At 44.9% G+C, this 72089-nt stretch overlaps 1 pseudogene; it reads left to right on the top strand.

Moving 5' to 3' along the window:
- The first annotated feature begins 564 nt into the window (after window positions 1-564).
- LOC134891923 (5S ribosomal RNA) lies at window positions 565-683 on the top strand (annotated as a pseudogene).
- Window positions 684-72089: the final 71406 nt, after the last annotated feature.

Genomic DNA, 72089 nt, shown 5'->3' with positions numbered 1-72089 from the left:
GATACTAATATATAATCAATATTGTTTTTTTCCATGTTTGCTATTTTTGATCCTTAATTATTGTTCTAAACCATTTTCTGGTATTTCCTTTTAAATGTAATACTTTTTGCAGAATACTTTCTGCATAAACAGGGTCTTATACCCATTTTGGTAAGCCTTTACCATGCAGCCTGTGTTTACTTTCCTTTTTCCAATTAATCGTTGATTTCATGATTGTTTTATTTCATAATTTACTTAATTTTTTGTTAATTTGTGATCTCACCACATTACCATTTCTTCTCCTTCTTCTAATTTTCCCACCACCCTTTTTTTCAATAGGTAAGCCTAACCCACCTCTCTCATCCACTGTCTGCTATATATCTATATAAGACAGTGGACAGCAGAAGGCAGGGTTTCCTCCCTATTCTGAGCATATCTCACTTCTATTTTTAGTACCCTCTCATCCAGATGCGAGACCACTCTCTGCAATGCTCACAGCAACAGAGAATCTGCGCTAGAAACTGGACAGCAGAAGTACCTTGTTGCTCACTACTCATTACACTCTCTCATTTGTGTCCTAGTGTTTATTACTGCCATATTTCAGCAGCAACGCCCAATCTCATCCGACCTTGGAAGCTAAGCGCTGATAAGCTTGATCAGTACCTAGTAGGGTGACCTCTTGGGAATATCAAGTGCAGTAAGATTGTGACCTCTGATCACAAACAGCAGAAGTGTTAGAGCAACTTCTGAAACTTACCTATTCCTTATCCAACTTTCCCGCAAACCTTCTATTTATCTACAATTGGCTTTGCCTTTAGGCTTATTTATCAATGCTCTTTTGTATCTTTAATAATCATACTTTTATCTTAAATGCTTTGTTATCTATAAGGATCTAGCCTTTTAGCAAACAGAATCTCTACCAGGTGATTACCCTCAGTCATTTGACATTTCAATTATGAACCTTTGTGCCTCTCATCTATTCTCATGAGGTTTTAGACTAGGTGCTTACCTACAATTATCACTGCGGTGATTGATTATATGTACATATCATTTACCTCTACTCCAATTTTGAATTTTGATTAACTCAGGCACCTTAATAATATTAATTTTTTGTAATTTTTTATGTTTTTCAGTATATTTTTCACCACAGGTGCCCATAATTTTGTATCAGGCTTATCCTGATTTCTGTCAATATATATGTTTACTTTGTGTTCTTGAACAATTTTTTTGTATCAAACTCCTCATTACTTTTATTCGTTATTAATTAAATGTTAAGTTTTAATAAACTTATTTCAAATTTCTAAGCGTGCCCCAACACAGAGTCTTTCTTTTTTCTTCTCTTTGAACAACCCTGATCACTCAGTCCCGTGCAACTCTGCCCCCTCAGTCTCATGTATCTCCACCCGCTTTCCAGGCCCTGATCACTGATGCTTTCACAGGCGGTGGGAGAGTGCTTTAAGCTGCCGGCTCCACTGCCTGTCTTACAACTTGACAGGTGCAGCGGCAGCAACAATGGACAGTAGCAGAATGGGGAGAGTGCCACTCCAGCCTGGCGCCTCCCTGCTTTGCATGGTCTGTTGAGCGTATTGCGCCGGCCCTGAAGATGTGTACGCAATTTTTCTGGAGACCTGTGCACAAAGCCAGAGTCTACTGTTCTCGGGGTCATTCCGAGTTGATCGCTCGCTAGCAACTTTTTCAGCGCTGCGATCAGGTTAAAACTTGGCAAAACTGAGCATGCGTATGCGCCGCAATGCGCAGGCATGTCGTACGGGTACAAAGAGGATCGGTGTTGGGTGATGGATTTAACGAAGAATCCATACGCACAGCTGATCGCAAGGTGATTGACAGAAAGAGGGCGTCTATGGGTGTCAACTGACCGTTTTCTGGGAGTGTTTGGAAAAACGCAGGCGTTTCCAAGCGTTTGCAGGGTGGGTGTCGGACGTCAAACCTGGGACCAAAAAGTCTGAAGTGATCGCAGTGGCTGAGTAAGTCCAGAGCTGCTCAGAAACTGCAACAAACTTTTTTGTGTCGTCGGCTGAAAAAGCTTTGGAACACTTGCAAAGCTAAAATACACTCCCCCATAGGCGGCGACTATCTGATCACAGCGCTGCAAAAAGTTGCTAGCGACCGATCAACTCGGAACGACCTCCTGAGTGCGCTGCCAGAGAGGAGACAGCATGCACAGAGCCAGAAAACAAGCCATCTACTCTCTTAAACCGGCCCTGCCACTTCCTCAGTAATTCAATATATTTGCTACAATCCAATTTCCCCATAAGCAGAAGACAGTTAATTAATACTGCAAACAGGAGACCATTCTACTTTTACAAGCCATGATCACAGGTAAACCCACGGCTAGCTGGAAATCAAATTAATCTTTTTTGGTTTCAATCACTTTTAGTTTTCTGCCCTGCGATGACCTTTAAGCAATCACCAGCAATAAGATTCTAAAACCTGATAAACAAGCAGAAGATCCGCACTACGCTTTCATACTTGTTTTTCTCTGTCGATACTTTGTTTATTCAGTCTTACTTACCAAGGTTGTTTACTGACCTGGGTCATGAATTCATTATATCTAATACTTTACTCTTCACATTTCGCTACACTGAGTTAACAAACGCTGCAGAATAACATAGGTCATTGATGAATCATAGACAATAATAATACTCGCCCAAAGCACTTATTAAAATAATCCATATTCCAGGGAATGCGTTTTATAATCAATAGCTATCAGCTAGAAAAATACTCCTATACGAGTAAGATATAATTATTGTTTGTTTTATGTAGTATCTGCCATGTACAATATCCCAGAGAGAACATTGCAGTGACTTGGTCTATTTCCATTGCCCTGTTCTATCAGCACCAGAACATATTGTAACTACAGCTACTGTATCTTGTCTAAATGGAAATGGAATTCATGATTTTATAATTAAGTCTCCTAAGCTTTTAAAACTATATTTTCCATTAATACCACACATCATTTGATTAAAAGAATTGATACATTGCGCTTTTTGTTTAGCAGTGTTAAAATTATGTGACTCTTTCGTGAGGTATGTGCAGAACATAGGCCCTCATTCCGAGTTGTTCGCTCGGTATTTTTCATCGCATCGCAGTGAAAATCCGCTTAGTACGCATGCGCAATGTTCGCACTGCGACTGCGCCAAGTAACTTTACTATGAAGAAAGTATTTTTACTCACGGCTTTTTCTTCGCTCCGGCGATCGTAATGTGATTGACAGGAAATGGGTGTTACTGGGCGGAAACACGGCGTTTCAGGGGCGTGTGGCTGAAAACGCTACCGTTTCCGGAAAAAACGCAGGAGTGGCCGGAGAAACGGTGGGAGTGCCTGGGCGTACGCTGGGTGTGTTTGTGACGTCAACCAGGAACGACAAGCACTGAAATGATCGCACAGGCAGAGTAAGTCTGGAGCTACTCTGAAACTGCTAAGTAGTTAGTAATCGCATTATTACGAATACATCGGTCGCAATTTTAAGAAGCTAAGATTCACTCCCAGTAGGCGGCGGCTTAGCGTGTGTAACTCTGCTAAATTCGCCTTGCGACCGATCAACTCGGAATGAGGGCCATATTGCATAATTATTGCATCGTGCAGAGCATATTGCATAATATCTGCATCGTGCAAAGGATATTGAATAATAACTGCATCGTGCAGAGCATATTGCATAATATCTGCATTGTGCAGAGCTGATTGCATAATAACTGCATCGTGCAGAGCATATTGCATAATATTCGCATTGTGCAGAGCATATTGCATAATAACTGCATTGTGCATCGCTTATTGCATAATAACTGCATATGGTTAAAAAAAGAAAAGAAAAGGGCAGACTGGATGGGCCAAGTGGTTCTTATCTGCCATCAAATTCTGTTTCTTTTGAGGACCAGGGCCGGATTAAGGCTAGTGGGGGCCCCAGGGCAATGAAGGTGTGGGGGCCCCCACCAATAAAATTGACTCTGCTACTTGTCGCTGTCACTACTGTGCCCCTTAGGGGAGCAGGAGAGAGAGTGAGGGGAGTGAGAGAGACACAAAGAGAGTGTCAGGGAGATGGGGGGGTGAGGTAAAAAGAGGGGCAAGGGGGAGAATGAGTGGGTGTGTCAGAGAGAGATAGAGGGGAGGGAGGGTGAGCGAGCGGGAGAAAGAGAAGGTTTCAGGGAGACAGAAAAGTGTGTCAGGGAGAGAAAGAAGGAGACAAAAATAGAGGGAGAGACTGATAGAGGGTGTGGGGGGGGGGTGAACAGGAGAGAGAGGGTGTCAGGAAGGGAGGGAGAGAGACAGAGATGTGGGAACAAGAGAGAGGGAGAGAGAGTGTTAGGGAGAGAAAGAGGGCATATTGCATAATATCTGTCTCATGCAAAGGCTATTGCATAATAACTGCATCATGCAGAGCATATTGCATATCTGCATTGTGCAGAGCACATTGCATAATAACTGCATTGTGCAGAGCATATTGCATAATATTTGCATTGTGCAGAGCGTATTGCATAATAACTGCTTTGTGCAGAGCATATTGCATAATAACTGCACCATGCAGAGCATATTGCATATTAATTGCATCGTGCAGAGCATGTTGCATAATAACTGCATTTTTGAGGACCAGGGCCAGATTAAAGATACTGGGGGCCCCAGGGCAATGAAGATGTGGGGGCCCCCACCAATAAAATTAACTCTGCTCCTTCTCGCTGTCACTACTGTGCCCCTTAGGGGAGCAGGAGAGAGAGTGAGGGGACTGAGAGACACAAAGAGAGTGTCAGGGAGAGAGGGGGGGGTGAGGTAGAAAGAGGGACAAGGGGGAGAATGAGCGGGTGTCAGAGAGAGAAATAGTGGAGGGATGGTGGGGCGAGCGGGAGATAGAGAAGGTTTCAGGGAGAGAGAAGTGTGTCAAGGATAGAAAGAGAGAGCCAAAAATAGAGGGAGAGACGGATAGAGGGTGGGGGAGTGAGCAGGAGAGAGAGGGTGTCAGGGAGGAAGGGAGGGAGAGAGACAGAGAGGTGGGAACAAGAGAGAGGAAGAGATAGTGTTAGAGAAATAGGGAGAGACAAGGGGGCGGGGTCATTCAGACCTGATCGCACGCTGTCATTTTTCGCAGCACAGCGATCAGGTCACTACTGCGCATGTGTAGGCACCGCAATGCGCAGGCGCGTCGTTCGGGTACAAAGTGGATCGTTGCTGTGCGATGGATTTAACAAAGAATCCATTCGCACAGCCGATCTCAAGGAGATTGACAGGAAGAGGGCGTTTATGGGTGTCAACTGACCGTTTTCTGTGAGTGTTTGGAAAAATGCAGGCATGTCCAAGTGTTTGCAGGGCGGGTGTCTGACGTCAATTCCGGGACTGGACAGGCTGAAGTGATCACAAGGGCTGAGTAAGTTCTGAGCTACTCAGAAACTGCACAAACTATTTGTGTACCGCTCAGCTGCAAAAGCGATCGCACCCTTGCACAGCAAATATACACTTCCCGGTGGGCGGCGACTATGCGTTCGCACGGCTGCAAAAAGTAGCTAGCGAGCGATCAACTCGGAATGACCCCCAAAGAGAGGGAGAGAGGGTCAGAGAGGAAAGCAAGAGAGAGGAGAGAGAGTGAGATGGAGAGACTCTACCTGTTACAGGCTACAGCAGAGGTCTCTGATGCAGGCACTTCACGGAATTAGGTCCAGTCCCCATACAGCCGCGAATCATGGAACTACACTGCACTGCTCCTGGGAGCTGGCCATGAAGGGCGCAGAGTGGGTCGGGGCAATATTTGCCACAGTGTAGGGGCTCCCAATGTGTGAAGAGAGATAAAGTACCAGCCAATCCGTTCCTAACTGTCATTTTTCAAGCACAGCCTGTAATATGCAAGCGGAAACCCGCGACGCTCATTGATTGTACGCTGGACACCACAACAGTCACCATTAGTATCTGAACTTGTGCCAGCACCATGATAGATGCTGACACAAGTTCAGATACGTCAGAAACAGGCTTCCCTTCCTAAACGCACAGCTCATAAAAGCACAGAGCTTTTGACACACTCCCACAAGTCAGCTTGGTAACGTGAGATTGCGTTATCACTGCCCTGTTCCTGCCACAGAATGCGCTATTTTATTGAATCACAGATTCCGCAAAGTTGAATCTGACTCAGAATAGAATGGACATGCACAAAGATGCGCAAATTTGCATTTGCACATGCGCTGTTTGCACAAAATCGCCATTTGCATCCACCAATAAAGGCCCTCGTGCACCTCCAAATCAACCCCTAGGTTTCTGTAATTTTTCCCCATTGCCCAGTGTGTATTCAGGGTGTAACATATGTGTCTACTATTAACGATGGTATGGCAGAGTAGCAGTACACACACCAGCGGATACCTCAAGGTCACGAAACAGCCCAACACGTAACAACTGGAGCAGTATATTTATCAGTAATGTGTATATACAGCCGTACTCACAGTTATCACATAACAGTCTCTCAGCTCGGAGCATACAGACCAGCAGCCGGTGACTGTATGTATTTACTAGCGCAGGAAACAAGTGGGCATCTGAGGTATGGAATGCAGTGTATCACAGGGTCTAACTGAGCAAAGTGTCCCACATCCGTGTCTCACTGTGGCGCTCTAATGCAGTGACAAAATGGTACCGCAGAGGCACGTAGGACAAAATGGTGGCCATCTTGGTAAATGATATGATCCCTCCCCAAAGGAGCATCATGGATACTGATCAATAGTGCTAATCAGGTTTCAACACAGCAGAGGTAGGAGCTGCTGATAGAGGCCTGGGTGTGCATAAGTCCTGGTCACTGGTTTTGGGACGGCAGAAGCCTATCAGGAACCATGTGTACAATGAAGAGTAGAATCCACGGATTATAGCTTAATGTTAAGTAATTCTGTCCAAAACATTGACAGATGTCTCCTCTTTCATGGCATATTTAATAGTGTACTATATTTTTACAACAAACCTGCCAACATCACTTATGTCACAAGGATAACATTTGCCTGATTGGGGATTTCCCATTTATTTATGTTTTGAACTGAATGTCATGAGCCCAGTTAATTAGTCGATCTCAAGCATGCCATTTACATCTATTAATTAACTGAGCCCAGGTACAGTAATTCAGTCTGAATGCAAGTGGGAAATCCGGAACTAGACAAATGTCTCCCTCTTGGCATGTTTATAGATGTACCTCACTGAGTATACAACTGTACTGTACATAGAGTAAGGGCTAACGAGTACAAAGGTGCTGCTTGTTATCCCTGCGTTTATCCATCAGGCAGCAGAGAAAACAGGTCTTCATAAAGGTAACGTATCCTCCAGGTGAGTTTTGCTCTTAGCTGTGTAATACACAATACAGACATACAGTACAGTATATTTGACCAAACATTGGCACTGATGCAATCAATTACCTACAATCAAAATCCCAATGGTCAAAATACCGACAACCATTGACCGATGGTCAAAATCCCAACAAGGTCAAAATCCCGACATTTAAAATACAGACAATGTCAAAGTACCGAAATTTAAAATACAGACAAGTTCAAAATACCGACATTTAAAATGTCGATAGGTCAAAAAGTCAACATGAGTTTTTCATGATTTTTTAATTGAAACCGACTTGTTCATACTTTACCATCCCAGTGGACCTGGAGGGGGAATATAATAGTCTGCCAAGCGCAGCGAGGCACGGTGCCCGAAGGGACGCAGTACACTTATACGGTTTCCATGTCGACATACACTTTGTAAAACTTGTGTCGACGTTTTGACCTGTCGACATTTGAAATGTCGGTATTTAGACCTTGTCTGTATGTTTAATGTCTTTTTTTGACCTTGCCAGTATTTTGACCGTCGGTCAATTGTTGTCGGTATTTTGAATGTCGGGATTTTGATTGTAGGTATTTCATACTAAACCCAACGGTTTGACATGCCGGCATTTAAAATGTTAGTATTCTGACCATGTCGGCATTTTGAACATATCGGTATAATGAATGTTGGTATTTTGACCGTGTCGGTATTTTGACTGTCGGTCAATGGCTGTTGGGATTATGAACGTCGGTATTGTGTCCGTCGTTAAATCAACTGCTACCTATTTAATATACAGTACAGTATATTTGACCAAACATTGGCACTCTAATTGATGGGTGTAAGTCTTATGAAACTCCTTAAAAGTATTGGATAGTGGTCAGGCTAATATTTGTTTTGCTAAATTCAGAATCTGAATTTATTCTTTTTGTCTGTCTGGGCGCAAGGATAACCTGTCTATGTACACTTGGGGCATGCAGTCAGGGGAGGCAGAGCTTACTTGCTGGAGGATGAGGAGTCAATGTCTTCTGGATCTGTGTTGATGCTGAAAATGTGTACACAGCAGTGACGTGCAGTCAGGGGAGGCAGCGCCGGTATATGCCACAGTTATGACTATAAAAATGATTAGAATAATACAAAGAAGATATTTATAACTTAAAGGGCCAAATGTAATAGAGTGAGAGTTTCAGAAAGTGAGAGAGTTGGTAAGGTTTTACAGTTTTTTTTAAAGTGGCAATCATTTACACAGCAAGATTATCCTGGTTTTGCAGTGTAAATGATTGCCACTTTAAAAACAAACTGAAAAACCTTACAAAAAACCTTACCTTACTCTCGCTGTCTGCCAGCTCAGACGCGCAAAGCCAATCAGGAGAGTGCCACGACATGGGGGGGGACAGCCTCGGGCTTCACCCCTGGCCCTTGGGTGGCTGGAGGGGGGGGACCCCTTAATTGAAGGGGTCCCCACTCTTCCAGGGTACCCCGGCCAGGGGTGACTAGTTGGGGATTTAATGCCACGGCCGCAGGGACTGGTATAAAAGTGTCCCCCGGCTGTGGCATTATCTCCCTAGCTAGTGGAGCCCGGTGCTGGTTCAAAAAATACGGGGTACCCCTACACTTTTTGACCCCGTATTTTTTGCACCAGGACCGGACGCAGAGCCCGGTGCTGGTTCTAAAAATACGGGGGATCCCCTGTCATTTTTTGCCCCGTATTTTTACAACCAGGACCGGCTCATTGAGCCCGAGGCTGGTTATGCTTAGGAGGGGGGACCCCACGCAATTTTTTGGGGTTTTTTTTACCATTTTTTGTACCGTCTGAAAAGTCGAATCCAGGACGCACTAATCCATCAATTGGTCCGTTTTTCGACAGCGGGACTGTCGAATCCGTTTATTATTGAATATGTCGAATTCCGGCACCCGCCGGCCGGAATTCGACGGTCGAATTGTATCGAATTTAAAAACGGGCAAAAAAGTGCCGCAATTCGCCCGCAATTGCATATACCCCATATGTATGTATGAGAGGAGCAGTGTACAGTATGTATGTATGTATGTATGTATGTATGAGAGAGACAGTGTATGTATGTATGTATGAGAGGGTCAGTGTATGTATGTATTTATGTATGTATGTATGTATGTATGTATGTATGAGAGAGGCAGTGGATGTATGTATGTATGAGAGGGGCAGTGTATGGATGTATATATGTATGTATGTATGTATGAGAGGAGCAGTGTACAGTATGTATGTATGTATGTATGTATGAGAGAGACAGTGTATGTATGTATGTATGTATGTATGTATGAGAGGGTCAGTATATGTATGAATGTATGTATGTATGTATGTATGTATGTATGAGGGAGGCAGTGTATGGATGTATATATGTATGAGAGGGTCAGTGTATGTATGTATGTATGTATGTATGTATGAGAGAGGCAGTGGATGTATGTATGTATGAGAGGGGCAGTGTATGGATGTATATATGTATGTATGAGAGGAGCAGTGTACAGTATGTATGTATGTATGTATGAGAGCGACAGTGTATGTATGTATGTATGTATGTATGTATGTATGAGAGGGTCAGTATATGTATGTATGTATGTATGTATGTATGTATGAGAGAGGCAGTGTATGGATGTATATATGTATGTATGAGAGGGGCAGTGTATTGATGTATGTGTGTATGAGAGAGGCAGTGTATGGATGTATATATGTATGAGAGAGGCAGTGTGTGTATGTATGTATGTATGTATGTATGTATGTATGTATGTGAGAGGCAGTGTATGGATGTATATATGTATGAGAGAGGCAGTGTATGGATGTATGTGTGTGTGTATGTATGTATGTATGTATGAGAGAGGCAGTGTATGGATGTATATATGTATGAGAGGGGCTGTGTATGGATGTATGTGTGTATGAGAGAGGCAGTGTATGGATGTATATATGTATGTATGTATGAGAGGGGCAGTGTATGGATGTATGTATGTATGTATGTATGTATGAGAGAGACAATGGATGTATGTATGATAGAGGCAGTGTATGGATGTATATATGTATGTATGGATGTATGTATGTATGTATGTATGTATGAGAGGGGCAGTGTATAGTGTGTATGTATGTATGTATGTATGTATGTATGTATGTATGTATGAGAGACAGTGGATGTATGTATGTATGTATGTATGAGAGAGGCAGTATATGTATGTATGAGAGAGGCAGTGTATGGATGTATATATGCATGAGAGGGGCAGTGTACAGTATGTATGAGAGACAGTGGATGGATGTATGTATGTATGTATGTATGACAGATGCAGTATATGTATGTATGAGAGAGGTAGTGTATGGATGTATATATGCATGAGAGGGGCAGTGTACAGTATGTATGAGAGAGACAGTGGATATATGTATATAAGAGAGGCAGTGTATGGATGTATATATTTATGAGAGAGACAGTGGATGTATGTATGAGAGAGGCAGTGTATGGATGTATATATGAATGAGAGGGGCAGTGTACAGTACGTATGTATGTATGTATGTATGTATGTATGTATGTCTGAGAGAGGCAGTTTGTGTATGTATGTATGTATGTATGTATGTATGTATGAGAGAAGCAGTGTATGGATGTATATATGTATGAAAGGGGCAGTGTACAGTATGTATGTATGTATGTATGTATGAGAGAGGCAGTTTGTGTATGTATGTATGTATGTATGTATGTATGTATGAGAGAGGCAGTGTATGGATGTATATATGTATGAAAGGGGCAGTGTACAGTATGTATGTATGTATGTATGTATGTATGAGAGAGACAGTCGATGTATGTATGTATGTATGTATGTATGTATGTATGTATGTATGAGAGAGGCAGTGTATACTAAGGATGTATATATGTATGTATGTATGTATGTATGTATGTATGAGAGAGGCAGTGTATGGATGTATATATGTATGTATGAAAGACAGAATGAAATCAAAAGATAGGTAGCTGGATAGAGTGCCAGGATCTGGGAAGGGGGTGCCACTGAGTGTACCCATCAAATAATTAAGGATGTCTTTGAGAGATACATCCTTGTTGTACTCAATGTAGTCAGACGGCTGGGAAACATATAAAACACTACCTTACAGTGTCTGAAAGCATCACTAGCCGGAGCCAGGAACCAGTACAGTGTTTGTAGTCACCAACTACCAAGGGCCACAGTGCCAGTAGCCTCCAAATATCCAGAGGCAGAAATTAGCACAGCACTGTACCCATAATCACCATCCATCCAGCGCCAAGAACAACCATAGGGGGTAATTCAGATCTGATCGCTGGACTGCGTCTTTTGCTGTCCTGCGATCAGTCACCGCCTCCAGGGGAAGTGTATTTTCGCTGTGCAAGTGTGCGATCCTATGTGTATACCGAGCTGCTAAAATTCTGTGTGTGCAGTGTGTGCGCAGCCCAGGACTTACTCCTCCAGTGCGATCACATCAGTCTGATCGTGGCCGGAGCTGCCGTCAGACACCCTCCCTGAAACTGCTTGGGCACACCTGCGTTTTTCCAGACACTCCCAATAAACAGTCAGTTACCACCCACAAATGGCCTCCTGTCAATCACCTTGCAAACTCCCGTGTGAACAGATTTTTTCGCACCATCCTGTCACTGTCCAGCGATGCCCTTTGTTGTTGTCCGACGTGCGTGCACATTGCGGTGCATACACATGCACAGTTAGGATCTGATCGCCCGCTGTGCGAAAACACACAGCAGCGAGCAGGTCTGAATGACCCCCATTGTGCCTGTAATCATCAACTACCCAGATTTAGGAATGAACTCAGTACCAGAGCCAGGAGGAGCTACACATCCACTGACCTGTAGCCATGACGCAGCACAGTCACTAGCTATCCAGCATCAGGCACTAGCACATAGAGCCTGACTCACAGGAGCACGCAATACACCGCCTCTGCACTTTCACCTTACTGACTGGGGAAGTGGATAATTGATGGTGTTGGGGGGCAGTAGGCAGAAGTTTTGCCTAGGGTGCCAAGAAACCTTGCACCCAGAACTGGCGCTACCCGCTCAGCAAAGGGATGCAAAGCAGGTAGGCGCCCGGCTGAGGCGCTCTCCCTGCTGTGCATCCCTTTGCTGAGATCCCCTGCTCTGCTACTGGCTGCTGCGCCTATCACACTGCAGTGGCGCCGGCAGCATGAACAAGCCTCCCCCTCTCCCACGCCTTCAACACAGCGTCAGGCATTTGGAAAGGGGCCTGAGCTACACGGACTCAGGGGGCAGGGCTAGACAGACTTGGGGGCGGGGCTAAACAGACTCAGGGAGTGGAGCTACATGGTACCCCAAGACTGCTGTAGAGGAGGACATGCCAGCCACACTGTGATAGGTAAGTGCGGGAAAAGTGAGTGAGAAAGTGTGTGTGTGTGTGTGTGTGTGTGTGTGTGTGTGTGTGTGTGTGTGTGTGTGTGTGTACAGATGAGTCCACGGTTATCTTGACTAGTTTGCTGCACCTAGGCACAACATGGTTTATTGACATAAACCCTTCATCTATTGTTCTCGGCTGCAATACAATACAGAGAACAATACAGCAGGGGATTAAGTCATTACAGCAGGGGATTAAGTCCGATTGGCCATGTTTTGTTCATATGTTTGTAAATCCAGTCATCAGGACACAGAGACATGTGAGTTCACTGCTGTGCTGTTTATTCCATCACCAACTCCAGACACACTGCACACTGGACCACCCACTTCCCAGCATCCCCCTGGTACTAGGGACCATCACTGAAGATTCAGGCTTACACAGATTAGTAAGGGAGTGTCTACAAATATTAAGCATTCTAATACACTAACATCACATCCTCTTTTCTTTAAAGATAAGCCCTATACGCTTCAATGCAACAATTAATAACGTCATATTAAGAACATCATCTAACACGTTTCAATGAGTCTCTCAGGTCTGCGTATTTCCCTTTCGGGTCTTTCACGCACAGTCTGTGTTTTATCGACCATGTTGGACCTTTCTAGAATCGTGGTTGGTTCACCATTATCAGGATCATCATACATGTCAGATGAAGGGTATTCTTCAGTCATGTTGTCTTCATTATGGTTAGGTTGAGATCTTAAATCCACCCGATTTCTTCTTACTTCCGTTCCATGCTCTGTACGTATAGTATAAGATCTTGGTGCTACTTGTGCTTGCACAATACCTTTCTGCACCCAAATACCTTTCTCATGATCTCTGAGACGGACTTGGTCACCCGATTTTAGATCAGATAAGCGTCTTGTTTGCCTGTCATGGAACAGTTTCTGTTTCGCCTGTTGACGTTCCTTACTCAGTCTGACCAATGCTGAGTTATGTGTATTAAGCAGTTCATCATGTATCGGGAGATTTTCTCTAATCCTCCTTCCCATCAGCATTTGTGCAGGAGAAAGTCCATTCTGTAAAGTTGTACTGTGGTAGATTAAAAGACTTTTGTAGAAATCTTCTTTACCTTCTTGAGCTTTTTTCATGAGACTCTTTACAGTTTTTACTGAACTTTCCACCAACCCATTTGAGCGTGGATAGTGGGGACTTGACGTAGTATGGACAAATTCCCACTCATCAGCAAATTGTCTAAATTCAGCACTGGAAAACTGAGGACCATTGTCAGTGAACACTTCCATAGGAACACCATGCCTTGCAAAGATTGACTTCATGCAATTGATTACGGCTTTACTAGTAGTTGTATGCAGTGTCTTCACCTCAGGGTAGTTAGAGTAATAATCAGTCACGACGATGTACGTTTTCCCATTACAATCAAACAAATCTGTGCCAACTTTCTGGTACGGTCTCTCTGGCACTGCGTGAGGACTCAGTGGCTCGACTGGTTGTTTCGGTCTATATGTAAGACATAATTCACATGTAGCTGTAGTCTGTGCTATGTCTTGGTTCATTCTTGGCCAATACATAACTTCACGTGCTCTCCGCTTACATTTTTCTTCTCCTAAGTGGCCTTCATGTATCTTGCACAGCATAGTTTTTCTTAGTCGTGCAGGTATGACAAACCTATTGCCTTTGTAAATAATACCATCGACAACTGTAAGGTCACTGCGGTACATCCAATAATCATGGATAGACAGCGGGCACGCATGTTTTTCTGCTGGCCAACCTTTCAGAATGATATCTTTCAACACTTTCATTGTGTCATCTGTCTGTTTCTTTCCTAATCTGTTCTTGTCTTGCAAGAGACACTGGTAGAGAAGCTACGATCAAATGAATGTAGGCTTCTGTCTCTTCATCCATCAGACTTTTGGAACCTTCACTTTTGTCCACAGCATGAGAAAGTGTATCAGCAATGTACATGTATTTGCCGGGACAGTACAGCAAGTGTAAATCATATTTCTATAGTCTGATAAGCATTCGTTGAATTATCATGGGACAGTCATGTAATGATTTAGTCATGATAGCTACCAATGGCTTGTGGTCAGTCTCCACTGTAAATGTTTGACCAGACACAAACTGATGAAATCGCTCACATGCATATGTGATCGCTAGAAGTTCTTTTTCTATCTGAGCATACCTTGTTTCAGCACTTGTCAGTTCTCTTGATGCATAGATTACTGGTTGCCATGTATCCTCATGTTCTTGTAACAGCACTGAGCCTAGGCCAAATTGCGAAGCATCTGCTGAAATTCTTATTCTTTTCTAAGGATCAAATAATTTTAACACTGGTTGCTCTGTAATGATCTCTTTCAAGTTTTGCCAACTTTCTTCTTGTTCATGTGACCACATCCACTCGTTATCTTTGCCCAACAACCATCTAAGAGAGGCTGTTCGTTCAGAGAGTTGAGAAATAAACTTTCCTAAGTAAGTAATCATTCCTAGGAATCTTCTGACGTCGTCTTTGTTGTTAGGATGTTCCATGTTCACTATGGCTGATATTTTCCTTGGGTCTGGTTTTCCACCTTGATCCGAGACCACGTTGCCCATAAAGGTAAGTGTATTCACGCCAAATTCACATTTGTCCTTGTTTAGCTTTAGATTCACTTTCTTGACAAGTTCCATTACTTGTCTCAATCTAGAATCATGTTCTTCCTTTGTAGATCCCCATACAATAATGTCATCCATCATTGTTTCAACACATGGAATATGTTCAAAAATCATGTGTATCTTTTTGTGATATACTTCTGGAGCAGACAATATTCCATATGGTAGTCAAAGAAATCTGTATCGACCTTCTGGTGTATTAAATGTACAAAGCTTTGAGCTGGCCTCATCTAGCTTCATTTGCCAGAATCCTGAAGATGCATCCAATTTACTGAACCATTTTGCTCCTGCAAATTGCGACATGATTTCATCTCTGGTTGGTAGTTTGAAATGTTCTCCTTTAATAGCTTTGTTTAAATCTCTGGGGTCTAGACATATTCTGAGTTGTCCATTTTTCTTTTCAACAATTACTAAGGAGCTTACCCATTCAGTAGGCTCATCAACTTCCTGTATCACACCCAAGGCTTCCATGCGATTTAACTCTTGCTTCAGTTTTTCTCTCAGCGCAAACGGCACTTTTCTACAGGGGTGTATCACTGAAGAAACTTGCGTCTATATTTATTTTATGCTCTCCAGGCAAACAACCTAGACCTTCAAACAAGTCTTTGTATTCTGTAAACATCGATTTGCAGTCATCTTCTACTTGTGATGTCACCATAAAAACTTTCTTTAGCAAGCTTAGTTTCTCACAGGAACTTAATCCTAGAATCGGTTGCACATTTTTATCCACAATCAGTAGAGATGTTTTAAACTGTTGTCCCTTATATTTCAGTGTCACTAAGCATGTACCTTTAACAGGAATTTCCTCCCCAGTGTACCCTGTTACTTTCACTTTGGCTGGATGAATTTTAGGTTTTACTCTAAAAGTCTTATAGTCTTGAAACGATATTAAATTCACCTGCGTGACAGTATCAAGCTTAAAGGGAATGACAATCTCGTTCACAGTTAAAGGGACAATTCATTCTTTCTTATCTGCACTGCAAAGTTCAATGCTATCCACAAAGAATTCCTCTGTTTGTTTAACAGCATGCACTGTGGTTATTTCCCTTTTAATTTTACAGCATTTGGCAAAGTGATTAAGTCTACAACATTTCATGCAGGTTTTACCATAAGCAGGGCACATTTTAAGATTGTGAGCATTTCCACATCTACTACACATTTCCTTATTAGACTGTGGCTTAGACTGCTTCATTCTTGAGAATGTAGGTTTGCTTGGCTCTGTGTTCTGCACTACATGGACAGCACCATCAACTTCCTTGTGTAATGTTTTGGCTTGAAATCTAGTTATTTCTGCAGATCTGCACATAGTCACTGCCTTGTCTAGTGTTAGGTCTTGCTCTCTCAGCAATCTCTCTCTGAGTCAATTATCAGGTATTCCACAGACAATACGATCTCTAATCAGTGAATCCTTTAAATCACCAAACTCACAGGTTTTACTGAGTGATTGCAGCTCTGTAACATACTGATCAAATCCATCTGCAGACTTCTGATCACATGTGAAAAACTTATATCTTTCATATGTCACATTTTTCCTTGGCACAAAGTAATCTTCAAACTTTTGCATTATAGAATATAGCACCATATTCTGCCCCTCATGAAACTGAAAACTATTATAAATGTCCAGCACATCCTCTCCTATCACATGGAGGAAAATGGATGCCTTTGTTTTGTCAGCCTCTGTATCAGCTCCACATGCAGCAAGATATATATTAAACCTTTGCTTAAATCTTTTCCAGTTTTCAGACAAGTTACCAGACATCAGCATGCCGGTTGGAGGAGCCAGTTTATCCATGGTTACTCACTGTTTGAAGAGAGGAGCACACGGCAGGCTTTGCAGACACTATCACAGACTTACAGACTGCTGCAGGATTCTTTTACACTCTGAGAGCACTAGCAGTCAAAGTTAAACTTCTTCTGACACCATGTTTTGTTCATATGTTTGTAAATCCAGTCATCAGGACACAGAGACATGTGAGTTCACTGCTGTGCTGTTTATTCCATCACCAACTCCAGACACACTGCACACTGGACGACCCACTACCCAGCATCCCCCTGGTCCTAGGGACCATCACTGAAGATTCAGGCTTACACAGATTAGTAAGGGAGTGTCTACAAATATTAAGCATTCTAATACACTAACATCACAGGCCAGTCTCAGTTAATCCTATTAAAGGTCAAGATAAACGTGGATCCATCTGTATATGTGTGTGTTTTTTTGAGTGAGTATGCATGTGTGTGTGTGTGTGTGTGTGTGTGGGCTCGTTGGGCATAATAAAATATTGCTGGGTGCGTTCTGTATCAGCGCCGCTACTACTGGGGCATTCTGTATCAGTGGCGCTACTACTGGGGGCATCATGTATCAGCAGCGGTACTGCTGGGGATGTTATGTATCAGCAGTGCTACTACTTGGGGTGTTCTGTATCTGCGGCGCTACTGCTGGGGGCGTCATGTATCAGCGATGCTACTGCTGGGGGCGTCATGTATCAGCGGCAGTACTGCTGGGGGCATCATGTATCAGCGGCAGTACTGCTGGGGGCATCATGTATCAGTGGTGGTACTGCTGGGGACATTCTGTATCAGCGGCAGTACTGCTGGGGACGTTCTGTATCAGCGGCGCTACTGCTGTGGGCGTTCTGTATCAGCGGCGGTACTACTGGGGGCGTTCTGTATCAGTGGCGGTACTGCTGTGGACTTTCTGTATCAGCGGCGCTACTGCTGGGGGCGTTCTGTATCAGCGGTGGTACTGCTGGGGGCGTTCTTTATCAACGGCGCTACTACTGGGGACATCATGTATCAGCGGTGCTACTACTGGAGGCGTTCTGTATCAGCTGCGCTACTGCTGGGGGCGGTCTGTATCAGCGGCGCTACTGCTGGGGGCGTTCTGTATCAGCGGCGCTACTGCTGGGGGCGTTCTGTATCAGCGGCGGTACTACTGGGGGCGTTCTGTATCAGCGGCAGTACTACTGGGGGCGGTCTGTATCAGCGGCGGTACTGCTGTGGACTTTCTGTATCAGCAGCGGTACTGCTGGGGGCGTTCTTTATCAGCGGCGCTACTACTGGGGACATCATGTATCAGCGGTGCTACTACTGGGGACGTTATGTATCAGCGGTGCTACTACTGGAGGCGTTCTGTATCAGCTGCGCTACTGCTGGAGGCGTTCTGTATCAGCGGCGCTACTGCTGGGGACATTCTGTATCAGCGGTGCTACTACTGGGGATGTTCGGTATCAGCTGCGCTACTGCTGGGGGCGTTCTGTATCAGCTGCGCTACTGCTGGGGACATCTGTATCAGCGGTGCTACTACTGGGGACGTTATGTATCAGCGGTACTACTACTGGGGATGTTCGGTATCAGCTGCGCTACTGCTGGGGGCGTTCTGTATCAGCTGCGCTACTGCTGGGGACATCTGTATCAGCGGTACTACTACTGGGGACGTTATGTATCAGCGGTGCTACTACTGGGGACGTTATGTATCAGCGGCACTACAACTGGGGGCACTCTGTATCAGTTGCGCTACTGATGGGGGTGTTCTGTATCAGCGGCGCTACTGATGGGGGTGTTCTGTATCAGCGGCACTATTGCTGGGGACGTCATGTATTAGCAGAGCTACTGCTGGGGACGTTCTGTATCAGCGATGCTACTGATGGGGGCGTCACGTATAAGCGGCGCTACTGCTGGGGACGTTCTGTATCAGCGGAGCTACTGCTGGGGGCGTTCTATATCTGTTCTGTTCTGTGACTTCCTCCTGTCAATCACCTTGCGTACGCCCGTGCGAACAGATTTTTGGCACCATCCCGTTGCTGACTGGTGATGCCCTTTGTTGTTGTCCGATGCTCATGCGCTTTGCGGTGCATACACATTCGCATTTATTACCTGATCGCCCGCTTTGCGAAAACACAGCCTAGCGATCAGATCTGAATGACCACAGTCACCAGCTACCCAGCATCAGGCACTAGCACATACAGCCTGACTCCGAGGCGCTACACCGTCTTCTACACTTTCACCTTACTGATCGGGGAAGTGGGTAATTGATGGTGTTGGGGGTAGTAGGCAGAAGTTTGCCTAGGGTGCCAAGAAACCTTGCACCGGCCCTGGTTTTATCCTTTTTTTATCTCTGCATTCTGCTCACCTCACTAAGAGGTGGGCAGAATGCGGGAGGGGTACCCACTCTTCCGGGGGTGCAGGTGACTATCCAAGAAATCGGTTGTCTTCAGTAGGATCTGAGAGAGTAGGCAAGTATAGGTGTGCACACACAGTGAGATCCTTGCTTTGGCCGATTTGACTATGCGATTTCCCTTGAACTACCCCAGAGCCCAGATAGCGCAGATTTTGACAATCTGTACTTTCGATTTTGTCCATGTACGATTTTGACTATACTTTGTACTATATAGTACACTAGATAATCAAGATTGGCTTGTCTGCACAGTCTATCTAGCCTTGCGATACCGACTCCGCGGGAGTGCGCATCGGGATCAAATCGGTATCACAAGCTGTTTAACACCTTGATATGTGCACTAACTTTCCTTCAGATTTTGACTATATAGTCAAATTTAAGCGTTACTGGTACAGGGGGCGTGACGTGTGTAAGCATCACTGGTACAGGGGGCATTACGTGTGCAAGTGTTACTGGTACAGGGGGGGTTGTGCAAGTGTCACTGATACAGGGTGCATTACTTGTGCAAGTGTCACTACTACAGGGGTGTTACATGTACAAGTGCCACTGCTACAGTGTACGTTACTCGTGCAAGCGTCACTGGTACAGGGGCCGTTACATGTGCAAGCGTCACTGGTACAAGGTGCGTAACGTGTACAAGTGTCACTGCTACAGGGTGCGTTACGTGTGCAAGTGTCACTGCTACACGGTGCATTACTCGTGCAAGCGTCACCGGTACAAGGTGCGTAACGTGTGCAAGTGTCACTGCTACAGGGTGCATTACGTGTGCAAGTGTTACTGCTACAGGGGGCGTTACTCACTGGTACAGGGGGCGTTACGTGTGCAAGCGTCACAACTACAGGGTTATATTGTGTGTATAAGCGGCACTGCGACAGGGAGCATTATGTGTATAAGCGTCACTGGTACAGGGGGCGTTATGAGTGTAAGCATCACTGGAACAGGGGGCATTACGTGTGTAAGCATCACTGCTACAAGGGGTGTCTTGTATAAGCATCACTGCTACAAGGGGCGTTACGTGTGTAAGCGTCACTGCTACAGGGTGCGTTATTTGTGTAAGCATCACTGCGTCTTGTATAAGCATCACTGGTACAGGGGGTGTTACGTGTGTAAGTACCACTACTACAGGGGGCATTGTGTATAAGTGGCACTACCACAGTGAGCATTGGGGGTAATTACGAGTTGATCCCTCGCTAGCAGTTTTTAGCAGTCATGCAAACGCTATGCCGCCACCCTCTGGGAGTGTATTTTAGCTTAGCAGAAGAGCGAACGAAATGTGCATTTTCAGAGTAGCTCCAGACCTACTCCTAGCTTGCGATCTCTTCAGACTCTTCAGTTCCGGATTTGACGTCACAAACACGCACGTTCGGCCAGCCACGCCTGCGTTTTTCCTGGCACGCCTGTGTTTTTTCAAACACTCCCTGAAAACGGTCAGTTGCCACCCAGAAACGCCCCTTTCCTGTCAATCACTCTGCGGCTGGCATTGTGACTGAAAAGCGTTGCTAGACCTTGTGTAAAAATACATTGGCCGTTGTGAAAGTACGTCGCGCATGCGCATTGCACTGCATACGCATGCGCAGAAGTGCTGTTTTTTTGCATCATCGCTGCACAGCAAACATTTTTAGCTAGCGATCAACTCGGAATGACCCTCCTTGTGTGTAAGTGGCACAACTACAGGGAGCATTATGTGTATAAGCGTCACTGTTACAGGGGGCATTATGTGCGCTGTCCCTTTGTAAAGTATGGGAGGGCACAAATTTATAGTTTGCAGGGGGGTGCCGAACACCCTAGCACCAGCCCTGGGCATGAGCATATATGTATTAGAGGTAGGTGGCTACAGGTATAGCTGTGTTAGAGGGAGGTGGCTGAGGAATGTGTGTGTGAGAGCAAAGTGGATGGGGCAGGACTGGGTATATATGTGTGAGGGGTAGGTCGCTGGGGTATAGGTGTGTGATAGAAGGGTAAATGGGGTAGGAATGGGTATATAGGACTGGGTATATATGTGTGAGGGATAGGCGGCTGGGGTATAAGTGTGTGATAGAAGGGTAGATGGGGCAGGGCTGGGGTATAGGTGTGTGAGAGGGAGGTGGCAGGGGCTGGGATATAGGTGTGTGAGAGGGTATTGGCTAGGGCAGGGATGGGGTATAGGTATGTGAAAGTGAGGTAGTTGGTGCAGTGCTGGGGTATAGGTGTCTGAGAGGGAGGTGGCTGGGACAGGGCTGGGGTATAGGTGTGTGAGAGGGATTTGGCTGTGGCAGGGCTAGGGTATACAGTAGGTGTGTGAGAGGGAGGTGGCTGGGGCAAGGCTGGGCAGAGCCGTCCCTAACCAGTATAATTCCCTAGGCAAGATTTTGGCTTGTGTCCTCTAGCATTGCTGCTAGTTCCGCCCCTGACCCTGCACCCCTTTCCCAGTACCCTCACCTATAGCAGTCCTCATTGTTGGTGCTCCTACCCCCTATTTTTTAAATAGGAATAGTGCACACATTTGGCGTGTTCTTGCTGGAAAATAGTACCCCCAATTCAAATTACGCCATACAGTGGCAACGTTATTCACATTGTATCACGCGATAGTGTCCCTTATTCAGGTTACATCACACAGTAGTACCACTTTAATTTATATACGTTACTCCTCACAGTAGTGCCCCTTATTCACATTACATCACAATGAATTGCTCCTTATTCACATTACACAACACCATATTACTCTTATTCACATTAGACCACACAGTAGTGCCCTTTCTATATGTTATGACACATAGCAGAGCACCTTATACACATAATGCCACACATTAGTAATGCCTTTATACACATAATACCATACAGTAATGTCCCTACACATATGACACACATTATTAATGTCCTTATAAACATAACGCACCTTACATATTATGACAACCTTTATTAATGCCCTTATACACCTAATGTCCCATACACATATGCCGCACATAATTAATGTCTTTATACACATAATGACACACATAATGGGCCTAATTCAGATCTGATCGCAGCAGCAAATTTGTTAGATAATGGGCAAAACCATGTGCAGTGCAGGGAGGGCAGATATAACATGTGCAGAGAGAGTTAGATTTGGGTGTGTTATATTGTTTCTGTGCGGGGTAAATACTGGCTGCTTTATTTTTACACTGCAATTTAGATTTCAGTTTGAACACATCCCACCCAAATCTAACTCTCCCTGCACATGTTATATCTGCTCCACCTGCAGTGCACATGGTTTTGCCCAGTAGCTAACAAATTTGCTGCTGCAAACAGATCTGAATTACCCCCAATGTCCCTTACACATATGCCGTACACTATTGCACAACCAACCAACCCACACGCAGCACTCACATGGCCGCTAAAAACTGTGACCTCTGCCTCTGCTTAGATACTGATGTGTCCTCATACAGCTTGCCTCAATATACGCCATGCAGCAGGAGATGCCTGGCGTGAGTCAGCTGGCAGCTCTGCTAACGTCAGGCGCCTTTTTTGCATTGCTATGTGGCTAGGATTCACAAGCAGCTTCTGCTGATTAAAATGATATGCGACATTGCCTATATTCTGTGTCTAACTGTGACTGTATCTGCATACAAAATGGTATGTTACAGTGATTTCCAGGAATACACTGTAACGTAGCATTTCATGTGCAGATACAGCCACAGTCACACACAGAATATAGGCATGGTGCATATCATTTTATAGGTGTATGAGAGGGACGTAGCTAGGGCAGTGCTGGGGTATAGGTGTGTGAGAGGGAATTGGCTGGGGCAGGGCTGGGGTATAGGTGTATGAGAGGGAGGTAGCAGGGGCAGTGCTCGGGTAAATGTGTGTGAGTAAGGTGAAGGTGCCATGAGAGTATTTATGTACAGATGTAGCAGCTGTCATCTAAGCTGCAACTAGTCGCACCCGCAATGTGTTTGCTGCGGGGTGTATATGTGAACGTGCTTACATTCGCACGCACAGCATATAGACTCTCTATGGTCACAGCCATGCGCACTTAGTCATTGCCGTGATTAGTATGCATGTGCTGCTACATCTGTATACAGCATCGAACTGGGCCACCGGGGAGCCAGTGAAATCACCGGTAGGCCCTACCGATTATTAGCCACTCCCTCTTTTGTGTGGGGGCGGGGCCTACAAGAGTCGGACTGAGGGGAGGAGAGGCACGTGCTGTGCTCTCTTCTCCGGCCCTCAGCCACAGGAGCAGCAACTGATCCCGGGCGGCAGCGGTGACACAGAGTCGGACTGAGGGGAGGGGTGGTGCATGCTGCGCTCTCCTCCCCGGCCCTCAGACACAGGAGCAGCAGGTAATCACGGGCGGTGGCGGTGACGCATAGTAGGACAGAGGGAAGGAGAGGCGCACACTCCTCTCTCCTCCTCGGCCCTCAGACACAGGAGCAGCAGTGCCCAGGCGGCGGTGGTGAGCAGCACTGTGTATTTGGCACTGTGGGGACAGAATCTTTGTATCTGGCACATGGGGGCAGTATCTGTGTATGTGGCACTGTGGGGGCAGTATCTGTGTATGTGGCACTGTGGGGGCAGTATCTGTGTATTTGGCACTGTGGGGACAGAATCTTTGTATCTGGCACTGTGGGGACAGTATCTGTGTATGTGGTACTGTGGGGGCAGTATCTATGTATGTGGCACTGTGGGGGCAGTATCTGTGTATTTGGCACTATGGGGGCAGTATCTGTGTATGTGGTACTGTGGGGGCAGTATCTATGTATGTGGCACTGTGGGGGCAGTATCTATGTATGTGGCACTGTGGGGGCAGTATCTGTGTATGTGGCACTGTGGGGACAGTATCTGTGTATGTGGCACTGTGGGGGCAGTATCTGTGTACGTGGCACTGTGGGGGTAGTATCTGTGTATGTGGCACTGTGGGGGCAGTATCTGTGTATTTGGCACTGTGGGGGCAGTATCTGTGTACCTGGCACTGTGGGGGCAGTATATGTGTATCTGGCACTGTGGGGGCATATGTGTTTCTGGCACTGCATTACTGGGGGTGTATGTGTATCTGGCACTGCTGGGTGTGTACGTGTATCTGGCACTGCAGTACTGTGGGCATACGTTTATCTGGCACTGCATTACTGGGGGCATATGTGTATCTGTCACTGCACTACTGGGGGCATATGTGTATCTGTCACTGCACTACTGGGGGTATATGTGTATCTGGCACTATACTGGGGCAATATGTGTATCTGTCACTGCACTACTGGGGCATATGTGTATCTGGCACTATACTGGGTCAATATGTGTATCTGGCACTACTATGGTCATTATGTGTATCTAGTGTTCTCTCCCAGTGTAAACGAGGCACATATACTATTGCTCCTGTCTCACATGAAGAGCCATGCTTTACAATATAATCTCATTAACCTGTCGGTTTCTCTAATGGTCAGTTGGAAATCAATTCCCATGAATTTCAGATGTTATCGGGTTGATGAATGGCACTTCAATAAATATCCATCTAATGGCATATTAAAAATAATTTGTTCTGAGCGGTGCATAGAGCAGGGGGCACATTTGTCTAATTTTTATTTCTGGTTCCACTAAATTAATTTGAATGATATTTTCTGTCAATTTTTTCTCCATTTGTACTTCTTGATTGAAATAATAGTAAATTTTTTCAGCTTTAAATCCTGTTGTGGCACTGGTAAATTGTGATCAGTCATGACACGATTGATTATTGTCCATAAGTTCTGAAAGATCTATTAGGAAAAGATCTATGTGCATATTTGAAATCCATTTGTTTTCTAAGAAGTAGTCAAACATACTGTAGATCAGACCATTCTGACTGGGAGCTACCTGTGATTGATCACTGATCAATGGAAAGCTGGAAATTGCCTTCAGACTCTCTTCGGAATTTTGAAATGAACTGCGCCTCTCTGCGGCCAAATATTTAAGCCATTGTTTATTTTTTGTCTATTTATTCACTTATTCATAAACAAACAGTGGCCAGGAGCGCACAGGTAACATTACTGCAAGCAATTTCACAACAGAAGTGCAAGAATAAAAACAAAACGTGAACCTACAGTATCTAGTGAGGATGAACGGTCTGTGTCTGCACTGTGGAAGGGTGCGATACAGGAGACAGACATTAAAAAGATAGACAGTCATTAGGTCGAAAATAAAAGATCGACAGTCAAAAGGTCAACAGTCAAAAGGGTCAAAAGGTCAACAGGGTCAAAAGGTCATCACACAAAAAATTTGTAGGTGTTGTTTTGTGTTTCTAAACATGTTTTACCCCAATTTGTTGAAATGCGTCCCCTCACAGGCTCGATTCACTGGCCATGCTTCAGGCGCGGTGGCTCGCTTCCCTCGCCACAAGGTTACTAATGGTGATAGTTTGTGACATGGATAGTCAATTTGATGAAATGCGTTCGCTCGGCACGCCTCGGGCTCAGTGGTTACTAGGTTACTAAAGGTGATAGTTTGTGACATGGATAGTAAATGCAGCAAAAGTTGTAGAAATGTAAAACAAAACCTAAAAAACATGTGTCAACCATACATTGACCTTTGACCCCATCGACCTTTTGACCATGTCGACCTTTTGACTGTCTATCAACCAATTCCCATTGTGGAAGTCATGCTACAAGGAGGAGACCAGGTAATCTGCTCATCTAAAAGTAGCAACAATTAATTGCAATGTTACGCCACACTGGATATAGTGTATGAATGGTAAATTTTACCACATTGTATTAGTGGGTGTTTAAAGTGCACACACAGGGCCTGATTTTGAGACAGACCTACCAACATCTGTGTCTGCATCTTTTCCCGGTCGCCCGACTGTGACTTTATGCAAATGCCACTATAAGCCATTCCCCACAAACACTATAGAAACACGTTCTTCCCATAATACAGACTATTTCCATGTGCCCGCTAAGCCATCTCCCTGTCAACGCCCAGGAACTCCCAAGACAATTCTGAGACCGCGCATCTCAATAGCAAATTTGATTTTTAGTGCACAGACTCTGAATGTATGCGCAGTGCAAATTAGACACACGTGCAGGAGAAATAAAACCCTCAAACGCATCTGCTTTATATTCTGAAGCACTGTACAGAGAATCTATCAGTCATTCTACCGCATGGACCCACATATACATTAGAGGTTATTTGTGTCAGAAGCCCATTAACCAACCTGTATGTTTTTGGAGTGTAGGAGGAAAACCAGACCGTATGGAATAAACCATCACAACCTCAGTGAGAACATACAAACTGTACACCAATTGTCCATGACTGGGAATTGAACTTATGACCGCAGTGCTGTGGGGCAATAATGTTAATACCGACGCCATCTGTGCTGCCCTAAAACATAAGTAAAAATACTCTCTACCATCTATTGACTATAGAAGCCATCTGCTACATAGTCCTCCTACAGGTATGTGGGGTCCTATGACTACAATTTAGGTATTTTTCAACCAATTATGGGGAAAAAACTCCAAACACCTTAAAAATCTAGGGGGTGGGGGAAGGGGGTTGTGGGTGTCAATGTATGTCAAACCATGGGTTGAGTCCCTGTTTAGTGTATGACACCTTCAGCATTTGTGTTATCCTGAATATTTATCTGATGGAGTTTCTTATAAAGAAACTTAGCTGTATGCCAACCAGAGAGGATATGTCCATACATTAGTACAGGCCTGGCCAACCTGTGGCTCTCCAGATGTTGTGAAACTACACATCCCTGCATGCCCTGCCACAGTTTTAGCATTCCCTAATAGCAAAACTGTGGCAAAGCATGATGGGACTTGTAGTTTTACAACAGCTGGAGAGCCACAGGTTGGCCAGGCCTGCATTAGTATGTCGGGGGATCTCCTCAGGACTCAGTCATGGATATTTTGCAACCAGTAGTTTTGCTCTGTTTCCCAACAACTGACCTCTTCTTGTTCATATCTAACCTGGCTCATATCTAACCTGGCTCTTCCTCATGTCATCATCCAATGAGCCATAATCTTCTATATTTACAGCATTGGCTGAACTTCATACCCAGCGCCCGGAGACAAGGTCTCCTCCATAACACCCTCATCCCTTTCTCTTATTGTCTCATAGTGTAGAAGCTTGTGGAGTCTGTTGGGGAAGTGCAGGAGAGGAAAGTGATGCGTAAATGATGCACCTTGCTTCTTTAATGCTGCAGGCAGGGCTCAACCCAGGCTACATAGCTCTGGTATTCTGAAATAGCCCTCCCCCCTTTCAACAACCCTCTTGGGATCCCTGATAGCTGATGCCCGGAGGCAAACACATCTGGGAGTAATGCCTCTGATTTACCGTTAACTGCAATTCAAGCAGTCAATCCTTCCTGCTGACTATGTCGACTGCCAACTGTCTGAGCAGCACTGCTTAATCACAGCATCCACACAGGTCAAACCCTCAGATGATGATGGACTGTTACAGGAAAAAATAAGAAAAACAAAGCTCTATATGCATAAATATAGAGTATTGGTTTCTTAACCCAAATACAGTAACAGAGGAATTAAGAACAGACTAGCTGATGTGCCTGGTTTCCACCCAGCAAAGGTTTGCTGGACGGAACATTTTATCTCTTTTCACCTCCTTAGGAATCGATACCCTGTAGTATCCCTGCTTAGTGGGTGACTCCACATAACTGACAGAGTTTCCAGACCACCCAGCAGGTCACATGTTCCAGGTCACCCAGTAGTAGTGATGAGCGGGTTCGGTTCCTCGGAATCCGAACCCCCCCGAACTTCACCCTTTTTTGCACGGGTCCGAGCAAACTCGGATCCTCCCGCCTTGCTCGGTTAACCCGAGCGCGCCCGAACGTCATCATCCTGCGGTCGGATTTTCGCGAGATTCGTATTCTGTATAAGGAGCCGCGCGTCACCGCCATTTTTCACTCGTGCATTGGAGATGATCGTGAGAGGACGTGGCTGGTGTCCTCTCAGTTTCTATGTTCAGTGTGCTGCAAATATCTGTGCTCAGTATGCTGCAAATATCTGTGCTCAGTGTGCTGCAAATATCAACGTTCTCTGCCTGAAAAACGCTCCATATCTGTGCTCAGTGTGCTGCAAATATCTGTGCTCAGTGTGCTAATTGCTTTATTGTGGGGACTGGGGACCAGCAGTATTATATAGTAGGAGGACAGTGCAGAGTTTTGCTGACCAGTGACCACCAGTATACGTTCTCTTCCTGAAAAATGCTCCATATCTGTGCTGCATTGTAGTATATAGTAGGAGGACAGTGCAGAATTTTGCTGACCACCAGTATATATATAGCAGTACGGTACAGTAGTCCACTGCTCTACCTCTGTGTCGTCAAGTATACTATCCCATCCATACCTGTGGTGCATTTAAGTTTTGCACAGTATATATATAGTAGGAGGACAGTGCATAATTTTGCTGACCACCAGTATATAATATATAGCAGTACGGTACAGTAGGCCACTGCTCTACCTACCTCTGTGTCGTCAAGTATACTATCCATCCATACCTGTGGTGCATTTCAGTTTTGCACAGTATATATATAGTAGGAGGACAGTGCATAATTTTGCTGACCACCAGTATATAGTATATAGCAGTACGGTACAGTAGGCCACTGCTCTACCTATCTCTGTGTCGTCAAGTATACTATCCCATCCATACCTGTGGCGCATTTAAGTTTTGCACAGTATATATATAGTAGGAGGACAGTGCATAATTTTGCTGACCACCACTATATAATATATAGCAGTACGGTACAGTAGGCCACTGCTCTACCTACCTATGTGTCGTCAAGTATACTATCCATCCATACCTGTGGTGCATTTCAGTTGTGCGCAGTATATATATACAGGTTGAGTATCCCATATCCAAATATCCGAAATACGGAATATTCCGAAATACGGACTTTTTTGAGCGAGAGTGAATTAGTGAAACTTTTGTTTTCTGATGGCTCAATGTACACAAACTTTGTTTAATACACACAGTTATTAAAAATATTGTATTAAATGACCTTCAGACTGTGTATATAAGGTGTATATGAAACATAAATGAATTGTGTGAATGTAGACACACTTTGTTTAATGCACAAAGTTATAAAAAATATTGGCTAAAATTACCTTCAGGCTGTGTGTATAAGGTGCATATAAAACATAAATGCATTCTGTGCTTAGATTTAGGTCCCATTGCCATGATATCTCATTATGGTATGCAATTATTCCAAAATACGGAAAAATACGATATCCAAAATACCTCTGGTCCCAAGCATTTTGGATAAGGGATACTCAACCTGTAGTAGGAGGACAGTGCATCATTTTGCTGACCACCAGTATATAATATATAGCAGTACGGTACAGTAGGCAACTGCTCTACCTACCTCTGTGTCGTCAAGTATACTATCCCATCCATACCTGTGGTGCATTTAAGTTTTGCACAGTATATATATATAGTAGGAGGACAGTGCATAATTTTGCTGACCACCAGTATATAATATATAGCAGTACGGTACAATAGGCCACTGCTCTACCTACCTCTGTGTCGTCAAGTATACTATCCATCCATACCTGTGGTGCATTTCAGTTGTACACAGTATATATAGTAGTAGGCCATTGCTATTGATATATTACTGGCATATAATTCCACACATGATAAAATAGAGAACAAAAATGTGGAGGGTAAAATAGGGAAAGATCCAGATCCACTTCCACCTCGTGCTGAAGCTGCTGCCACTAGTCATGGCCGAGACGATGAAATGCCATCAACGTCGTCTGCAAAGGCCGATGCCCAATGTCATAGTAGAGAGCATGTAAAATTAAAAAAAATAAAGCTCAGTAAAATGACCCAAAAATCTAAATCAAAATCGTCTGAGGAGAAGCGTAAACTTGCCAATGTGCCATTTACGACACGGAGTGGCAAGGAACGGCTGAGGGCCTATGTTCATGGCTAGTGGTTCAGCTTCACATGAGGATGAAAGCACTCATCCTCCTGCTAGAAAACTTAAAAGAGTTAAGATGGCAAAAGCACAGCAAAGAACTGTGCGTTCTTCTAAATCACAAATCCCCAAGGAGAGTCCAATTGTGTCGGTTGCGATGCCTGACCTTCCCAACACTGGACGGGAAGAGGTGGCACCTTCCACCATTTGCACGCCCCCTGCAAGTGCTGGAAGGAGCACCCGCAGTCCAGTTCCTGATAGTCAAATTGAAGATGTCACTGTTGAAGTACACCAGGATGAGGATATGGGTGTTGCTGGCGCTGGGGAGGAAATTGACCAGGAGGATTCTGATGGTGAGGTGGTTTGTTTAAGTCAGGCACTCGGGGAGACACCTGTTGTCCGTGGGATGAATATGGCCATTGACATGCCTGGTCAAAATACAAAAAAAATCAGCTCTTCGGTGTGGAATTATTTCAACAGAAATGCGGACAACAGGTGTCAAGCCGTGTGTTGCCTTTGTCAAGCTGTAATAAGTAGGGGTAAGGACGTTAACCACCTAAGTAGATAAAGACAACCTTTCTGTCAAACTTGACAGGTACCACACCCCCTTGCTCCTAGGCGCCACCCCCTTTAATATTAAATGATAGTGTTTTATATCGCGTTAATTTAAAATTTTATATAAAATTTTATATAAATTTATAGTGTTCGATATTAAACCGTATTAAAAATTTTCGCGTAACACCAGTCGCAGAGTGTCACGTAACACCAGTCGCAGAATGTCACGCAACGCAGCGCGTCAAATCAGGCGGATGAAAGATGCATATTACACAGTGTTAAAACCAGGTAGTTTTAGCGGCATTGATAAATATTATGGGTCGGTTAAAAATAAATTTAAAAGATCCGACGTAAGAAAGTGGTTACAAGAACAAGACGCATACACGCTGCACAAGCCAGCAAGAAAAAACTATAAAAGGAACATGATTTGTGTATCGGGTATAAACCAACAGTGGCAATGCGATTTGGTCTCGCTGATAGATTTGTCAAAATACAACGATGGCGTTAAATACATATTAACAATCATCGATATATTCAGTAAGAGGGTGTGGGGTGAAAGTCTGACCGCTAAGAATGCAGCAACGGTCGCTAATGCTTTTGAAAAAATATTCCAGCGCGGCGATGTGCCGATGAAGCTACAAACCGATAATGGTAAAGAGTTTCTAAACAGAAACCTAAAAAAGGTGTTAGAAAAATACGGTATAAATCTTTTCACGACCAATAACGATGTGAAAGCGGCTGTTATAGAGCGCTTCAATAGGACTTTAAAAACACGCATGTGGCGCTATTTCACGGCAAAGAATACCTACAGATATATAGACGTTTTACAAGACTTCATACGCAGCTATAATAACACATACCATAGAACGATTAAGTGCGCTCCAAACGATGTGAATGACTCTAACGCATTGAGTGTCTTCAAAACGACCTACGGTGATTACTTTAGAAGTAAGAAAGCCCCAGTTTGTTTAGGAATCGGTGACCACGTCCGTATTTCTAAATATAAGGACATATTTCAGAAAGGTTACGAACAGAGCTTTTCTGAGGAGATTTTTGTTGTACATAGTGTGAACACTAAAGGGATTAAACCGCTTTATAAGTTGGCAGATCTGTATGGTGAAGTTATAACAGGTAGTTTTTACCCCGAAGAGCTTCAAAGCATACCAAAAAACTATAACAGAGTTTACAAAGTGGAAAAGATTTTTAAAAATAAGACGGTCAGAGGCCGTAAATACGCGTTAGTCAAGTGGCGCGGGTACCCCGCAAAATTTAACAGTTGGGTCGCAGCATCGGTGATAAAAGACATATAAAGATCATCAGTATCTAACAAGACGAGCGATGGATGACAAGTCGTTCTACATAACCTTACCCAGCAGCCAATGCGGCTGTTACCTTCCCGCAAAATAAGATTTCTAACTATACGACAAAGTTGGCTAAACCGATAGACTTAAATGGTGAATGGGAAGTGGCACTTACTGAGATACAATACCCGCATACGTGGAATACATTGGATTTACAAGATTGTAGACTGCAATTATCATGGGATGGAACGGCGGAACAGCCGGTGGCGAGAGTCGCGAGTTTGTGCATTAAACCCGGTTTTTATGAAACAATCAAAGCGTTACTGAACGTAATCAACGCTGAAATTGTACAACTGAAACTGGACGTTGGATTAAGACTAACGTATGATCCATTTGCACGCGTTGTAACATGTGACAGTAAACTGTTGTATCAAATCCACGCCGGTTCTAAGCTGACATGGATACTGGGTTTACAACCTAAAACTAATATTTCTAAACCATGCGCCGACATCAAAGGCGGCCAATATACGATGTACGTGTACACAGACATTATCGAACACCAACGGGTCGGGGATAGTTATGTACCGCTACTTCGCACTGTTGAAATGAAGGGTTATAACAATGAGGTTGTCACAATACGATACGAGAAACCCGATTACGTACCATTGTGCAAAACACATTTTGACACGATAGCCATAGAGATAAAGAACGACCAAAACGAGAACATGGCATTTAAGTTTGGGAAAGCGATCGTGAAGCTACACTTCAGACGCCGCAAAACTGAATTTTATTAACTAAGCAGAATGGTCGCTGTTAAAAATTATGGCGATCCGGGACTCTATGCGCAATATTATAAATCTCAAGCCGGTAATGGATTACCAGGTTTTCACGGCAGCGCATACATGTATGGCTGCGGTTTAGGCGGTATTTTTCGAAGTCTTTTCAGAAAAGCTGTTCCTCTTTTCCGGAGAGGTTTAGAGTTGGCTAAACCGCATATGAAGACAGCGGTTCGTAATATAGCGAAAGATGTTATCGGGCAAGCCACAACGGCCGTTGTGAATAAGATACACGAGGCGAACCAAGCAAAGCAAGACGGTTCAGGACTAATATATACAAGAAAAGGCGTGTCTAAAAGAAAACGGAAGCGTATGATAACGCTTCCGCCTTGGGACATACCCTTTTTAAATAAAAAACAGAGACGACGCAACTCAAAGAAGAAGAGAAAGCCGAAGAGTGCCGTTGGTGATATTTTTTAAACATGTCTTTCATACACCACGAATCCGTTGAATGTGCAAAAACAGAGCTGGATCTTTTTGACGTGCCCCCGACACAAACTAGCATAGAGAAAAGTCTATACGTCGAAGTTCAACCTTTAGCGGCGTTATCCGACACAGCTCCGCTTGAATTTTATATAGCAGCCAGCGGTGAACACTACTACGATCTGAACAATACGCTGTTGTACGTGACATGTAAGATCGTACGAACCGATAACACGCCGATACCGCAAGGTGCGCGGGTCGCGCTTATTAATTACCCAATAGCGACTTTATTCAACCAAGTGGATGTAACTTTGGGCGACAGGCTCATATCACAATCCAACAATCTTTACGCATACCGCGCGTACATTGAGACTATATTAAATTACAGCTCGGACGCATTGTCAACAAAACACACAACAGGACTATTTTACAAAGATGTGGATGGTGAATTTAACAACACGGCGCTGGACGGCCCGAATACGGGATTCAAAAAACGAGCAGGCGCAACAGCGCAGAGTCGCACTGTTGAACTGCTAGGCCCGCTTCACTGCGACCTTTTCCATCAACATAAACTAATTTTAAACGCCGTTGATCTGAAGATTAAACTAACCAGAAACAAAGACGCATTCTGCTTAATGTCGTCTGAGGCGGATGCCTTTAAAATACAGATCACAGCTGCATCCCTGTTCGTGAAAAGAGTTCAGGTCTCACCGGCCGTGCGGATTGGGCACGCGCAGGCTCTGTTAAACGGTAACGCGAAATACGCGATTGACCGCGTTGGGATGAAAATCTACAGCGTACCAACAGGCAGTAGAGTATTTAATCTAGAAAATTTATTTTTAGGACAAGTGCCGAAAACAGTTATAGCCGGTTTCGTGGATAACGAATCATTTTCAGGAATCCATAACCGGAACCCCCTGTGCTTTGAACATAAAAATGTAAGTTTTGCGTCCCTTTATCTGGATGGAACGCCGCACCCCGCCAAGCCATTTCAACCCGACTTTGAAAGCGGTAATGCTGTAAGAGAGTATATGTCACTCATACAGATCACAAATAAGCAGAAATCTGACAATGGTATACTGATTGACCGCGAAGAGTACCTCAGGGGCTACACGCTATTTGCTTTTGACCTTTCACCAGAACAGGAGTGTGGAGAACACCTTTCCCTGATAAGAACAGGCAATCTACGTGCCGAATTCCGCTTTGCAGAAGCGTTGGACCGGACAGTCAATGTGATAATATACGCTCTATTTGATAACATCATCGAGATTAATCAAAGGCGCGATGTGCTGTACGATTATCTATAAATGAAATAAACTAACACTACGCTGCTGAAAAAATGAACACATTACAGATAAACTGTATTCTGTACGCCGTGCAAAGCACAAGGCATGTTTTTAAAGGAACGTATCCGTGCGATATGTTACCGGTCAGTAAACTGTCGCAATATCCCTGCGCGTTTGTAATCAATACGCATAGCAGCGGGCAGCCGGGTGAGCACTGGTTGGCCGCTTATTTTAACGAACAACGTGAATGTTACTTTTTTGATTCTTACGGGTTAGCCCCTGACAGCCCCCTATTCCCAAAGGCAATAATACATTTTTTAAACTTGAATTCAAAAAGTGTTTATCACCAAAATATGCAGTTGCAAAATTTTAACAGTACCGTTTGCGGTCAATATTGCATATACTTTATATTTTACATGTGTAAAAAATACAAATACGGCTTAGCAAGTTACCAAAGGCGATGGGGTTTGACGGTACCAAAGGTTATTTCCCACATTTTTTTAACACAGCTGATAACCAAAATTACATAGGCGCTATGCCATCAATAGAGTATTTTGGTCCACAATACATGATGCCTGATGAATTATCTGAGTTTACAGCCTGGTATAAACAGCATGTACACAAACCGTTTAGCTTTCAAAAAGAGCTCGTACGATATTGTAAAGAAGATGTGAAAATATTACAAAAAGCTTGTGATGCTTTCAGATCGGCTGTTATAGCCATGACAGAACAGGAATATCTAATAACAAAGAAAAAAAAAAAGGTTGTGGTTAAACGTCACATCGAAGCTTTTCAATTAGTCACGTTGGCTTCCGTGTGCATGGCCATGTACCGTTGTAAATTTTTACAGGAAAAGACACTGGCCCTTGTACCGGGTGATAACTATCACAAGACTCAGAAGCGTTACTCAACGCCAGCCATACAGTGGTTAATGTACATAGAACACAAAGAAGGTGTGAGTATAAGACACGCTTTACAAGGGGGCGAGAAGAAAGTTGGTAAATACAGCCTGGATGGTTACGCCGTGATTAACGGAACACCCACTGCATTTGAATTTCAAGGTTGTTTTTATCACGGCTGTGGTGCTTGTTACAACGCAGATGATAAAAACAAACTGACTAAAACGACCTACGGTCAATTACACCACAAGACGCAGGTAAAGTTGCACTATCTTAAACGTTGTGGATTTCAGATACGTGAAATCTGGGGTTGTGAATGGAAGTCTATGCTAGATTCTGATGCGGATCTACAGGCTTTTCTGAAGGGCAAAGAATTACCCGAACCCTTGGAGCCGCGTGATGCTCTTTATGGCGGGCGCACAAACGCCATAAAGCTGTATCACAAAACAGGCTGTGATGAAAAAATTCAATATTTTGACTTCACCAGTTTATATCCATACGTTAACAAAACCAAAACGTATCCTATACAGCACCCACGCATTATTTATAAGGACTTTGGTGCTGTCACAAAGTATTTTGGTTTTGCCAGGGTTAAAGTTTACCCGCCTCGTGGCCTATTTTTTCCGGTTCTGCCGGTTAAAATGGGTGGTAAGTTAATGTTTCCATTATGTCGCACATGCGCTGAGTCTGGACAGACTGAGCCGTGCGTTCATGATTCAGAAAAACGTGCACTCATCGGTACATGGTGTACCGTGGAACTAAACTTGGCTGTAGAAATGGGGTACATGGTGTGTAAAATCTATGAGGTGTGGCATTTTGATGAGAGCTCTGACAAATTGTTTTCAGGCTACATTAAAACGCACCTCAGGGATAAACAAGAGGCCTCTGGTTATCCCGAATGGTGTACAGACGCCGAGAAACGCCAAGAGTATATAGACGCCTATCAAAAAAATGAAGGCGTGTCTTTACGCCCCGATCACATAGAAATCAATCCCGCTAAAAGACAAATTTCAAAATTGTTTTTAAATTCCTTATGGGGTAAATTTGGTCAACGTAGCAACATGCCCAATACGTGTCTAGTGACCGATCCCGACAAACTTTTTGAATACGCGTTCTTACCGTACTATGACGTGTCCGCTTTGGACTTTGTTGACGATGATACAGTTATGGTAAATTGGAAGTATGCCAAAGATCATTACACCAGGGGCGCAATTTCAAATGTAACTATAGCCATCTTTACAACGGCTTATGCACGTGTTGAACTGTACAAACTACTGTATAGATTACAAGATAGATGTCTTTATCACAACACAGACTCTGTGATTTTTGTCAGTAGACCCGGTGACTGGTGTCCGCCATTGGGTGATTATTTAGGCGAGTTGACCAGCGAACTACCCACAGGCACCCATATAACAGAATTTGTCTCAGCCGGTCCCAAGTCATATGGCTATCGACTAAACAACGGAAAGACCTGTTTAAAAGTTAAAGGTATAACGCTCAATGTTGATAATGCGCAGCACGTTAACTTTGACAGCCTGAAAGAACTGGTCTTAGATTATCCTTTAAATCCCGAAGGCGATGACCAGAAAAAGGTTGTGATCCGTCAACCCGGTATAGTACGTGTGAAAAAGTGCTGGCAGATAGAGACGCGTACTTTGCAGAAGACGCAAAGGTGTGTTTATACTAAACGGTCTCTTACGGACAACTTCACAACGCTGCCGTTCGGCTATTAAGATGGACACCAGATTTCAGCACCCTTTCTCATGTATTTTAGCGGGTCCGTCCAATTCGGGTAAAAGTTATTTTGTGAAAACGCTGTTGCAACACGCTGCAACACATATGACTCATGTACCTGATAATGTTGTTTGGTTTTACACCTGTTGGCAGCCTATATACGACCAACTTCTGCGTGATTACCCCGGTACGCGTTTTATAGAGGGCTTACCAGAGTCTTTTAGCGATGATCAACTTTTTCCCCCTGATAAGATTAATTTAACAGTGATTGATGATTTGATGGACGCGGCAAGTAATAATTCTGAGGTTGAGAAAGCTTTCACAAAGTATGTACACCATCGTAATCTTAGTATCCGGTACCTTGTCCAAAACATATTTTGTCAAGGTAAAAAGAGCAGAACTATACATTTAAACACAAAATATATGGTCCTGTTCAAAAACCCCAGGGATAAAATGCAGGTGGGCATTCTGGCTAGACAAATGTACCCATCGAAACATCGTTTTTTTCTCGAAGCCTATGAATCCGCGACGGCTGCCCCTTATGGTTATTTACTGGTTGATTTAAGAAACAACGCTCTTGACGATTATCGTTTACGAAGCGACTTATTCCCACCAGACACGCCTGTCGCTTTTGTCATTAAGAAGCGCGGTTCTATAAAGCTATAACCGTACAACCTTTAGTCATTTGTTGTCATTCTAACAACGGTGAACATGTCGGGGCGGATAAGACGTAATTGGGTGCTTTTAAAAACGTTAATTAAAGCAACACCATTCCAAAGAAATGCTATTTTATCCAACGCTTCAAACGATTTAGTCACGGCTATTTGTGAGATAGCGCTCAACACGCTTAAAGGTAAAATACCGCTGTCTCAACGCCAGTTGAACTACCTTAAAAAGAAGCGAGCGCTTATAAAATCACTTTGTAATAAGAAATGTGCCATTGGAAAAAAGAAGAGGTTGGTTAAACAGTCGGGTGGTTTTATCGGTTCGCTGCTTGGTTTTGCTATACCACTAATTACAGGACTATTGTCTAATCGTTGATGGAGTACGCTGAGAAAATGTATCTGGTACCTCAGAATCAGATAGACCGTTTACATAATAAACCGAACAGCGACGACATACGTAAAACAGCAACGCATGGTCTAGATGTAGAGATCGTGAAAATACTACAGAATAATGATTTATCAGAATATGAAAAAGCAAAGCGATATACAATGTTGTTGCAGAGATACCTGGTGTTGAGTAAACAGGCTGATAGTGAAATGTCAACTTTAGCTCTTTTATCACCCGTTGCAAAATCTGTTGATGAATCAAATAATACGACACAGCCTATTGCCCCCGATGCTGTTTATCATGAGCTTTTGAGCGGTGTTAATGACCGGTATAAGAAAAACTGTGAAATACTATTGAGTAAAATGACACGCTCTAAACACATCACAGACTGGAACAGTAAAGGGGAGTTTCTGTACAAAGGCGTCACTGTGCCTGGTTCCAACATGTTAGATTTAATAAGAAGCATCACGCAAAGTAACGGTGTGTCGATCCGTAATATACCGAATGGTTGGCCTGAATTTATGCGGGCAATGTCTGAATTGAATATTCCCTCAACCGTCATAGTCAATGCGGGGAATAGAATGTGTTTAGAACGATTAAAAGCTGAGAAGCAGGATGACTCTGATGGCGCTGTGACATCGCCCATGTCGTTACAAACCCTTAACAAAGGTCGAATAAATGTTTTAAGTCCCCCAGGTTTAACAACACCGCACGGTTACTTACTGCCTAGGAAAAGATCCGTAAATCTATTTCAGGATTCACAGTGGCTGAAACTATAACATATAACTAATTTATATTATTTTTATACACTGTATTTTGTGTTGGTATTTTGTGCCACAATGTTTAACTTATGTCAATAATATTTTATGTAATGTTTTAAATGCTTCTTTACCGTGTTATATATATATATATATATATATACATATATCAATAAAATATGCTTATGCTTTATAAAACAACGTTTTGTTCTTTGTTTCTATTGCTGTAAACGGAAGAAATTTCAAGCACACGATATAAAGTTTAATAAACAACGTTGTTTATTAGAAAAACATCATAGATATGATGCGTTGTACATAAAACGTATCAAACAGAATGTTGATTACAAGTTACACAAACAATACAACGTTGTGCGTAACACGCTTCACACACAGCGTTGTGCGTGAAACGTTTTATGTACAACGTGTCATAGTTATGACACGTTGTACATAAAACGCTTCACGCACAGCGTTGGTTACAAGTTACACAATTCTGTATATATCTATATGCATAATGACTCAGACAATGGCTTCTTGGGAGTCGTCTTACAAAATTTGAAACAAAACAATCATTACGTTTTGTGTCATCACTAAAACGGGCCAGTACATCCACATATTTGTATTTTTTACACATGTAAAATATAAAGTATATGCAATATTGACCGCAAACGGTACTGTTAAAATTTTGCAGCTGCATATTTTGGTGATAAACACTTTTTGAATTCAAGTTTAAAAAATTTATTATTGCCTTTGGGAATAGGGGGCTGTCAGGGGCTAACCCGTAAGAATCAAAAAAGTAACATTCACGTTGTTCGTTAAAATAAGCGGCCAACCAGTGCTCACCCGGCTGCCCGCTGCTATGCGTATTGATTACAAACGCGCAGGGATATTGCGACAGTTTACTGACCGGTAACATATCGCACGGATACGTTCCTTTAAAAACATGCCTTGTGCTTTGCACGGCGTACAGAATACAGTTTATCTGTAATGTGTTCATTTTTTCAGCAGCGTAATGTTAGTTTATTTCATTTATAGATAATCGTACAGCACATCGCGCCTTTGATTAATCTCGATGATGTTATCAAATAGAGCGTATATTATCACATTGACTGTCCGGTCCAACGCTTCTGCAAAGCGGAATTCGGCACGTAGATTGCCTGTTCTTATCAGGGAAAGGTGTTCTCCACACTCCTGTTCTGGTGAAAGGTCAAAAGCAAATAGCGTGTAGCCCCTGAGGTACTCTTCGCGGTCAATCAGTATACCATTGTCAGATTTCTGCTTATTTGTGATCTGTATGAGTGACATATACTCTCTTACAGCATTACCGCTTTCAAAGTCGGGTTGAAATGGCTTGGCGGGGTGCGGCGTTCCATCCAGATAAAGGGACGCAAAACTTACATTTTTATGTTCAAAGCACAGGGGGTTCCGGTTATGGATTCCTGAAAATGATTCGTTATCCACGAAACCGGCTATAACTGTTTTCGGCACTTGTCCTAAAAATAAATTTTCTAGATTAAATACTCTACTGCCTGTTGGTACGCTGTAGATTTTCATCCCAACGCGGTCAATCGCGTATTTCGCGTTACCGTTTAACAGAGCCTGCGCGTGCCCAATCCGCACGGCCGGTGAGACCTGAACTCTTTTCACGAACAGGGATGCAGCTGTGATCTGTATTTTAAAGGCATCCGCCTCAGACGACATTAAGCAGAATGCGTCTTTGTTTCTGGTTAGTTTAATCTTCAGATCAACGGCGTTTAAAATTAGTTTATGTTGATGGAAAAGGTCGCAGTGAAGCGGGCCTAGCAGTTCAACAGTGCGACTCTGCGCTGTTGCGCCTGCTCGTTTTTTGAATCCCGTATTCGGGCCGTCCAGCGCCGTGTTGTTAAATTCACCATCCACATCTTTGTAAAATAGTCCTGTTGTGTGTTTTGTTGACAATGCGTCCGAGCTGTAATTTAATATAGTCTCAATGTACGCGCGGTATGCGTAAAGATTGTTGGATTGTGATATGAGCCTGTCGCCCAAAGTTACATCCACTTGGTTGAATAAAGTCGCTATTGGGTAATTAATAAGCGCGACCCGCGCACCTTGCGGTATCGGCGTGTTATCGGTTCGTACGATCTTACATGTCACGTACAACAGCGTATTGTTCAGATCGTAGTAGTGTTCACCGCTGGCTGCTATATAAAATTCAAGCGGAGCTGTGTCGGATAACGCCGCTAAAGGTTGAACTTCGACGTATAGACTTTTCTCTATGCTAGTTTGTGTCGGGGGCACGTCAAAAAGATCCAGCTCTGTTTTTGCACATTCAACGGATTCGTGGTGTATGAAAGACATGTTTAAAAAATATCACCAACGGCACTCTTCGGCTTTCTCTTCTTCTTTGAGTTGCGTCGTCTCTGTTTTTTATTTAAAAAGGGTATGTCCCAAGGCGGAAGCGTTATCATACGCTTCCGTTTTCTTTTAGACACGCCTTTTCTTGTATATATTAGTCCTGAACCGTCTTGCTTTGCTTGGTTCGCCTCGTGTATCTTATTCACAACGGCCGTTGTGGCTTGCCCGATAACATCTTTCGCTATATTACGAACCGCTGTCTTCATATGCGGTTTAGCCAACTCTAAACCTCTCCGGAAAAGAGGAACAGCTTTTCTGAAAAGACTTCGAAAAATACCGCCTAAACCGCAGCCGTACATGTATGCGCTGCCGTGAAAACCTGGTAATCCATTACCGGCTTGAGATTTATAATATTGCGCATAGAGTCCCGGATCGCCATAATTTTTAACAGCGACCATTCTGCTTAGTTAATAAAATTCAGTTTTGCGGCGTCTGAAGTGTAGCTTCACGATCGCTTTCCCAAACTTAAATGCCATGTTCTCGTTTTGGTCGTTCTTTATCTCTATGGCTATCGTGTCAAAATGTGTTTTGCACAATGGTACGTAATCGGGTTTCTCGTATCGTATTGTGACAACCTCATTGTTATAACCCTTCATTTCAACAGTGCGAAGTAGCGGTACATAACTATCCCCGACCCGTTGGTGTTCGATAATGTCTGTGTACACGTACATCGTATATTGGCCGCCTTTGATGTCGGCGCATGGTTTAGAAATATTAGTTTTAGGTTGTAAACCCAGTATCCATGTCAGCTTAGAACCGGCGTGGATTTGATACAACAGTTTACTGTCACATGTTACAACGCGTGCAAATGGATCATACGTTAGTCTTAATCCAACGTCCAGTTTCAGTTGTACAATTTCAGCGTTGATTACGTTCAGTAACGCTTCGATTGTTTCATAAAAACCGGGTTTAATGCACAAACTCGCGACTCTCGCCACCGGCTGTTCCGCCGTTCCATCCCATGATAATTGCAGTCTACAATCTTGTAAATCCAATGTATTCCACGTATGCGGGTATTGTATCTCAGTAAGTGCCACTTCCCATTCACCATTTAAGTCTATCGGTTTAGCCAACTTTGTCGTATAGTTAGAAATCTTATTTTGCGGGAAGGTAACAGCCGCATCGGCTGCTGGGTAAGGTTATGTAGAACGACTTGTCATCCATCGCTCGTCTTGTTAGATACTGATGATCTTTATATGTCTTTTATCACCGATGCTGCGACCCAACTGTTAAATTTTGCGGGGTACCCGCGCCACTTGACTAACGCGTATTTACGGCCTCTGACCGTCTTATTTTTTAAAATCTTTTCCACTTTGTAAACTCTGTTATAGTTTTTTGGTATGCTTTGAAGCTCTTCGGGGTAAAAACTACCTGTTATAACTTCACCATACAGATCTGCCAACTTATAAAGCGGTTTAATCCCTTTAGTGTTCACACTATGTACAACAAAAATCTCCTCAGAAAAGCTCTGTTCGTAACCTTTCTGAAATATGTCCTTATATTTAGAAATACGGACGTGGTCACCGATTCCTAAACAAACTGGGGCTTTCTTACTTCTAAAGTAATCACCGTAGGTCGTTTTGAAGACACTCAATGCGTTAGAGTCATTCACATCGTTTGGAGCGCACTTAATCGTTCTATGGTATGTGTTATTATAGCTGCGTATGAAGTCTTGTAAAACGTCTATATATCTGTAGGTATTCTTTGCCGTGAAATAGCGCCACATGCGTGTTTTTAAAGTCCTATTGAAGCGCTCTATAACAGCCGCTTTCACATCGTTATTGGTCGTGAAATGATTTATACCGTATTTTTCTAACACCTTTTTTAGGTTTCTGTTTAGAAACTCTTTACCATTATCGGTTTGTAGCTTCATCGGCACATCGCCGCGCTGGAATATTTTTTCAAAAGCATTAGCGACCGTTGCTGCATTCTTAGCGGTCAGACTTTCACCCCACACCCTCTTACTGAATATATCGATGATTGTTAATATGTATTTAACGCCATCGTTGTATTTTGACAAATCTATCAGCGAGACCAAATCGCATTGCCACTGTTGGTTTATACCCGATACACAAATCATGTTCCTTTTATAGTTTTTTCTTGCTGGCTTGTGCAGCGTGTATGCGTCTTGTTCTTGTAACCACTTTCTTACGTCGGATCTTTTAAATTTATTTTTAACCGACCCATAATATTTATCAATGCCGCTAAAACTACCTGGTTTTAACACTGTGTAATATGCATCTTTCATCCGCCTGATTTGACGCGCTGCGTTGCGTGACATTCTGCGACTGGTGTTACGTGACACTCTGCGACTGGTGTTACGCGAAAATTTTTAATACGGTTTAATATCGAACACTATAAATTTATATAAAATTTTATATAAAATTTTAAATTAACGCGATATAAAACACTATCATTTAATATTAAAGGGGGTGGCGCCTAGGAGCAAGGGGGTGTGGTACCTGTCAAGTTTGACAGAAAGGTTGTCTTTATCTACTCACCTAGGAACATCCTCCCTTATACGTCACCTGGAGCTCATTCATCAGAAGTCATTGACAAGTTCAAAAATTTTGGGTGACAGTGGAAGCAGTCCACTGCCAACTAAATCCCTTCCTCTTGTAACCAAGCTCCTGCAAACCACACCACCAACTCCCTCAGTGTCAATTTCCTCCTTAGACAGGAAAGCCAATAGTCCTGCAGGCCATGTCACTGGCAAGTCTGACGAGTCCTCTCCTGCCTGGGATTCCTCCGATGCATCCTTGAGTGTAATGCCTACTGCTGCTGGCGCTGCTGTTGTTGCTACTGGGAGTCGATCGTCATCCCAGAGGGGAAGTCGGAAGACCACTTGTACTACTTCCAGTAAGCAATTGACTGTCCAACAGTCCTTTGCGAGGAAGATGAAATATCACAGCAGTCATCCTGCTGCAAAGCGGATAACTCAGGCCTTGGCAGCCTGGGTGGTGAGAAACGTGTTTCCGGTATCCACCGTTAATTCTCAGGGAACTAGAGAATTGATTGAGGTACTGTGTCCCCAGTACCAAATACCATCTAGGTTCCATTTCTCTAGGCAGGCGATACCGAAAATGTACACAGACGTCGGAAAAAGAGTCACCAGTGTCCTAAAAAATGCAGTTGTACCCAATGTCCACTTAACCACGGACATGTGGACAAGCGGACCAGGGCAGACTCAGGACTATATGACTGTGACAGCCCACTGGGTAGATGTATTGCCTCCCGCAGCAAGAACAGCAGCGGCGGCACCAGTAGCAGCATCTCGCAAATGCCAACTCGTTCCTAGGCAGGCTACGCTTTGTATCACCGCTTTCCATAAGAGGCACACAGCTGACAACCTCTTACGGAAACTGAGGAGCATCATCGCAGACTGGCTTACCCCAATTGGACTCTCCTGGGGATTTGTGACATCGGACAACGCCACCAATATTGTGCGTGCATTACATCTGGGCAAATTCCAGCACGTCCCATGTTTTGTACATACATTGAATTTGGTGGTGAAGTATTATTTAAAAAACGACAGTGGCGTGCAAGAGATGCTGTCGGTGGCCCGAAGAATTGCGGGCCACTTTCGGCATTCAGCCACCGCGTGCCGAAGACTGGAGCACCAGCAAACACTCCTGAACCTGCCCTGCCATCATCTGAAGCAAGAGGTGGTAACGAGGTGGAATTCAACCCTCTATATGCTTCAGAGGATGGAGGAGCAGCAAAAGGCCATTCAAGCCTATACAGCTACCTACGATATAGGCAAAGGAGGGGGAATGCACCTGACTCAAGCGCAGTGGAGAATGATTTCAACGTTGTGCAAGGTTCTGCAACCCTTTGAACTTGCCACACGTGAAGTCAGTTCAGACACTGCCAGCCTGAGTCAGGTCATTCCTCTTATCAGGCTTTTGCAGAAGAAGCTGGAGAGATTGAAGTAGGAGCTAAAACAGAGCGATTCCGCTAGGCACGTGGGACTTGTGGATGGAGCCCTTAATTCACTTAACCAGGAATCACGGGTGGTCAATCTGTTGAAATCAGAGCACTACATTTTGGCCACCGTGCTCGATCCTAGATTTAAAACCTATGTTGTATCCCTCTTTTCGGCAGATACAAGTCTAAAGAGGTTCAAGACCTGCTGGTGAGAAAATTGTCAAGTCAAGTGGAACGTGACCCGTCAACAGCTCCTCCTTCACATTCTCCCGCAATTGGGGCTGCGAGGAAAAGGCTAAGAATTCTGAGCCCACTCGCTGGCGGTGGTGCAGGGCAGTCTGGAGCGAGTGCTGACATCTGGTCCGGACTGAAGGACCTGCCAACGATTACTGACATGTCGTCTACTGTCACTGCATATGATTCTGTCACCATTGAAAGAATGGTGGAGGATTATATGAGTGACCGCATCCAAGTAGGCACGTCAGACAGTCCGTATGTATACTGGCAGGAATAAGAGGCAATTTGGAGGTCCTTGCACAAACTGGCTTTATTTTACCTAAGTTGCCCCCCCTCCAGTGTGTACTCCGAAAGAGTGTTTAGTGCAGCCGCTCACCTTGTCAGCAATCAGCGTACGAGGTTACTTCCAGAAAATGCAGAGAAGATGATGTTCATCAAAATGAATTATAATCAATTCCTCCGTGGAGACATTCACTAGCAATTGCCTCCAGAAAGTACACAGGGACCTGAGATGGTGGATTCCAGTGGGGACGAATTAATAATCTGTGAAGAGGGGTATGTACACAGTGAAAGGGGTGAGGAATCGGACGATGAGGAGGAGGTGGACACCTTGCCTCTGTAGAGCCAGTTTGTGCAAGGAGAGATTGATTGCTTCTTTTTGGTGGGGGCCCAAACCAACCAGTCATTTCAGTCACAGTCGTGTGGCAGACCCTGTCGCTGAAATGATTGGTTTGTTAAAGTGTGTATGTACTGTTTATACAACATAAGGGTGGGTGGGGGGGCCTAAGGACAATTCCATCTTGCACCTATTTTCTTATTTAACTTTGCATCATGTGCTGTTTGGGGACTATTTTTTTAAGTGCCATCCTGTCTAACACTGCAGTGCCACTCCTAGATGGGCCAGGTGTTTGTGTCGCCCACTTGGGTCGCTTAGCTTAGTCATCCAGCGACCTCTGTGCAAATTTTAGGACTAAAAATAATATTGTGAGGTGTGAGGTGCTCAGAATAGACTGGAAATTAGTGGAAATTATGGTTATTGAGGTTAATAATACTATAGGATCAAAATTACCCCCAGATTCTATGATTTAAGCTGTTTTTGAGGGTTTTTTAAAAAACACGCGAATCCAAAACGCATCCAAATCCGACAAAAATTCGAAAGGGAGGTTTTGCCAAAACGCGTCCGAATCCAAAACATGACCGCAGAATCGAATCCAAAACCAAAACACAAAACCAGAAAAGTGTCCGGTGCACATCTCTAGTAATAAAGGACTTTGTGACTGAATAACAAAGAAATCTCAAGTTAAGTTCAAGAATGTTGTATAGTTTTTAGAGACAAAAGGGGTGGGGGTACGAGACAAACGTGGTCAGGAGATGCTGGGCTTCCAAAAAAGGGGGGAAGTTGCAAGTGAAAATAATTAAAACAGATAACTGGCAAATACCGCAAACAGCATCCCTACCCTACAGCACTATGTGCAGTGCCCTCTCCGCACATACCGAGTGTAATGTAGCCACTCCACCTAGTGTCATGTGGTCATATTTTTCGGCACACTCAGTACCACTAAGAAAATATTTCTACTTGCACCACTGAGCATGCCTATATTCTGTGTGTGACCACAGCTGTATCTGCATACAAAAAGCTATGCTACACTGTTTTCCTAGAAAACTGTACACTGTAACGCAGCATTTTGTATGCAGATACAGCTGCATGCTGCATATCATTTTAGTCAGAAAAAGCTGTCTGTACACCCTCTTCACATAGTGATGTGTATAAGACACACTTTCAAAAATATGTCCATTGTTAACGGAGTTGAATGCAACCTGTCAGCTCACTCATGCCAGGCATCTCCCGCTGTGTGGCGTATTGAGGCAAGATGTATGAGGACACATCTGTATAAAGTATTAAAACTCTGAAGATAACAGCCCTATACTGGAGAACAGTTATTACTGTAGTAATGTTGAAAGTTAACTAACATCCACGCACCCAAGTTGCTGATATATTTGCACCAACTGTTAAACTGGCCAAAGGACCTTTTTTTGATACAAATCATTTGTAAAAAGTTATATTTGTGTAGGTAAATTAATGTTAGGTGATGTGTTACTTAGTAGATTAACTAATTTACTTAATGAACATCACCAAAACGTAAAGATACTAATGCTGTTCAATTGTGCACCATGTCCAGTCTCCTGCTGGGCGTCAAGCGGCCAAACCCATCTAAATCCAACTATGCGCATCCAAACTATGGACTTTTCACACACTTTTTCTCACACCCCTGGAAGCTGTAAGAAAAAATGTGTCTGCTGCTGCTGCTAATGGGCGTCTTATCGGAGCAACAATTGAATAGCTCCAAACGACATATAGACGCCCAGCAGGGGGCACGTAGCAACCCTGAATCTAAAAGGGCAGATTTACTCTAAAACAGTCACTACTGAACCCTGTATTCACCATTTAATTGTTGTAGTGTGGAAAATGCAAACTAAACTCTGACATTGTTGATATTAGTTCCTGAAAGGTATAGTAAAGTTGTAATTCTGCAGCTGTGTGATATTACTTTACAGAGCTTTAAATAATACTTTCACATCCAGTTGACATAAGAGCTAGATTTATCTTTACAACCAATATATATATTTATATCGATTGTAATAAAATAACACTACTTACCGTAAAAATTTGCCTGCGTCTTGGATAAACTTCTCACATTAACTTTCTTGCTGAGTCGGGTGTGGATTATTAGATCGACAGTGTCTAGGTCGACAATGTTTAGGCCGACCACTATAGGTCGACAGTCACTAGGTCGAAAGGGTTTGAAGGTCGACAGGGTTTCTTGGTCGACATAGCCTAGGTCGACAGGTCAAAAGGTCGACATGAGTTTTCATGTTTTTTTGGTGTCGTTTTCTCCGCACAGTGACCGGGAAGCCCAATTAGTGCACCATGTCCCCTCGTATGGCTCGCTTCGCTCGCCATGCTTCGGGAAAGGTTACTATTCCCAATCGTAGTCTGCGTGGATCATTAAGTATGAAAAAGTTCGAGAAAAAAAATAAAAATTAAAAACTCATGTCGACCTTTTGACCTGTCGACCTAGAACATGTCGACCTAGAAACCCTGTCGACCTTGAAAACATGTCGACCTAGTGACTGTCGACCTATAGTTGTCGACCTAAACACCTAAACATTGTCGACCTAGACACTGTCGATCTTCACAAAGGATCCCGTAGAGTCATCTTTTCCTGTAAAATAAAATACATATATGTGCATACCCTCCAACATGACCCATTCCATTAGATACAAAGGGGCAGATGTATTGAGTCTGGAGAAGTGATAAAGCAGTGATAAATTCAGGGTCATAACGCACCAGCCAGTCAGCTCCTGTCATTTTTTTCAATCCGTAATGATTGGCTGGTGCATTATCACCTTGCGCTTATCACTGCTTTATCACTTCTTTATCCCTTCAAGTTCTCCAGGTTAATACATCTTCACCAAAATGCTCTGTCCCTGCCTGGGCTTCCTAGCCAGTGGAAGTTACAGAGGTGGGGCTGCAGCACAGTCCAAAGTTCAAATAGGGGAGCCACACCAACTGCCACCCCAACTGCCATCCGGGACTCACTGGCAGTTGGTGTGGCTCCCCTATTTAAATTTTGGATTGCGCTGCAGTACAGAGCATTTTGTACCTGATGTACATGTTGGAGGGTATGTATTTTGTTACCATATTTGTGTTAATTACTGGTTGGGTTGAAGAGATCACTTACCTCTCTATTGTGTGGAAATTAAAAAGAGAGTACAGCAAACCAACCTTCATCAATTTTAATCAAAGAATGAGTAGCCATAACACTTCTGTTTGTTGCGAGATATGACACATTTATATATATTTTTTTAAACAAAAATGTAGATACACAGCAGTATGCTAGCTATATAGCTGCACAAGAGGTAATCCATACCTCCCAACACTGCTGCATCTGCCGTCTGGGACCTCTGCGCGGTGCAGACGCGCCTGCGCCCAAAAGGGGGCTTGGCCTCAGAGACAGGATGTGGCTTCATGGGGATGCCGCGATCGCAAGCCACACCTCTCGATTTCATCATTGAGGCAAAGTGGCGCTTGCAGGGGGGTTTCTGAGCACCCAGAAACCCCCCATGACAAACTTTTTTTTTGCTGCATTTCGCGGACCACAATTTAAGCCCCACCCCTCCCAGCATTAGGCTCAGCCCCTTTAAAGACCTGCGAGTCGCGGGTTGTGCAGCAGAACTGATACTTCCTTGCTGCTATTTGTGTTCTAGTTGTGGCTCCCTCTGATCTTCACCTCCATCCCACCACTATCCAAGACTCCCTGCTGCTCCAGAGATAGATCTTATTAATGGCTGTCTGGCATCCTCTGCAGCCTGCTGTCTTCCTGGTGGCACTTGTAAGGGGTGGTATTCATGTGACCGGCGGTCGGGAGACCGACAAGCTCCAACCCCCTCCTCCCTCCGGCCGCAGCGTCTCCTGGGGGCTAACCAGTCACTCCCAGTCTCCCGTTACCAGCAGGGACTCCGGTAAGACACATCTATCTGTCACTGTCACCACTGTTTTGTCCCTAATACCAATCTCTCCCGTGCCCTGTGTTCTGTCATGTCCCTGTCACCCCTGGCCTTGCCCTGTCACCCCTGGCCTGGCCCTGTCACCCCTGACCTGGCCCTGTCACCCCTGGCCTGGCCCTGTCACCCTTATCCTGGCCCTGTCACCCTTATCTTGGCCCCATCACCCTTATCCTGGCCCCGTCGCCCTTACCCTGGCCCCGTCGCCCCTACCCTGGCCCCGTCGCCCCTGTCCTAGCCCCGTCACCCCTGTCCTGGCCCCGTCACCCCTGTCCTGGCCCTGTTACTGCATACCCTCCAACTACCTTTTTGGCAAGTACAGTACCCACAGCGCCTCCAGACCCCTCCCCAATGCACCGCACCTCCTCACCTTCCCCTCCACCACATGCGGCACCCCACCCCTCCCCCACACGCTGTGCTTCCAGACCCCCTCCACCACCCGCTGCTCCCACTCCCCCGCCCCTCCACCACTCACAGCACCTCCAGACCCCCTCCACCATCCACCCCCCCATATATGTCTCCCCCACACCTGCCCCCCCTCCACCGGCAGCATCTGCAGACACCCACCCCCATCCGCGGTCCCCCCCACACACCCTCCCCTCCCCCACCCACGACACCCCTGCCCCTCCCCCACCTGCAGTGCCTCCGGACCCCTCCCCCATCTGCAGCCACCACTCCTCTGCCCCTCCCCCACCCGCAGCACCTTCCGACCTTTCCCCCCCAGGCCTCCCCCCACAGCATCTACAGACACCCTCACCCATCCGCAGTCCCCCCCCACACCCGCTACATTCTGTACATCATGCCCTGCAGGCGCTGTTCACGCCGTCACAAGGGGCTGCGCCTCCTTCACCATCGCAAGCCCTTTCATCGTGCAATATTTAACCACTAACAAAGGAATGCAGGTAATACTCCATACAACACAAATATTGAACCCCAGAAAGGCGTGCAAGGGTTAAGGGGGTGTAGCCCCTTGCGACGGTGTGAAGAGCGCCCGTAGGGCGCGATGAAGCACCTAGTATATATATATATATAAATATATATATATATACACACACACACACACACACACACACACTGGTTTTACGGACCCAGCATATACTGGGTCACCTCAGTCTCCACCCCTGTGCTTGGCTCCACCCATTTATGGAAACCACTCCATGCAAATCCTGCGTTTGCCACTGGAGGGGGCATGCCCAGCACTCTGTGAGCTGCTGGCATGCCCTCTCTCCCTCTGTTTCCCGTGAATAGATGCTGTGTGCATGCCCACAGCATCTATCACTGCTACTCCCAGCTGCCCTCCCCCCCCCCCACACACACCGACACTGCGGCCCACGGCTGGGACAGCGGGACAGTCCCCCAAAAACGTGTCTGTCCCGTGAAAATCGGGACAGCTGGGAGGTATGGGTAATCGACCATCGCACACATTTTACACCAGACAAGAATAGTATGTATGAGGTCAGAGTGAGTCCTCAGCGCTTCTGATGAGCTGATGAATGTGGTATTGCAGTGTGTACACACTCTACAGTAGCTGTCATGTACAAGAGCAGTGTTTTGCAACCTCAGTCCTCAAGACACTAATTTACTAAGCAGTGATAAGAGGGGAGAAGTGAGCCAGTGGAGAAGTTGCCCATGGCAACCAATCAGCACTGAAGTAACATCTATAATTTGCATACTATAAAATGATACAGAGCTGCTGATTGGTTGATGTGGAAATTTCTCCACTGGCTCACTGCTTATTAAATGTCCCCCTAACAATCCAGGTTTATGGAGCACAGGTGACTTAATTAATGCCCAAGTTATTGTGATTTAACCATCTGTGGATATCCATAAAACAAGGACTGTTAGAGTGCATTGAGACCCGAGATTGGGAAACAACGTACTAGATAAATGATGGCTAGAATCCACTGTCCTCTGTAATGGTGTGATAAATCTCTCTCATCTCTCAGTGTAATAAGTGATGTGCTTCCGGCACCAGCTTCCTGGCTGAGACTCAGGGACAGTCCAATAACTGAGGGGAACCATACGCATATGAGTTCACAGGACAAGAGTCTCTATAGTGTAAAACTGACACAACTGTGTTATGTGCAGGAATAGGGAGACAGTTACTGTGACTTGAGTACAAGGTACTGTAATATGTTTCAAAGACAAATATGATACAAGTATCACACTGCGTAATAATAACACAGCGAGGGAATGCAGTCTTTATATACACTGAGAGACATACAGTATGGCCTCAGTAGATGACGTGGCACGCTCTGGAGGAAGGGGTCATGTTGGGGGTAATAGATGAGACTTTAATGACTTGTACTGCAATATGTGGAACAATCCCAACTTGATTACACATGTAATAGGAAGGAGTAAGGGCCCTTTATTTACAATAGGGAATGAGAACAAGACACAAATCTAAACTCTCTCATTCTTTAAATCATTTTGAAATGGTTTTCTGTTGTAGCGGATTTGTTTTCTGCCAACATTTACTAACATTACAATTAGGACGCCATATGCACAAAACTGGATAATAACCAATTATCTGTCTAGTGCATGTTAGATAATGGGCCTAATTCAGACCTGATCGCTAGGCTGCGTTTTCGTACAGCCTGCGATCAGGCGCATCGCATGGGTACAAAGCTGATCACCATTCAGCAATGGGTTTGTGCAAAGAATCCATTTGCACAGGAGTTCGCAAGGAGATTGACAGGTAGAAGCCGTTTGTGGGTGTCAACTGACTGTTTTCTGGGAGTGTCTGGAAAAACGCAGGCGTGTCCATGCGTTTGCAGGGAGGGTTCCTGATGTCAATTCCGGTCCCGGACAAGCTGATGTGATCTCAGCGGCTGAGTAAGTCCTGGGCTACTCAGAAACTGCACAAAATCTGTACAGCTCTGTTACACATGCGTTCGCACACTTGCACAGCTAAATTACACTCCTCTATGGGCGGCGACTATGCGAACGCAGGACTGCAAAAAAAACCCTAGCGAGCAAACAGGTCTGAATTAGGCCCAATGTAAGCTGCTGTATGCATGGTTGCTATGGCTCAGTGCAAATCGGGGGCAGATGTATTAAGCCTGGAGAAATGATAAACCAGTGATAAAGCAGTGATAAGTGGAAGGTGATAACGCATCAGCCAATCAGCTCCTAACTGTTAATTTACATATTGGAGCTGATTGGCTGGTGTGTTATCACCTTGCACTTATCACTGCTTGATCATTGCTTTATCACTTCTCCAGGCTTAACAGATCTGTCCATGTGTACCTAAATGTAATGTTGTGAGTCCTAGTCAGGGCCAGATTAACAATGGGGCGAATGGGACTACAGCTCCAGGCCTCCACATAAAAATAGGCCCATCATCATGATAGCATGATGATGACCAGCCACCCAGCTGGCCATAAATCATAAGCATTAAAATTGTGGGGGAAATGTACCCACCGAGTTTGTAAAATATGTGAGGTTAGTGCTAAACACGTACATTTATACAACTGGGACTGTCATGTTTCCTGCAATCCCGAAACTCACACAGACTAAACTTGCACCCAGACATTTTCCTGTGGAAAACCTACAACTCGGCTAATGTAATAGGGTGCATTTTTTTAAACTTGCTCCCAAAACCTTACCAAAAACTTATCTATAAATAGATCAACTTTTTATATGGCTTCAGTGTTTAAAAGTTAACAAATATTTAAAAATGAAATTAAAAAAATGATGTCACCCGTAACCTGGCCTTATTTCATTATCTCTCATGGAAACAAACTGTAGTGCATGGATCAGTATATACTGTGATATAGATAGCTGCTACATAATGATTTGGCACAGAAAAACTGTTATAACTGATAAGATGCTAATTGGCAGAGCCGGCCATAGGCATAGGCAAAAGAGGCAAATGCCTAGGGCATTTGTAATGCCTAGGGGCACAAGCAGCTTCTGCTGATTAAAATGATATGTGGCATGCCTATATTCTGTGTGTGACTGCGGCTGTATCTGCATACGAAATGCTATGTTACAGTGTATTCCTGGAAATCACTGTTATGTAGCATTTTGTATGCAGATACAGCCACAGTCGCACACAATATAGGCATGCCGCATATCATTTTAATCAGCAGAAGCTCCTTTTGCATCCTAGCCACATACTAATGCAAATAAGATGCATTTTCATTTAAAAAAAAGGCACCCAACATTAGCAGAGCTGCCAGCTGACTCATGCCAGGTATCTCCTGCTGCATGGCATATTGAGGAAAGATGTATGAGGACACATCTGTATCAGAGGCAGAGGTCCAGTGTTAGCAGCCATGTGAGTGCTGTGTGCGAGTGGGTTGGTAGTGCAGTAGTATTTGGCATATGTGTAAGAGGCATTATGTGTGTCATGTATAAATGCATTAATAATATGCGGCATATGTGTAAGGGGCACTACACATATGTGTATAAGGGCAATAATAATGTGCGGCATATGTGAAAGGGACATTGTGTGTCATTATGTGTATAAGGGCATTAATAATGTGCGGCATATGTGTAAGGGACATTATGTGTATAAGGGCATTAATAAAGGTTGGCATAATGTTTAAGGTGCATTATGTTTATAAGGACATTAATAATGTGTGTCATATGTGTAAGGTGCATTACTGTGTGGTATTATGTGTATAAATGCATTACTAATGTGTGGCATTATGTGTATAAGGTGCTCTACTGTGTGGTGTAACATATAGAAAGGGCAATACTGTGTGGTCTAATGTGAATAAAGAGCAATATGGTGTGGTGTACTGTGAATAAGAAGGAATTCAGTGTGATGTAAAGTGTATTTAAGGGGCACTAGTGTGAGGAGTAATGTATATAAGGTAAAGTGGTACTACTGTGTGATGTAACGTGAATAAGGGACACTATCGCATGATATAATGTGAATAAAGTTGCACTACTGTGTGGTGTCATTTGAATTGGGAGTACTATTGTGTGGCCATGCACCTTCCTAGCAGGAACATGCCCATTTGTGGGCTGTGCGCCGAATTTGCGCACTGTTCCTATTTAAAATATAGGGGGTAGGAGCACCAAAATGAGGACTGCTATGGGTGAGGGGTGATGGTGCTGGGAAAGGGGCGCAGGGTCAGAGGCGGAACTAGTGGCGTTGCTAGGGGGCACCAGCCAAAATCTTGCCTAGGGCATCATATTGGTTAGGTCTGGCTCTGCTAATTGGGACTGGCAAGAAGTGCAGTTGCACCATAATAACAATACAACATACAAATATAGCCACGCTCATCGTGGTCTGGCCCCACCCCCATCACTGCCCAATCTACATCTCCTCTCTGGGCTTCTCCCGGAAAGATCAAAAGTTGGCAAGTATGCATAGAAAGATATTTATTTGTTTTTGTTTTGCCTTATGAATTAATTTTTTTCATCAAATAAAAAAAAAAAGAATCACTGTGATTCTAGAATTATTTCTATTCTACATCATATTGTTTCCATGTATCTTGAGCTGAGGCCAGTTGCAGCTGACTGTAGCATTTGGAAATCTTGCCAGGTTATCTCTGCAAATAAAATTAATTAGCGACAAGAGTAAAATCAGCGATTCACAGAAAGAATGCATTCTGTTGGCATACGTCTGCATTCCTTATTCTCCGATGCATTCACACAAGTCAGTACTGGCGTGGATATTAAATATATGATCTCAAGATCCACAATTTACAGTTCCCAAATTCCCCAGCTGATGTGTTTTTATTCCAAATGATGTGTTCACTGTTTTTCTTTATTAGGGAGTTTAAAACATAATCATAATACAATGTGGTATAACAAGTTGTTCATGCTTAAATCCTTGCATTTGCAAAGCATTACAAACACTACTAACATTGGCGTCTCTATAATGTATGCGGTGCCAGCAGGGCCGGTGCAAGGTTTTGGTCACCCTAGGCAAAACTTTAGCCTACTCCCCACCCCCACCCCCCACACGCAGGTGGCATCTTATAAGTATATGCCTTAAATTTAATAATTTATGTGAGCATATTCAATTGGGTGTGCAAATTTTGCGGTAAAAATTACCACTGCTATTGCAACCTTATTTTCATTGCCGCAGATATGCAAACCCCTGATACCTGTGGTATCCTATCCAATTGATAAATAAAAACTTGTGGTAATATTTACTTCAAAAATCCATGATGGGCATTTTATTATTTTAAATCAGCCTGCACTCCCCCAACCCCCAAATAAATAAATAAATAAATAAAACATTGCTGCCCTCTCCTTGCTGTCCCAGCTCCGTTTGATCCAATAATCAGGTGCAGCACTGCCGGACCTGGAGAGGAGCGATGCTGTATCCACCGGGGAGAGGACAAACAGGGCAGGACAGTTGAGATAGAGAGGAGGAATAGTGGGAGATGGGAGAGAGAGAGAGGAAAAATAGATGGAGACAGGAAAAAGAGGAGGAATAGGGGGAGAAAGGAAAGAGTGGATGGGGGAAAAGAGATGAGGAAAAGGGAAAGAGGAGGAATAGGGGGAAATGGGAAAGAGAGGAGGAATAGAGGGAGTAGGGAAAGTGAGAAGGATGGGGTAAATAGGAAAGAGGAGGAATAGGTGGAAAAGGAAAAGAGGGGGAGGATGGGGAAATAGGAAAGAGAGGAGGAATAGGGGGAGAAGGGAAAGAGAGGAGGATGGGGAAATAGGAAAGAGAGGAGGAATAGGGGGACAAGCGAAAGAGAGGAGGAAGGGGGAAATAGGAAAGAGAGGAGGAATAGGGGGAGATGGTAAAGAGGAGGAATAGGGGGAGATGGGAAAGAGAGGAGGATGGGGGAAATAGGAAAGAGAGGAGGAATAGGGGGAAATGGGAAAGAGGAGGAATAGGGGGAGACGGGAAAGAGGAGGAATAGGGGGAGACGGGAAAGAGGAGGAATGGGGGAGACGGGAAAGAGGAGGAATAGGGGGGAGACGGGAGAGAGAGGAGGAATAGGGAGGAGACGGGAGAGAGAGGAAGAATAGGGGAGAAACGGGAGAGAGTGGAAGAATAGGGGAGAGACAGGAGACAGAGGAGGAATAGGGGAGAGACGGGAGAGAGAGGAAGAATAGGGGAGAGACGGGAGAGAGAGGAAGAATAGGGGAGAGACAGGAGACAGAGGAGGAATAGGGGAGAGACGGGAGAGAGAGCAAGAATAGGGGAGAGACGGGAGAGAGAGGAAGAATAGGGGAGAGACGGGAGAGAGAGGAAGAGAGGAAGAATAGGGTAGAGAGGAAGAATAGGGGGAAATAGGAAAGAGATGAGGAATAGGGGGAGACGGGAGAGAAGAACAAGGAGGAGATGGCAGAAAGAGATACCCAGTCAGTCATACCAGGGAGAAGGCAGGAAGGTATTTACCTGGCTGTAGTGTATTTCTGTGATAGTGTAATGCACAGATAATTAAGTTATGAAAGGTACTTATAGTACAGAGATGAGTCCCTTGGTAGCAGATGCTTTCTGGGATCCAAAACTTTCCTCCCTGCAGCTGCAGATCCGTCACTGCTGTGTGAGAGGTGCGGTTGGACTGCGGTGCGTGTGGTGGTGCCTGCTGCCGTGCAGGTGTAGACTCGGTACTCACCAGGCGCCGCTCTCTCTCACCTTCAGGTACCGGAACCTTCAACGGACCTGGAATTCTTCAGTCGGATCCGGACACGGCGATTCCCTCTTGGAGCTGACCGTCGACCGAGCTGAGGAGAGAATGGTCTACATTAAAGGGGTATCGACCCTGCTTCCGGTGGAACAGGGGATACCCCAGGGGTGGCTGCGACCTTCACCGGCTGGGTGAATGGTCATCACCGGCACAAAGCCTCAGCTACCCAGCTTTCACACACTCGCGCTTTCGCACGTAGTGTGATGAAAGGGATTCTCACGTCCGTGAGCAATCCTAACTCCGGCGCTCGGGGACAAACAAGGGACAGACGTACACGGATGCTACTCACCGTCACAAGTCTTGCACTCCGATCTTCTCCACTTACAGGTCCCTGTAAGGAGGCAAAGAGAAACAGCCGTGCAGGGCCTAACTCTGACCTAGTGTCACACCCTATACTATCTACAACAGCAGAGCCCTCAAACTAGCTCTGTGGGTGTGGTGCAACACAACTATGCACAACTTACACAACACATACACTTTGCCCTGCACGGTAACAACATATATCACACTATCGGAGTTACAACATAAAACGGTGCTGTCCCTTTATCTACCCGACTCAGAACACCCAGCAGTGGGGACCGCACAGCTCACCCACCTACCGTACTCTCAGGGTGGCCTGAGCCTAACGCCCAGTGTCACCTTTACTCACCTCGGGGAAAACACTGCTTCGATGGGCCTAGCGCCCCCTAACTGTCCACAGGCCGGAGGCCTGACTTTGCCCACGGGCCTAGCGCCCGCCTACCTTGCTGCCCGTTGGGTGACCTGGGCCTTGTGCCCAAGGTCACCTTATCGTACCTATTTGGCCAAAATCCACTAGGGCCTAATGCCCTCTAATGCTCCCACAGGCCTAGTGCCTGACCGTGCCCCTCGGGCCTAATGCCCGCCTAACTGCGCCCACAGGCCGGTGGCCTGACTATACTTATGGGCCTAGTGCCCAACCTGCGCCCAGGCCTAGTGCCTGCCTATGTGCCCCCACGGGCCGAGAGGCCCGACCAAATGCCCACGGGCCGGGAGGGCCCGACTACATGCCCACAGGCCGGGAGGGCCTGACTGTGCCCACGGGCCTATTGCCCGAACACCCGGTGGTCTAGGGAGGGGCGGGTACAGGGGCGCCTGATAAGGGCCTACCTGACCCGCTGGGAGAGGCACCAGGGGGGAGCTTCGGCAGCCCTTTGCTTCCCACCCCTGGTGACCCCTCCGGCGCTGCTCTTCTTCAATCTTCGGCCGCTGGCCCGTCCTGGCCAGCGGCGCCGCCGTCGTCGTCGCGCCGCGTCCAGCCGCCGCTGGACATCTTCTTTCTTCGCGCTCTTCTGCGCGCCCGCTCTCGTCCACTGCCGCCCGTGTCTTCTGCCGCTCTTCGGCGCGGCCTCCCCTTCAGGCTCCCGCCCGGCGTCTGACGTCAGACGCCGGGGGCGGGGCCTATGACGCGGCGAGCGCCGATTGGCTCGCCGCGCCTGTTCCTGATTGGCCGGCGCCCCGCGAGCCGTGATTGGCTCGCGGACGGCGCCGGATTCAAAAAGCCGCGGGCGGCGCTTCTCATTGGCGGCCCCAGCGGCGCCAAGTTTAAAGCGCCGCCGCGCCGCTCTCCGCCGCCGACAGCCTGGTGCAGGGAAACATCCGATCCCTGCACCAGGCACCCGCCGCCGCACACTCCGCGCTGGGGACAGACAAGCTGCCCCAGCGCTGTCCCCAGCTAGGGACCACAACATGGATGTGCCCACAGGGCACATCCTTACAGCTGTGTGGAATGTCCACAAATTTGTGGAGCATCGATGGCTGTCACTGATGCAGTCGTGCTGGCCTCGGCAGACATGTTCCAATGGACATTCTGATCAGTTATAGGGGGTGTCTGATAGTTGGACTGATGGTACGTCAATACTGCAATTTGCGTTGCAGGTGGGTCTCGCAGTAAGAAGCCATAGGTTGTGTCATTGGCATAACGTTGCAGTATATGTATGTGTACAGTATATATCATATGTATTGCGGGGGGGGGGGATACAGGAGGTTAGCTGCTACTGCTGTTTGTGTCTGTATATCTATCTAGATATATATATATTATATATCTATCTGGATAGATAAACAGACACACACAGCAGTAGCAGCTAACCTCCTGTACTCCCCCCCCCCTCCATTTCCCGTCCCGTGGCCAGAAACCCTCCACATTACACAGGAGTGGCGGCAAACCTACCTTCTCCTTCATAGTAGCGGAGGCGTCCAGTGAATCCCCCCTGTCCCACCACACATGTGACATGGGCAGCAGCGGCAGGCACCCCCTCTCTCCACAGCTGCAGCAGCCGGCAATTCCCCCAGCCACAAGCCTGTCTGCCTGGCCGCCTCAATAGCAGTAGCAGCGGCGGTGGCCAACGCATTCCCCGCACCTGACAATACACATGAGCGCCCGGCGCCGGCAGCCTCCTCCATCCCCACCATACACACTCATTGGCATCTTTTTGCCTACCCCATCCTGCAAGAAACACAGCAGCCGGCATTTTCTCCTTACTCTCCCGCCCCACAGCACACACTTTAGCAGTCATCAGTAACTCCACCCCCCGCGCGTCCCGGATCAGTAGTTGGCCTCTCCCCCCTCCAGAGGAGAGCAGCGGTAGTTGGGCAACCACTCGCCGCCGCCACCGCTCCCTCGTCTCTCCATCTCACTCCGCAATAGCAGCCATCGGTAAACCTCATACCCACCGCAACACTCCCCACAAGCAGGAATCTAGTGACAGCGGTGGCTCTGGCTCGTTAGACCCCCCGCCGCTGCTGTCTAGAGCAATATGTGAATGAAAGATTAGTTTTTCAGTCTGACAGATGTAGCGGCGCCCTCCAGTGGCCGGCGCCCATAGGCAGCTGCCTAAAGCTGCCTAATTGTGGCGCCGGCCCTGGGTGCCAGGGCCGTCTTAACAGCAGCATGGGCCTCTGGGCACAACAATGCACTGGGGCCCCTACCTATCCTCCAGCGGTAGGGGCTGGGGGTGCTATCAGCAGCAGCTTTGATGTCCCATGGGCAGTAGGGGGTGTTCTATCTTCAGCTCAGCATGTAGGACCTGGAGCAGTAATTTCTGCTAATTAATCCTTTACTGAACAGATGCAGCGGAGGGAACACTAAACTGTATAAGGGGCATTGGGCTGAATGAAGGGGCCCTGGTACATGACTTCCAGGGTGGTAGGGGGTTTTTAATATGCAGGGGAGGGGTAGATAGTGGAGTGGGCTTAATATTCACCATTTTACGGTGGGAGGGCAGCATGCTTGATTGCTGATATCTCCAGTTCCTGGAAATAGATTTCTTAGCTTTGGATGGGATAAAAACACTTAAGAGTCTCACCTGTCAAGAGGTACTGGGGACTTGGGGATCAGAGTTCGGAAGCCAGAGCAATCCACCAACAAAAATATAAAACTGTATACCAGGTGTGTGCAGCTGGAGCAGGGACCAGCTGCTGGAAGGCTGATATCTCTGGTTCTGAGCATAGTAAAGACAAGCTGCCAGTGTTCACCAAAAGGGGAGAGTCCCAGCTTTTGGAGTATACCTTCAGAAAAACTGTAAGTCAGTCAAACAGAATCCGAGATATCTGGCTGGGAAGAGCAATTAACAGGCTTGGATGGGGACCATTGCTTTGAAGTCTGATATCTCTGGTTCCCCTGGCCCGATTTTCAAAAATCTGGTACCCCTGGAAAGAGGGACCCTCAGCTATCAGCCTATGGCCCTTATACTCCTGGGGCCCTTGGGCAAGTGCCCATTGAGCCCATACGAAAAGACGGCCCTGTGCGGTGCACACGGGCCCTTGGGTCCGGGGGGTGGGGGGCCACACTGCACCTATTTTGTTTTATACTTACCTTTCCGGAGTCAGTTGAAGGCTGTACATTTGTGTGTTGTAGGATGTGAAGAGAACATTTTTGCCACGCCCATGGGTTCTGTGCAGTCTGACGTGTGCAGATGGGTTGTTATCTGACTGCATAGAAAGGTGCTTCTTGTAACAAATATGTGGCCTTGAGAACAGGTAAATATACATGTTATTATTTAGTTAAATCAAAATGGAGAAATACTGCCTCCTACCACTAATAAAGAAGAGCATCGGTGTATAGCTGATCTATAATTTGCATACCTTTCTGGAGAGACACCACCCTTAATCTCAAAAGGAATAAATAGTTGTGATGCGTGACATATCTTGGCCTTTTTGCAACTGGAGATGATATGGACGGAGACGTTCAGTGTCCATGTACTTCAAACTTGGTGCCTGTTTATGACAGAAAGGCCCCCACAGGGTCTGTTGAAGTCTCAACATCAGTTATGTATACCTTATAGTCATCTTTGTTTTGTTATATACTATATATATATATATATATATATATATATATATATATATATATATAGGGATATACAATTAGCCCCGGTATTTTACCAGGTCTAATTGTCCCACCAGGGGCTATCTAATTAGCCCCGATAAGCCATCATGAGCGGTGGCTTATCAGGGGTTACCTGATGCTACACCGGGTGCCGGCTCCTGACAGCTCCCGGTGCAGCACTGGTGAAACCAGATCCCTGGAAACAGCCCCGAAAGTTTTCTCCTACTACAACCCCCAATATCTTTGATCTATTCGTGGAATCAAATCGATTTGTTAGGACACTCTGTAGAAAGAAATATTTAGCAAAACAAAACGTAGTCAAGCAGGAGGATGAAGCCTATCCCATTCTGCGTGATATAGTTGATACAGCAGCCTTACAAATACTCAGTGAACTCTGAGAGGAGAATTCCATTGACTCACCCCCTAAAATAAACAAGATTTTAGATATTAATAGCGATTTTAAAAGATTTAAGAATAGGTCTGAGTTCTACCCCATCAAATCAAAAGGGATCAGCATAGAAAGCTTCTATAAAACAACATTAGACGAATTTAAAAAGCTTTGTGCAGATAATACTAAAATTTCTAAGAAAAGGAGCAATCTAAATAAATAGCAAAAGAAAGCGCTACATAAACTCACCAAAGATAGTTCAATCGTTATTAAAGCCGTGGATAAGGGGGGAGGGCTAATAATACAGGATCGAACTGATTATATACTGGAAGCAAACCGGCAGCTGGGAGATACGGGATTTTATACAGTTCTGATGAGGGATCCAACCGAGAGTTACTTACTAGAACTGCAAGATCTCTCCAAAGTGGTGAATGATGGGATTATCACAAAGGAAGAATTCAGGTTTCTTTTCTGTACACACTCCACTGTCCCTATATACTATCACCTTCCCAAGATTCATAAATACCTCACTTCACCCCCCCCCCCCCCCCCCCCCAGGTCACCCTATTATTTCTGGTATTAATTCCCTCACATCCAGTCTATCATTTTATGTTGATTCTTTCCTTCAGCCACGTGTTTCTTCCCTGAGGTCACACATCAAGGATATCACCCACTTCCTTAACATGTTAAAAGATCTGGAATGGATTGATTGATACAGAGTCTGTAATCCAATATCCCTCATGATTTGGGAGTACGCACAATTGCAAATCGATTACAAGCTGATGGTGACCTCAGGGAAGAACACAAAGAGTTCATTTTGGAGTCCATTTCTTTTATTTGAAAACACAATTATTTGTTATTTTTAGACACTTTTTATTTACAGGTGATGGGTACGGCCATGGGGACCAGATTCGGGCCTAGTTATGCCAACCTCTACATGGGGGAGGTCAAAGACCAACTCCTGTGGGGGGGGGGGTGACTATGGCATGCACCTGGTCCTCTATGGCCATTATATTGATTATTGTTTTTCATTTGGGATGGGGATAGCACGTCCGCCCATTCTTTTGTCACATACCTCAATAAAATTTCCTTCAATCTCACATTCACTCATTCATTTAATACTTTATGTATCAACTTTCTGGATGTTAGTGTAACAATTAAAGATAATAAGATTTCTACTTGTAATTACATAAAAGAAACTGGTACTAATGTATATTTGCACTTCAATAGTGCGCATCATTTACCATGGAAAAAATGCATCCCGAAATGGCAGTTACTCCGTTTGAGGAGGAATGGTTCTGATATAATTTCATTTGACAAACAAGCAGAAATTATGTCTGACTCTTTTGTGGCGAGAGATTATCCTAACCACTTACTACAGAAGGCCCTGAAAGAGGTGAGAAGTATAGAAAGAGAGCAACTCCTGGAGCCATCTAAAAACAAAACAACTGAAATACATAAAAATAAAGATCCTGATAATAGTATGTCTTTCATCTCAACATATAACAGTTGCCATTTTGATGTTAGAAGAATTGTATCCAAAAATTATAACATTCTGAAAAAGGACAGCGTGCGGTTTAACATCCTTCCTAAGGAACCCTCCTTTATCTTTCGCAGCAATAAGTCCTTTAAAAACTTATTAGCACCCAGATTTTTGAAGAATACTAAAGAGAACAGGGATAATACATCATTGAAGAAAACTAACTGGCTTACCCAACAAAGTACAAAAGTAAAAGTTTTTTTTCAAATGTGGGAAGAATAGATGCGTAACCTGTAACCACACAGTAAATCGCACATTAAGAGTTAACATAGACGGTGAAGAGAAACCTTATGAGATAAAAAACTATATAAATTGTGATTCTTCATATGTAATTACATGTTAGTTTGTGGATGTAATTTAAAGTATATTGGGAGAACCACCCATTCACTTAAAACAAGATTTCTTGAACACCATAGGAATATATTGAAAAAAATCCAAACACATAGCGTGTCCAACTCCAAACACTATGAAAATCATCACATTGGTAACCCAAGGTGTTTGAAAGTGTTGGGTTTGGAATTTATTCCAAAAACACCACGAGGGGGTGACCGTTACAAAAAATTGTTTAAGCAAGAGGTGTTTTGGATGTTAAAAATGAATAGCATATTCACAGCGGGTTTGAATGAGTCAGTAGAACTAAATTGTGTTATATAATACTCAAAAAAATAGGATTTTAATTACCTACCAGTAAATCCTTTTCTCGTAGTCCGTAGAGGATGATGGGGTCCATATTAGTACCATGGAGTATAGACGGGTCCACCAGGAGCCATGGACACTTTAAGAGTTTGATAGTGCACTGATTGACCAAACTTCAGATCCTCAAAGGCCAAAGTATCGAACTTGTAGAACCTAGCAAACGTGTGCGACCCTGACCAAGTAGCCGCTCTGCAAAGCTGTAAAGCCAAGACACCCCGGGCAGCCGCCCAGGAAGAACCCACCTTAAGAGTAGAGTGGGCAGTAACAGATTTAGATATATGCACTGGATGCAGCCCTGCGCTACAGAAATAAGCTGCTGGTTTTTAATACATGGAATTCACCCTTCAGAATTCCAAATTACATAAACTGATACAAGAAAAACGATTTAAAAACTAGCGCAGCTTTTTGAATGTGAGTATCTTTTCAATTACGTGGAACCACCTGATTGCTGATGTGGATGAAGTCTCATGTTTCCAAGTTTTCTCGTCCGATGTTTTATCTTTGAAGTTTCATTACTTTTTTTTTTAAAAAGCAGCGCTTATTTTTAAATCGTTTTTCTCGTAACAGATTTAGGACACGGCAATCCTGCCGTAGAATAAGCATGCTGGATAGTGAACCTGAACCAACGATAAATCATCTGTTTAGAAGCAGGACACCCAAGTTTCTTGGGATCATACAGGACAAACAGAGAGTCCGATTTCCTGTGACGAGCAGTCCTCTTCACATAGATCTTCAGAGCCCTTACAACATCCAAGGACTTTGATGGAATTGAGGACTCAGTAGCAACTGGCACCACAATAGGATGGTTGATATGAAAAGCCGACACAACCTTTGGAAGTAACTGCTGACGCGTCCTGAGCTCAGCTCTATCTTCATGGAAAATTAAATAGGGGTTTTTACAAGATAAAGCCCCCAATTACGACACACGTCTAGCAGAAGCTAAGGCCAACAATGTAACAGCCTTCCACGTGAAAAACTTGACCTCAGCCTCCTGTAAAGGCTCGAACCAATCCGATTGCAGGAACTGCAACACCACGTTAAGTTCCCAGGGTGCCGTAGGAGGCACAAAGGGAGGCTGGATGTGCAAAACCCCTTTCAAGAAAGTCTGAACCTCAGGGAGGGAAGCCAGTTGTTTCTGGTAGAAAATGGACAAGGCCGAATTCTGGACCTTTATGGATCCCAAACGCAGGCCCATATCCACACCTGCTTGCAGGAAGAGGAGAAACCGTCCAAGTTGAAACTCCACAGTTCTTGGATTCACACCAAGACACATACTTTTTCCAAATGTGATGGTAACGCTTTGACTTCACTCCTTTTCTAGCCTGTATCAGGGTAGGAATGACCTTGCTTGGAATGGCCTTCCAAGCTAAGATCTGGCACTCAACTTCCATGGCATCAAATATAGCCATGGTAAGTCTTGATAAGCGAACGGCCCCTGTAGCAGAAGGCCCTCGCGAAGAGGAAGAGGCCTCGGCTCTTCCAGCATAGGCCTCGGCTCTCCTGGATGGAGATCGTTTCTGCTGAGGAAGTCCACTTCCCAGTTGTCCACTCCTGGAATGAAGATTGCTGACAGAGCCACCGTGTGCTTTTCTGCCCAGAAGATGATTCTTGTTACCTCTGACATTGCAGCTCTGCTCTTTGTTCCGCCCTGTCGGTTTATGTAGGCCACTGTTGTTACATTGTCCGACTGTACTAGAATGGCCTGATCTTGAAGTAGGTTTGCCGCTTGTAGTAGGCAATTGTACACGGCTCTTAGTTCCAGGATGTTTATTGGAAGAATGGATTCCAGATTTGACCACCTTCCTTGGAAGGTTTCCCCTTGGGTAACTGCGCCCCAACCTCTGAGACTTGCACCCGTGGTTAGAAGGATCCAGTTCTGAATCCCGAATCTGCATCCCTCGAGAAGGTGAGGCAGCTGTAGCCACCACAGGAGTGAAATCCTGGCTTTCGGCGACAGACGTATCCTCTGGTGCATGTGTAGATGAGATACTGACCACTTGTCCAGGAGATACAGTTGGAAGGAACGTGCATGAAATCTTCCGTACTGTAGAGCCTCGTAGGAGGCAACCAGCTTCCCCAGAAGGCGAATGCACTGATGAATCGATACCCGGGCAGGTCTCAAGACATCCCGAACCATCATTTGTATCACCAACGCTTTTTCCACCGGTAGAAATACCCTCTGCACTTCCGTGTCGAGGATCATCCCTAGGAAAGATAATCTCCTTGTCGGCTCCAAATGTGACTTTGGAAGATTCAGGATCCATCCGTGTTCCCTGAGCAGTCGAGTCGTGAGAGCAATGGACTGCAACAACCTCTCCCTGGAAGATGCCTCTATCAGCAGATCGTCCAGATACAGAATTATATTCACCCCCTGCTTGCGGAGGAGAATCATCATCTCTGCCATTACTTTGGTGAACACCCACGGTGCTGTGGAGAGGCCGAATGGCAGTGCCTGAAACTGATAGTGACAGTCAAACAGCGCTAATCTGAGATAAGCCTGGTGTGGCGGCCAAATTGGAATGTGGAGGTATGCATCCTTAATATCTAGAGATACCAGAAACTCTCCCTCCTCCAGCCCTGAGATCACCGCTCTCAGAGATTCCATTTTGAACTTGAATTCCCTTAGATAAGGGTTTAACGACTTCAGGTTCAAAATTGGCCTGACCGAACCATCCAGTTTCGGTAAAACAAATAGGTTTGAATACTAACCCTTGTTTAGCAGATGAGGTGGAACTGGGACAATGACATCTGACCTTTCTAATTTTTGAATGGCTTCCTGAAGGATAGCCCTGTCTGTCAGCAAAGCTGGCAAGCCTGATCTGAAGAATCTGTGAGGTGGGAGCTCTTGAAACTCCAGTCTGTACCCCTGGGACACAATATCCTGCACCAAGGCATCCAGGCCGTATGACACCCAGACGTGACTGAAACGTCTGAGTCTCGCTCCCACCTGCCCGTTCACCAGGCAGTGAGGTCCACCGTCATGCTGAGGATTTTGAGGCAACAGAGGCAGGCTTCTGTTCCTGGAAACCTGCGGGTGAAGGTCTTTTGGATTTTGTTCGACCACCTCTGAAGAACGTGGTAGGAGGTTTGGACTTTCTAGCCTTTGCGGTCTGATAATACTGATTTATCCTTAGGAATGAAAGCTATACCTTAAATACACCTTAAATACACTTTACGATGGAGCCGCTGCGGCCGCTATACATAATACACACTCTACGTACTTTGTCCGCTATTAGCGTACAAAGTACCGTACTGTGTACGGACTTTGCGTACAAACGCCGCGCTGACGGTACAAAGTACTCACAGCGCGTACACACCCAGAGATACACTTTAAACCTTATACAGCAATGCAATGCAATGATAATACACTTTAAAACTTAGCAGGGCAATGAGGACATGACACCAGATTGTAATTAAACCGCTGGGTTCCGAAACCACAGCGTATTATTGCTGAAAGGGGGTTACAATACAAATAATACAATACAAATATAACAGAGTAAATGGCTACATAGAAAACACTGGCGCATTCGTGGGAAGCGAGCAGGCCGGAAATGTATTTCCCCCGGTAACCATCTAAGTCCTTTGCCCACCTGCTCACCCTCATACTCAAAGAACAATCAAATAGAAGTGATACCCAAAAGACGGCCCTGTGTTTGGAAGGACAGAACTGTCAACTCTCACTTTGTGACCCCCATACCCAGAGCTCCTGCACTTAACATAAAGAAAACTGAAGGCCCTCTGGTATGCCCAATCAGGTCAATCCTTTGTAATGCCAGATCTATAAGAAACAAGACTGCAACAATTGCTGACCTTATTGAATCTGCAGATCTAGCCTGTATTACAGAGACCTGGCTAGATGAAAATGCAGCACCTATATTGGAGGCTGCAGTACCAACAAACTACTCTGTCATCCACAACCCAAGACTGGACCGCAGGGGTGGCGGGGTGGCTATCTGCTTCAAAAAAGAACTTAAACTTAGGGTCCACCCTATTGAAACTACTCGCTCATTCGAGTGCATTGCTGCCCGGAGTTCGACAGGATTAGGTTTCAGAGTACTTCTCATTTACCGGCCACCTGGAGATGGAAAGATATTTCTACAAGAAATTGCAGACACTGTTGCTGGCCTGGTTCTGGAACATCAAAGATGGCTCATCCTCGGGGATTTCAATGCATGGGTGGATGATGAGCTCTCACGCCTTGGCCAAGACTTCCTGTGCACAATGAATGGTCTGGGATTCACACAGGTCGTTCCCTCTGCCACACATAAAAGTGGTCACACTCTCGACCTTGTCTTTCAGATTGGATTAGAAGTCACTGACCTAAAAATAAACCCAGTCATCTGGTCAGACCACTACTCCCTCTGGTTCTCAGTTGCAACCCCTCAAATAAGATCTCTGCCCGTGGAGTTGACCAGGTATCGTCCAAGGAGGGGTATGACTCCCCAGGCTCTTGCAGCAAATCTGGATCTCTCTGCTATACTGGGTGCCTGTGAAGATCCCTGTTCCCTAGTCCGTTATTATAATAGGGATGTTATGGCTGCAATTGATGTTATCGCCCCTGTGCGTTTAAGACCTCGTAAACCACAACGTCAAGCTCCATGGTTCGACAACAGTGTTAGTGAGCTCAAGAAAAGGGGGCGTAGACTGGAAAGACGATGGAGGAAGACTAACCTAGTGGATGACAAAATAAAACTAATAAAGCATAACGAAGAATATCAATCGACAATCACTCGTAAGAAGGCACAGTTCCTGTCAAATGAGATCACAGCAGCAAACAATAGGCCAGCTCAGCTTTTCCGCACAGTGGAGATGCTTTGCAAGCCAGCATGCCTGCAGACTGATGAGACCCTCTCCCAGGCAAGATGCAACGAGTTTGCAAACTTCTTTGCAGATAAAATATCCACCAACCGGGCTGGAATCTCCACAGTGCCATCAAAGGAGTGCCAAACTACAAAGCCTGCCAATATAAGCTACATGCCTTCATGGACCAGCTTTGACCCAGTGGATGTAAAGGACACTGCTGAAATTGCTCGAATTTTGCGTCCCACCACCTGTGATCTGGACCCAGCCTCAACCAAGCTTCTAATAGGTTGTATGGATATAATTGGTCCTGTCTTTACAAAAATTGTTCAATGCTCTTTGCAGACAGGCATTTTTCCTGGACCCCTAAAGGAAGCAATTGTTAGACCGCTTCTTAAAAAACCTAATTTAGATCCCGACTGCATGACCAACTACAGACCGGTATCAAACCTTCCTTTCCTAGGAAAGGTTATTGAGAAGGTCGTTGCAAATCAACTGGAAACCCGCCTGACAACCCATGATATTTATGATCCATTTCAATCAGGATTCAGGAGAAGACATAGCACTGAAACAGCCCTGGTGTGTGTGTTAAATGATCTTCTAATGGCAAAAGACAGAGGTGACTATTCAATATTAATCCTTCTGGATCTCTCGGCAGCATTTGATACCGTGGACCATGGGCTTCTGATTGAGCGACTGATACATTTCTGTGGTCTGGATGGCACAGTCCTAAGCTGGTTCAAATCTTTTCTCACAGGCAGGTCACAGAGAGTATCATCTGGATTATACTCATCACCACCAGTGCCATTGCCATGTGGTGTCCCACAAGGTTCTATACTATCCCCCATGCTTTTTGCAGTATACATGCTCCCATTGGGCGAAATAATCAGGCGCCATGGCCTGGTCTACCACTGCTATGCAGATGATACACAACTGTACTTGTCCTTTGCTCCGGGCACTGATAACCCAATAGCAACCCTAAATGGCTGTCTAGCTGAACTACAGGAGTGGATGAGCGCCAGTTGGCTGCGACTGAACCCGGATAAAACAGAGGTCCTTTTGATACGACCGCAACATCAAAGGACAAGACTGCAGCATAGCCAACCAACTGGACTTACACTGGGGGATTCAGAATTACAGACCAGTAATCGTGTGCGGAATCTTGGCGTTGTCCTGGATGGTGGCTTGACACTTAAACATCAGATATCAGCCACAATCAAATCCTCATTCTTTCACCTGAGGAACATAGCCAGAATCAAGCACTTAATTCCCTCAGATGACATGCCCAAAGTCATACATGCATTTGTATCATCTCGTTTAGACTACTGTAATGCCCTCTACCTTGGTCTACCAGCAAAAGAATTGCAACGCTTACAGCTGGTGCAAAACACAGCTGCCAGGCTATTAACCAACCAGCCCCGTTCTAGCCACATAACACCCATCCTCTACTCCCTTCACTGGCTGCCTGTAAGATGGCGAATCATCTTCAAGATTGGCTTACTGAGTTTCAAAGCATTACATGACCAAGGCCCAAGGTACCTGAAACAGCTTCTGACCCCATACTGCCCCACTCGATTACTGCGATCTGTAGATGAAGGACTTTTAGCAGTACCTAGAATCTACCGTAATTCATCTGGGGGTCGAGCTTTTAGTCATGCGGCTCCGACTCTATGGAACTCATTTCCCCGCACAGTGCGAGAGGCCCCAACTATAGAATCCTTCAAAAGTAGACTCAAGACTTTTCTGTTTACTAAAGCATTTCCATAGTGTCCTTTTTAGTATCTTCATGCTTCTATATTTTATGAAAATGTACTTCATTATTTTCTGTACTATATTATGTTATGTATCTGTTAAGCGCCTTGAGTCCTATTGGAGAAAGAGCGCTATATAAATAAAATTATTATTATTATTACATTCAATGGTACATACGTGAGTGAATTCGCTTGCGCTTCCCGGTCCGGTCCTCCATTATCTGATAGATAACGTTGTGAGTCTTGAGTCTGACCAGGCCAGCAACAGGCTCTCTTTATAGACTTCTTCCAAAAAGCAATACAATAGATACTGTAATCTCTTTGTCCATTGGACACAGGGATGCACATTTACGGTACAGGAGAGGTCATAGGTCGGTTTGAATAGGTGGGCGATGTCTGATCCAACTGCTCATGTGGGTGGTCTCCTCTGGATTCCCGCCGCATACATAATGTACAGTAAATACAGTTTATATCTATATTCTGCTCCTGCACATAACTGTCCGCAGGAACATGCAATCTTCCTCAAACCAACACCGGAATGTTACCCTTAAATACCCTTCAGCTGGATACCAAACACCACCTTATAACCTTGTTCTGTCCCCTCATATTCTGAAAAGGTGAATCCCTTTGTTCTGAAACCCTTTAAACTGCTGTTACTTCCTGATGTGGTGCAGGGGGACTATGTGTACATTGTGCACTATTTG

Source organism: Pseudophryne corroboree, chromosome 3 (genome assembly GCF_028390025.1).
Source record: "Pseudophryne corroboree isolate aPseCor3 chromosome 3, aPseCor3.hap2, whole genome shotgun sequence".
In the NCBI taxonomy this organism is placed as follows: Eukaryota; Metazoa; Chordata; class Amphibia; order Anura; family Myobatrachidae; genus Pseudophryne; species Pseudophryne corroboree.
The sequence above is the reverse complement of the archived record's forward strand: the minus strand, read 5'-3'. Positions and strand labels throughout refer to the sequence as shown.